Source organism: Benincasa hispida, chromosome 11, assembly GCF_027475165.1.
Source record: "Benincasa hispida cultivar pf3 chromosome 11, pf3_genome.v1.1, whole genome shotgun sequence".
Lineage (NCBI taxonomy): Eukaryota > Viridiplantae > Streptophyta > Magnoliopsida > Cucurbitales > Cucurbitaceae > Benincasa > Benincasa hispida.
In genome coordinates, this window is record NC_143488.1 from 70438725 (window position 1) to 70510813 (window position 72089).

Genomic DNA, 72089 nt, shown 5'->3' on the forward strand with positions numbered 1-72089 from the left:
TTTTGTATTTTTTACCTACTTTTGAAAAACAAGTTTTTTTGACCCCCTTGATGAAGAAAATGATGTAAGCATGAAAAAGATTGATTGTACAATTACTCTTATATTCCTTACTAAATTCTCACTTTCAATTTCAACAACCAACCTACCAAATTAATTCAAAAAAATTATTTTATCCAAAAATAATTGACAAAAAATTATTTTTCACATTCCAACATTAAAAATTCCTCCACCAAATTTAATTTGTTTACAACCCCACAAAAAGTTATCTACATCAAATTATTTCCAGAATGATATTTTATATAAAAAAAAATGAAAAAAATAGTTAGACGATCGTTTTCATGGGGAGAAAAGTTAGATGAATATTCACCGAAGCTGAGCGATTATAGCAATGTGAAGAAACGTTAGACGAATATTCACTGAAGCTGAGCGATTATTGGGACTGGGTATGGGGAAGGCACTGGGTAGAGAGGGGGCGTGCAGAGAGGGAGCGGGTATTGGGACTAAACGATCGTTTAACTATGATCGATGGGAACGAGAGGGCATCGGGTAGAGAAGGGGCGAGTATGGGACTAAACGATCACTTAACGATGGGAACGGAAGAGCACCTGGTAGAGAGGGGGCACACAAAGAGGGGGCGGGTATGGGACTAAACGATCGCTTAGCTATGATCGATGGGAACTAAACGATACGTTGGATTTTCTAAACGATGAAACTACACGATCGCGTTAAGCGATGCGATGAAGTGCTACGCGATAGAATTGAGCGACCATTTAGATATAAACTTAAGCGATCGTGGCATGGGAACTAAACGATACGTTGGATTTTCTAAACAATGGCACTACAAGATCGCTTAACTACGACGCGCACTAAGCGATGCGATGAAGGTGGTCATGTTCTATTCGATACGGGTAGGAAAAGAACCCAACTCGGTATTATTAAAAAAAAATAGAGAAATCAGAACCCAGTCAAGATGATATGGATCAACCCCTTCTTCTTGTGCCAAAGATCTTACCATTTCCGAAGGAACTGGAGTTACATCTCTTTTCCATTTCCATTCCAGAGTTTTTATGTGTTTCCACACCCCTTCGAGACCCCAAAAAATGAACAACTTTTCTTCGGAACACATACAAGATTCGTCATTGCAAAAAGGATAATGGTAACCCTACCATACGCGATACAACTGAGTGATCATTTAGATGTAGACCTAAGCGATCGTGGCATGGGAACTAAACGATACGTTGTATTTTCTAAACGATGGAGCTAAGTGACCGATTTTCTCAAGGTGCAATCCGGTTCAAGTGGTGCAGGTGGTGCAATTGGTGCAAGTGGAGGGATGGGTGGCTCCATAACACGATTCATAAACTGAATCTCTTCCTTAGAAGGAACGAGTTCCAATGTAATTCTCACCTACAAAACATTGTAATCATGACTAAATAAACTAAGAAGCTATAAGTATCAAGATAATTCTAACCCAAAAAAATTAAGAAGAAATATACTGCATCTGACCCAAAGACTTCTTCTCTAATCACTCCATATGGAGGAGAATGTGAGCACGACCATCTCAAAATATTGGTATCGCATTTTCATTCAATCTATTTGCAATGCGTCCAAATAATGATGAAACCGTTTCATATGCTCATACCTATATAAAATGTAAGTGTATATCAGTGGTGTATTTTTATGAATATTCAAACAAATGTAAGTGTAATTCAAACAAATTAAGTTACCTGAAAAGCATAGGAAAATCCGTAAAGACTATACGTCTGTTGTTTTCCATCTGTATTGCCTTTATAAGCCAGTGCTCTATCTTTCAGCCCGTGTTTGAATCGTTTAATTGTATTGACAAAAAATTTCTTGCTCCAATCCTCGTTACAAAATCTATTCCAATCGTCTATGCTAAATTTTCAAAATCCATTTACTTTTTCCTCTCTCTATCCATCATAGCAAACTCAATAAAATAAAACAATGCAATTTTCACTGCATCAAAATCATTTTCAAACTCAAGAGTTGGAAAAAAGAGTCCAACTCATATGCCTTCATGCCCTCATTGTCATTCAGATACTTGGCTCTAAGTCTAACAAAAGAATTTTCTCCCCTCACATCTCTATTTGATGTTTTAGTCCTGTGATAAGGTTAAATTCTGCTTGACTGAAGGATACTTTATTCCCCATAAGATCAAAGCTAATCACATCTTTCCTAGGTTCCTCTACCTCCCAAAGAAAAATATAATGAATTAGTGGTCCATTGAATATGATATTTGTGTCAAGGAGAGGACCAAAACATGTTTGTCTAAACATGGCTAATTGTGTCGAAGATAGTTTTTTCTTAATTTTATGGATAGTCTTTCCTATGTGGGAACAACATGAAAGGGTCGCAGGAAAATGGTCATTAGAGTGTACCTTCATATCTAGTTCCATTATAACCTATATTTTTCATGAAATAGATAAATTAGAAGACAAAACATCATGATCATCAATGCATACTTAAAAAAAATAAAAAATTATATATAAATATAAATAAATAAAAAAACAGAATACCCTACCTAGTCCAATACCTGACCAGGCCGGGCCAGGCCAAATTCTAGAAGTACCCCCCACGGCTTGCCCCCTTCTACGCGAGCGATTGTGTAGTGCCATCGTTTAGAAAATCCAACGTATCGTTTAGTTCCCACGCCACGATCACTTAGGTCTACATCTAAACGATCGCTCAGTTCTATCGCGTAGCACTTCATCGCATCGCTTAGCACGCGTCATAGTTAAGCGATCTGTAGTGCCATCATTTATAAAATCCAACGTATCGTTTAGTTCCCACACCACGATCGCTTAGGTCTACATCTAATCGATTACTCAATTCTATCGCGTAGCAGTTCATTGCATCGCTTAACGCGATCGTGTAGTACCATCGTTTAGAAAATCCAGTGTATCGTTTAGTTCCCATCGATCATAGCTAAGTAATCGTTTAGTACTAGGCGATGATACTAAGCGATCGTTTAGTCCCATACCCACACCCTCTCTGCACGCCCCTCTCTACCCGGTGCCCTCCTGCTCCTATCGGTTTAGTATTACTAAGCGATCATTTAGTACTACTAAACAATCGTTTAGTCCCATACCCGCCCCCCTACCCGGTGCCCTCCCATTCCCATCGATCATAGCTAAGCGATCGTTTAGTACTACTAAGCGATCGTTTAGAATTACTAAGCGATCATTTAATACTATAAAGTGATCGTTTAGTCCCATACTCGCCCCCTCTCTGCGTGCCCCCTCTCTACCCAGTACCTTCACGTTCCCATCGATCATAGCTCAGCGATCGTTTAGTACTACTAAGCGATCGTTTAGTCCCATACTTGCCCCCCTCTCTGTACGCCCCCTTTCTACATGGTGCCCTCCCCCTACACAGTCCAATACCCGGCCGGCTGAGACCGGGCGCCACCTACTCCTACCCGGTTTTGCCCCCTTCCCCTTCATCCTTTCCTATCTTTCCCACCCATACCCAGTCTTTCCCGCCCATACCCAGTCGAAATCACTTACCGCCCGACTGTTCTACCACGGGGCACAATCCCCCTTCCCCAAACCTATCCTCAAGCAACCTCAAACTTGCCCACCCGGTCACAATGTTATGAAGTCCGGCCGGATAAGACCGATTTTCGGAAACGCATTTTAGGCTCAAACTTATTCAGAAAATGCCGAACATGATGTTTTTAGGAAAAAAAAAAATAAGATTCAACATAGATCTAACATAGATTTCAAATATTCACACAAGAACACCTAACATAAACTAACACATTGAGTGAAACAAAATGAAAATCCCAATGATCTTTAATGAAAAGGAGAATGACAAGGAAATGTAGAATGGGAAGAGTGAAATGGAGTGTGATTGAGTTTTTGAAATGGAGGAGAGTGAAAATGGAAAAGAAAAGTTAGGGTTTGGAGGGTTTGAGTGAGTTTTGAATTGTGAAGGGTATTAGGGTAATTTTTATTATTTTCAAAATTGTGGAGTCAAAAAAAATATTTTTTAAAAAGGATCCAAAAATCAAAATAAAAACTTGAAAAAATGTCATTTTTGTCATTTTTGTCAATTTTTCAATGTTTTTGTATTTTACTTACTTTTTCTCCATTTTTTCGGACGTGGGTTGCTTCCTAGTGTGACAATGTTGCCTTTTGTGTTTGTGAATTGAAATGGTATCCTAGGTTGATGTATTAAAACTGGATGCATGAATCACGTGGTGGGTCACTAACTTACAACTCCACATCTTGTTAAGATTTGTAATTAATCTTTACTGTACTAATTACTTTTACCGAAAAATTCTTTTTTCTCCCTAATTATAGAATAAAGTGTGTATTTAGTTCATAAATTTTCTAATTTTATAAATTTAGGAATAATATGGTAACCGTTTGGTTTTATACTTTAATTTTTAAAAATTAGGTCTATAAATATGCAGATCAATGTAAGAATTAGTGAGAAAATAAGTTTTATTTTAAAAACAAAAAACAAAAAGACGAACTGATAACCAAACAGAATCTTAATTGTCAAGTTTGAGTTCGCTTTCAATTTTGTCTTAGGCTTCTAAATTTCTAATGTTATAACTTAACTTTAATATTTACACTTTTAACTTTGATTTTTAACTAAATATTTATTCTTTATCTTCAATGTTGATATAATTTATAAGAATTATAATTAATTAAGTTTCACTATTTTTCATCATTATTGAAATTAAATTTAAAATTTTGCTTTATAATTATTTAAATTTAATTAACAAAACATAAGTCAATAACTAGAAGTGGATATCCAATAAAAATAAAGGTTAAAAATTTTAAAAGGTAAATATTGAAATCCAAACCTGAAATTGAAAAAAAAGAAAAGGTAAAATGATAATTTTGAAACTCTAAACTAAATTGAAGTTAAAGTTAAAGTTTAAAAAAAATGTAATATTTTGAATTTAGTGATTAAATAAAAACTAGATCCAATATCCGCGACAAAAAAAAAATGTAGTTTTTTTCCGTATTTCATATTAATATGTAGTACATCTTAAATTAATCAAATCGAAAGTCGAAACCCAAACCAAGCAGCAGCCATGGCCAACAACAGAAACCAAAGATGGTCTCTCAAGGGGATGACCGCTCTCGTCACCGGCGGCAGCCGCGGTATCGGGTACTCCTAGTTTTCAATTTCTACTTTCTTTTCTTTTTAAGATCAAACTCCTCCTGCAATGTCATTTCCTCGGTCAGGCGAGCCACGGTGGAAGAACTTGCAGAATTTGGGGCCACCGTTCACACATGCTGCCGAAGCCAGGAAAATTTGGACAAATGTTTAAAAGAATGGGAAGAAATGGGTTTGAAAGTGAGTGGCTCTGTATGCGATGTGCAAAGCAGAGAACAGAGGAAGAAGCTGATGGAAACAGTGTCGTCTCTGTTCAATGGCAGCCTCAACATTCTGGTAATTAACAACAACAAACTGAAAATTATAGATTTTAATTTGATTTTTGATTGATTATTTGAATTAGGTGAATAATGCTGGGACAACGTCGGAGTTGAAGACGGCGGCAGAAGTAACAGAGGAAGAGATTTGGAGTGTAATGAATACAAATTTTGAGGCATCGTTCCATTCTAGCCAACTTGCATATCCATTGCTGAAAGCTTCTGGTAATGGAAACATTGTGTTCATATCCTCTGTTTCAGGATTGATGGCCCTTCCTTATTCTACACCATATGCTGCCTCTAAAGGTAACCCACAAATTTCTTCACCATTACGGATCTTATTTTGAATGAGGGGTGTGTTTTATAAACGGATTTGTTGATGAAGCTGCCATAAATCAAATGACAAAGAACTTGGCATGCGAGTGGGCGAAAGATAACATCCGTGTAAACGCAGTGGCTCCATGGATCATCAGAACTCGCTTCGTGGAGCCTCCCAATGTACAAATTTTATTCATTATCAACGTCTCTTTCAAATTAATTCATATATATATCTACAAGTTTATTATTATTATTATTTTGCAGGATGATCCAATATATGTAAAATCGATGGAACAACTATTGTCAGTAACACCTCTTAAACGCGCTGGGGAACCACATGAAGTTTCGTCAATGGTTGCATTTCTTTGTCTTCCAGCTGCGTCATATATTACTGGACAACTTTTTGTTATTGATGGTGGCCACACTGTCAAGGCTTACCCCATCTCCGATCTCTGAAACTAAACTAAATTATTGCTTTTCAAATCTCATTTTCGTCTTCTACTCCGTATTTCCTTCCATTTTTGTCTTTGTAATTGTAGCATATCTATAGCTTTAATTCCAAACCTATATTTCTCGAGCCTTTTTGCTTACAGAAAATGTAATCGTACACCTGTTGTGTGACCCGTTGGTCCTAAGCTATGGATGAGAAAAGCCTCAACAATTCAATTAGCAAAGAAAAAAATGTCATAAAGGTGAAAATTTTATGTGTAATATTGAAGTATATACATCAGTAGTGATACATGTAGGCGTTCATGTTTCGAGTCTTTTCATTTTGATCAAATTTCTGCTTGACAAGAAAATATTAGTGAACAACAGAAGTTCAGCTTTGACATGGAGGATGTAGTTCAGATCCTACATGAAATAGGATGTCTTTTGCGCTGGAGAAGATGCATTAATGGCCAGAAAACATCCAATCTATGAAATCCCCTTGGAGCCTGTGAAGAAGTTAACATAATTTTTCAATTTGATATACCAATTTGGATAGAACTAGACATATACACTGCATACCTCGACGATGAAATAAGCCCATGATTTGTTTGAATGGCGTTCAATCACACCCTTCAATATCGTTAATTCCAAATTTCGGATTATTTGAGTGATCTCTAAGAACAATCCCATGTCATTGCATAGTATCTACAGGATGTTGAAATTGAATACATTATTGAAACACAAGCTTCCAGTTTCTGAGAAAAAAACATTTAAAAAGAAATCAACAAAAACCTTTATAAGCATGTGTCCCTGGTATTCTAGATCCTCTACGACTATGGGGCAAACTTGGTGCTCACTCCCAATATCAAACGCCCAGGTCCAACTAGTCCCATTTGGTTGAAACTCCTCATTTTCAAGATCAGTGCAATTGTCAGAATCAAAATCCTATAAAAGCATTTGAAAGCATTTTAGGGCACTAATTTACTAAATTCTAACGCTAGAAGGCATTTATTTTGATGTAGAGCACAATCCTTTTATTATACCTCTTGTTGGGCTAGTAGCTTTAGTTTCTCGGCTTGGTCAGTTACTCGTTGTAAGTATAGCATGTGCTTTATGGTTTTCTCTAAGAGACCGTCAATGCTACACTGTTTACCATTAGACAAAAAAAGCAAACTTACTAAGAAGGAAACCAAGCAAATGAAACTCAAATTGACACACCGCAACAGTTCTCGAGACACCTACTTTACCACCATTTGGGACAATTTGCCGTAACTCTTTGATACGATCCTGGATCAATTGTCTATCCCTCGGTCTCTGTCTTGTACTAGACGTAACTTTGATCTGACGGCTCGAATTGGAACGTTTCATCCCTTTCCTATATTGAGCGATGTCACAATCTTGTTCTTCCCGCTCGTTAACAACTAGAGAATTTGATGTCAACGAACTAGTTAAATTTTTCCTGCCTGTTGCAGTCATTTTGGATTCAGGAATGATCCAAGGGGCTGGATCATCCACTATTATTGCACTTGATTCAGATTGACATGTTTTGGTAGAAAGACTCAATTTTGCTACCAAGGGGGGAATCCTGGCATTGATTGTGTTATTAGAAAAGGTATCATCTGAATTATCATCTGCAGTTATCAATGCTTCGAGGAGATACTCGATATCACCTTCCTTGAAATCTCGACTGCACAACATACTTGATGTTGTGTCTTTGATTGAGCTAGATGGATCATACGCTAACACATCAGTATGTTTCTGTGCAAGAAATACTGGTCCAAGTGCTTTCCGTAGTTCACAGTCATCAGGAAAACTAAAGAAATTGTCTGCAGTGCCATATTCTTTCCCAGTCACAAGATTATGTCCAGATTGTTGTCCAACTACATTGTCCACAGAATAAGAGTGAACAATGTGGGGGTTAATCTCAAACAATCCAGTCTCATGGTTTCTCAACTGACTGCAAGGAGGAAGCAGGGATTCCAGAGAAATACAATCGGAAAATTCCACTTCACTAGCACTAATAGATTGATAAAGTGAAGCGAATGCTTCTTCCATATTAGTCCCTTGCATATCACCCTTATGTTCCTTTTCACAGTGAGGAGTTTCGGGCCTAAATCTTCTAGATGCAGTCATCACATCTTGAATGGTTACAAACTGATTTAAATTTGACATTGGTGGCTTAATATCATGAATAACCTCATGATTTTCAGCTTCCAGCATATAAGTGGTAAAGTTTGTTTGCTCATCCAAGCTCTCAAAGGGACTGGGTACAAGTGATGCACAGGCATCTCCAGCAACAAAGTTAATGACATTGAATCTGTCTTTGATATAAGCAACCACCGAGAGATTTTCGGTAACCTGAGATTCAATAGGACACAGGAAAGCCGAGTATGAGATGAATAGTTATAGAGCAATTCAATTAAGTGGGGAGGAATCAAATTATTGTTTCTCAAAGTATTACCCCCGAGGAGCTTTAAACAACCAATAGACTTAACATTTAAAAGAATAGAACTTTTGACACACACACCAAAGTTCAGAAAATACACACCATTTGCAATGAGCCAAGCTGCAACACTCCAAAAGGAAGAATGGGCACCAATAAAATAGTCTGCAAATGAATACTTGATCTTTTAGTTGAAAGCAATAACATGTGCTTTACACAAATAGAGAACTATCGAGATGTGCAAGCACGGATATGCAAGCTAGAGCACTTGTATTTTTTATTCTCAACAATGTTTGGTAAAATTATAAATTGTCAAATGCACCTAGAGGTAAGAACATGAGGTGGCACAAAAATTATACTACCTTGATACCAGATGCATATTGAATCAGCCATTCAGTAGGACCCTGCAGCATCGACACATTAAATTATGTTATGCCCCATTTTTGGATCCTCCTCATATAGCAAAGAAAGTGAAATTCACACATACCTCATAAATAGAAGGAGTGGATGAATTGCTAGTAAAAATATTTTCAAGGAAAACCCAACTATGATTTCCAGAACTTGCCACGCTTCCCACAGTCCTGGTGTGAAGTTTGTATAAGATAAAAATTAGGCACATAGACTAAATTATTTGAAAGAACAGTAGTATCTTATTCTTAAGCATTGTTAACTCACTAAAATAATTCTAAGAAATATGAAGGTTGCAAGGACCGATGGTAATGGACCCACAACTGCAAACAAAAGTCCATGGTAGCATAAGATGATTACCATGGCAATAAAGAAATCAGCCAAGTCCTCAAAACCTTCATTTTAAGATTCAGCAAGGAAAAATTCCACACAAAAACCAAAATTAGCAAGAAAAGCAAATATTTGCTAAGTTTCAGACATATCAATTTTGTTGGAAAAAGTAGAAACACAAAAGACGTAAGAAAATGACAATAAATAAGACTTTACCCTTCTCCCAGCGCATATTGAAGGCAAAACATATCAGCCACTGCTAGTTCAACAGAACAACTTCCAGAATCACCGTTATAAATATTTGTTCCATAGTACGAAGTAACATGTTCATCATTGTCTTTAATCATTCCATACTCTGTCATGCTTCCCATATGTTTTTCCAATTTTGAATAATTGCAATACCCATCTTCCCAAGTCAATATCCTGAAAATAATCCAAGGTTTTAAAATTAACCATAGTGCTTAAGGAATTGAGCCATAAACAATTAATCATATAGATATATCAAGAAACTTACGGTGGAGTTTGATACTTAATTTTCCAAAAGACAGCATAAATCCATTGTGAATGGGTGCAGAGACTTTTCAAGAGGTTGTTGAGAGACGAAGACGAAATCTCCATTCTTCGCTTGAGCGCTTTACAAATAAGCAGAGCAAATTCGAAAGTAACGAAATATAGATTAATCAACGAGAAAAACAAAGGGCTTCACTAGCTGCCGCTATAAGAACCCCGACCCGCCTGTTTTATTCTTAGACCGGCTCGTCGCTTAATTGGTGGCCCAGTTGAAGCTAACAGCCATAATCCCATCGCTGAAGAAAACCCCCCGCCCCCCTGTCTTCTACTCTACCACTATATAGTACAGTTAAATTCAACAAGAAGCAGGAAAGGGCAGAGTTTCATTGACAATTGGGAATTCAGTCTCCATGAGAAATGAAAAGGAAAATGAAGCAGATCCTATCAGATAATTGGTTGCGAAAAGAATTGCGGTAGTTTCAGTAAAACAAAACAATGGGGTTTTGAGTAAGGTTGAGATAAAGAAGAATTGAGTAGTTTATGGGGCTCCCGTTTTTTGGGAAACGAATCAAGAGGAGAAAGGGAGAGAGTTACCGAGATTGATGAAAGTTCAGGGTTGAGAATCAGACAATTGGAGAGACTTCAAACTCGGTTGATTCCATGGCCTGTCTCTTTCTTTGTTTGTGCAGAGAAAATTAGAAAAGAGACGGAATGACAAAAATGGAGCGGCCGATTGCCAAGCGCCAAATTGGCCTTTTTCCAATTCACGCGCAATCACCTTTTATATACCCAACCTCCGCCATCGGTCGCCGGTCACCTCCTCCCCCCTCTTTCAATCCGGTTTCTAATTTTCTTTTTTTCTTTTTTCTTTTTTCTTTTTGTTTTATTCATTTTTACTTTTTTTTTTTTTTGTAACTTCTTGAGTTCGGATGTACTCTGATTATTATTATTATTATTCTATATTTCTCAATTTATGTTTATGAATGTTGAGATATAAATATATTTGTTGAAGTGAAGATTAGTTTCGTATTTGATTAAATAAATGATAATTTTCCAATAACATAAAAAAAAAAATAAGAGCTACATCATAATTTATTTTATTTAAAAAAAAAGTAGTATTTAATTTCAGAAGTTGGGTGTAGGTACCCATAAAATTTAAAACCTATCCTTTTCGTGATTCTCATTTACAATGCAATGGATAACTTCACCTGTAATAAATCGTTTCAATAGAAAATGAACCACAATGAAACCGACCCACTAACCACAATATTTTGATATGTTTTTAAATTATCACATTATTTGGTATGTATCATAATCCAAATGGTACAACAAAATTAAGCTTTTAACTTATCCGTAATTGATTTTTACTCCTTTTTCAGTTCAATATTAAAATTTAATAAAAATAGAAAAAAAATAATAGTAATTAAAATTTGTATAAAATTTATCCTTTTATGTGAAACAATATAATACTTTTATAAAGGAATATAAAGATAGTTAAGGTTTTATTTGGTAATCATTTTATTTATTTGTATCTTTGCATAAAGGTTGAATTCTTAACCAAATTCAAAAAGCAAAAACAACATTTTCGAAAGCAACTTTTTTTAGTTTTCAAAATTTTACTTAATTTTTTAAATCATATGGAGGTTAAAGTAGTCTTCATAGGCTTATTTTTTTTAAAAAAAAAAAATAATAATAAAATAATTATCAAATAAGGTCTAAATTATTAAAAAAAATACTCGTTTTCATAAGATTGGAAATTGAGATCTTTATCGACACATTTATACAATCAATTAAACCACATGGCTAAAATATTGAAGGATTTATTTTTTAGGTATATAATGGGCTAATGGCTTTCTAGAATCATAATTCTTGAAAATATAAAAGATAGATTGATTGCTTTATTTTGGATGTATTGAGTCATCTTTATTATCAACATGAATATCTTCCATTCATCAAAATCTTCCAATAATTCAACTAATCAAATACTTAATCATACTTTCTTTAGACTCTCAACAACTTTTTAAAATCAAACAAAGCCATCAAGACTTTTGAGATTTTCTTTATTACTCAATATTATCATATATAAAACTTCCAGTTTTAATTGTTGGATTCACGAATAAAATTTTATGATTATAAAATTATATGACCAACAATAACAATTTTTTTTATAGTGTATGTTCTCCAAAAAGTAGGTTATGTTATTCATTTTCTTTATTTGTTTCCAGATATTATTGAAACATAATTTTGAAATATTAGTTTAATTTTAAAACTAAAATCAATTGTTTCCCAAAAAAAAAAAAGTCGATAGGCTTTGAATGAGAGCTCTTTAAGACCATAATTAAATAAACATTTGATAAAGAAGAAGTCTACATTTCAAATTATTATTATTTCTGTTTTTGAGTATATTCAAATTATTATTATTTCTGTTTTTGAGTATATTCAAATTATTATTGGTTTGCATCATGTATATACCCATTATTTTTTATAAGATAATATTTTCAATTTAAAAAAAAAGTATAAAACATAGTAGCAAATAGCTTTTCCTTGCCGACTTCACCTAACTATCTCTACGTCATTTCACTAAATTAAATTACGTAATGACACCAACATAATTTATAGGACAAATATCAATTTATATTCTTGAGTATTGTATCCATTTAGATCATAAATTAATAATTATATCAATTTAGACTTTAAATTTTTTGGATTGTATCAATTTAAATCCTAAATTTTTCATAACTATATCAATTCAAACTTTAAATATTTGTAAGTATATTCAATTTAATCCCTCAATTATGTTTTATTTGGATACACTTATGAATATTCAGGATTTAAGTCGATACAATTATGAAAGTTCGAGGTTTAAATTAATACACTTATGAAAATTCAGGTAAATTGATATAATTATTAGTTTGAGACTTAAATTGATATAAATCTCGAAGTTATTGATACAATCCCTAAAGGTTAATGTTTAAATTGATACAATTCAAAAATTTAGAGGTATAAATTGATATTTGCTCGTTTTATTAAAATATAGAACGCGTTGAAATTGTATTAGAAAAAAAAGAGTTCAAAATCATAGAAAAAAAATGATATTTTGGCTAAAGTAAATTAAAATCAAATATTGATTTGCAGCTTAAAAATGTATATACATGGATTTAAATTGGGGTAATTATTTTAAATGGTAAAGCTTATGAAATTTCTTTTAAGTATAATAAAATATCACTGTTTATTCGTGATAGACTGCAATAAATTGTTATCATTGAACGATAAATCGCGATAGACTTTTATCAGGAATAATATCACTAATTAATAATGATATTTTATTATATTTATAAATAACTTGACTAATTTTTTTTTTTTGGTTTAAAAGTAATCCTTTAAATTGTAGCTCTGGTTAAACTTGTTTGAAAATGTTTTATTGTTGTGTAGTGAAGTTTCTATATTTTGATAAATATTGTTGTTTGATTTGATTTTATTTTTAAAAATAGTGTTAGATAACAATTGACAGCATATATTATAAACACATGTGGGTGGCACCACGACTTTTGAAGAGTCATTTTAATTGAATATCTGAACAAAAAAAAAAGTCATAAAATTAGAGATTCGAAATGGAGTGATGCGGCATCCTTGGATTCATTGAATTTTACAACTTTTTTCCCATTAAATTAAAACTTATCTTGTGGAATTATGATTTTTCCAATTAAAGGAATATTCTACACATTCTATCATTTTCCCACATACTCAAAGTCCTGATTTAAACACTATCATTATTGTGTTACAGGTGGACCCCCATCCACCACCTCTTTTTTCTTTTTCTTTTTTTTTTTTTAATAAATATTATACATTAAACTTTTACTTTTATTTTTTAAACTACTATAGACCTAAATAAGAAGTGAAATTAATTCATTTTGTTCAACGAAACAATTTTTGGCAACATGAATCTTTCAAAAGGTAGTTGATTCGAATTCTTCTACTTACTGTATTTTGAAAAGAAAAGAAAAAATTTATTTTTTATGAGGATAATCTTCTAGTTAAGCGGTTTGCTTATAACAGATGACTTATTTTGTTATGGTATTTATATAAAGAAATTGATTTCAAATTTCAATGTAATCTACAGTATTAAAAATGGTTTAAAAGAAATAAAAGGGGCAAAATGAGAACTACAGTACAATTTTAATAAGGAGATCAAGTTGACAATTTAAATTTAAAAAGAAAAAAGTTGACAAATTTAATGTCCACGTAGTGTTAAATTGCAACATTAGTTATTAATAAAATGCAAAGAAAGCAAAAGAAAGCAACTGATGGAGAAATTGGAACCACAAAGTAAGTCTTATCATCTATCAACCAATAGCACGAATGTTTTTTTTTCTTTCTCTCTTTTAATTATTTTATTGACACCCATTGCTGCTTAAACAAAATAGTAATTAAACCTTCATTAGGTTACGGTGTTCAAATAACTCAACAATTCGAATAATTTTGACTATCCAATTTAGAATATAAGAATTGGGTCAGTTGATTTTGTTCTTGAGTTAGGTTAGATTGGGATACGGATTGGCTAAAGAAAAATTTGGGTTCACCGAACCCACTTTATTTAAAGTTTTATTACTTTATATTGATTAGTTTGTGAATTTTAATATTTTTCTTTTAAAATTGTAATAATATTTGTTTTAGTTTAAATTCTGTAATAAATATCATAGATATTTAGTCATTAACATTTGAATTTTATGAGATTTTAATTATTAATCATGTGTCGTAAATAAATTTATATATTTGTAATTGAAAAGAAAAATAAATTATAATCCAACAACCCAACGCAACTTAATTGTCAATCCAACTAACTTGAAATTTTTTTAAGTTGGCCTAAAAAATATATTTACAAAATATAGCAAAATTTCAGAACTATGAATGATAGATATTGATAGATACTAATAGACTTCTATCAATGTCTAACAATGTCATTGATAGACAGTGATAGACGTCTATCAATATCTATTATTGATAGTTTTAAAATTTTGTTATGATTTATAAATATTTTAATTCATTCTTTTATATTTAAAAACAATTTTAAAATTTTAAAATAAATAAATAAGTAAAAACTAATTTGAAGTGCTTGACGTGGAAGTGGATCGTAGGGTTTGGTTTTAATTGGAAAATGTGGCTTATTTTGGGTAGAAGGTCTGTCCTGAAAAAAAAAAACTTAATGATATGCTATCATTTTTATAGGGAAAAAAAAAAGAAACTTAATGGTAAGTTTTTTAAAATACATACACACGTATTCAATTAAGCTATATAATTTATTGAATTTACTTGGGAATAATTTTAAAATCAAAGATCCATTCACAATAACACAATGCTCTTGGCGTACTAAAAGAAAAAGAAAAATAAACTCTTAGCAAAATACTATATTTATTTTAAACCAATAATATGTTCAGCCTCACAGCACACGACAATGCTTTTATTTAGGACATATTTAAATATTATTTTGAAAACGTTAAAATTGTTTTCATAAGGTTCAAATCATATTCAAATTTATCTTTAATCTTTTTAAAAATTAATTTAATGTTTAGTTTTATTCTTTTAAATGTGAATTTCATATAATCAAAATCAATTTCAAATGAATAAAATTAATATAAAAAATATGATTTTAACCATTTTAAAATCATACTCAAATACTCTCTTATTGTTCCTCTAAAAGGATATTCAAATAGTGTTGAGTTTTAAAGTTTTGAATCTATAATATAAGGAGTTGATAAGTTATAAAATTGATATTTTTTAATAGAATGACTTACCAATTCCTCGTAACAAATACACGTTAATAGGGGTAGGCAATCTAACATGAATTGGACACACGTATGGACCAAAACGAGAGGAAAAAAAAAGGCTAGCTAGTGATCCAATCAATGGGACAAGAGGAAGGAAAAAAAAGCTTAGGAAGAAAGGAAAGGTGGGGGGTCCCTAATGTTGGAGGGGGAGGGTACCCCACAAAGAAAGGGACAGCTCTACTTTATGTAGTGTACGGCGGGGACCATAGAATGCTATGAATGCAGAAGGGACATAATTCAAAGCATCAAAATGAGAGATATTTGACAAGAAAAAAAGAAAAGAGAAGAGAGAGAGTGTGATTTCTTAAAGGGTTGGAGTGAACTTTAAGCCACATACCATAACATCATTCAATAGTAAAAGCCACATGCCACTACACCCTTGTTTCACCATATTTGGGCACTTTCTTATAGTATTGGATAACCCACCTTTACTTTCTTTTTTTTCCTCTCTATTTCTCTTTAGGAATCGTGTTGTTTGGTGGAAATTACAAATATCTATTAATGGATACCAAAATTTTAGTGTTTCTTTAGTGTTACTGTAATTTCTTAGGGTTGTTGTGGTTGTGGTAGTTGTCCCTTAAAATATTTGTCATCTTGTCTTTTATATCGTCCTTCGAGATGTTTATGCAAATGTTGTTTCAATCTGAATGTATTTTTTTTACTTGAAAAATACTTTGTGTTTATTCTCACGGATTTGTTTCTTTTTATGGGCTATGTAGATTATGGTTTAGGTTTGGTTCTCTTTGTATGTTCTGCATATTTAAGTGGTTGTTGTACTCTTTTTAGGGTTACCGCTTTTGAAGAATTGTTGTATCATTTGTTTTGTGGTTTTGTTGTAATCTACAAGTGTGTCAATCCTTGTGATTGTAAAGTGTTTGTTGCTATTGATCTTGACGTGGTATGTTGATCATATTGAATCATTCTACTATATTTTGAGAAGAGATTCTCACATTTAGGAGGAGTATAAGTTTCATTATAAGGAAGTCTCACACTTATGGGGGCCTAAATTTCATCGAGAGGGAATCTCACACTTAGGAGGAATCTAAGTGATCATTTACTAAGTTAGGTGATCGACCAGATGTATGAGTAACAAATAGTAATAGATAAATGAGATATCAATCCAAGCATACACTATCAATGAAGTTATAAATTTGGAGTATTCCAAGTGTCGAATCCCACAGGACAGATTGATTTCTAAGTTGATTATGACTATGGACCAAATACCCAAGGTAACCAATGAAAAATATATGATATAGTGAGTGAGAAAATAAATTTAAAATAGTAACAATGACGAATGAAAAGGGGGCAACAATGTTTCAACTTTCGGGTGTTATGCCTTAAGTGATGCGGTCGCATCATGTGAGCATAAGTGCAATGAGTTATGCATGGACAAAAAACTACACTTATTCGGTTTTGTGTCAAGTTCTTTTAGGAGGTCTAAGCAGCGAATGCCTAATGTTTCCATGGTTTGCTTCTTAGATTAATTCAAGTTCGATTTCTTTATCCTATGGTGTCCCTTATTTCTAAGGGGACATGACAGTCATATTTCTAGGCTCGAAGTCTCATATCCCTCCGTGACCTCAGTTTACACTCTAACCTTTTTAGCATTAGAGTTTCACTATATTGTTAAGTGGTTAATTTAGCCTACCAATGCTATCTTTTAACTCAATAAAGAGAACCCATAAATCATGGTGGAATGATATGCAACAAAAGTTAAGACATATCAACCCTAAATATCCACATTACTAAACTCCTAGAGAGGTTTAGCTCATGAATATTGATGAAATAATGAACTTTATTAAATCAAGAATCATAAGTATAATAGTTTGATTATTGTTGTTTTGGATTTGCGGTTGTTTTTTTTTTTTTTTTTTTTGATGTGGTGTTGCATTCGCTCCTTGTGGGTGCGACAATAATTTCCTCTCGGTGTGTTGTTTTGAAAGAAGAATCCTTTCCATCATTCAATGCATGGTTATTTCCTCCGTGTGAATTCTAAGTATTGATGCAATTGATATTCTGCTCGCATGTTTCTTTTCTTGTTATCTTTTATGCATTATCCTTTTGAAATTCTCTTTTGTCCGCTTGCTCTCTTTTACATTGATAGATTAGCATCCATGATGATACTTATGTAAATTCACTACATCCACTAACTAAACGTTGCATGGCTCACCTTGCTTTAGTAGCTTCTGAGCGAGTTTGTTTTTAGCTTCTTGGCAAGGACCCTGCCACTCTTTAAATTTGGCGGTGGCAGTGGTCCATGCAAATGCGTCCTTTTTAAACATTGCAATGATTATTCAAAATAATAATAATAATAATATATAAAAACTCCACTGTCAGCGCAAAGAGGAGACCCAAGCTGATAAGAGTTAAAGTTGTGAAAGACACTCACCCGTAGTTGGATACTTCGCATGACACCCATGCAGGTAAGCCAAAACGAAAGTAGGTGATCAGAATCAATGCATGATAACAACTCCTTTGACTGGCACAAACTAAAATTATCTAAGACAAAAGTTGAGTTGAATATGGCACGCAACCAAAGTTGGATGCCCGCATGACACTCGTGGAGGCAAGCCAAAACGAAGAGCGTAACCAGGTTCAATGCCCCAATCCAATAATGAATTGCAAAGCTTTGAATCATATTAAACGATCACATTGTAAAAAGTTAAAAGAAAAGTTTTCAGCGATGAGTAAAAAGTGGACGCTTGCCAGAATTAAACTTAAAAAATATCTCTTAAAAGAAGTGGCTAAGTTTGAGGACAGTGTTGCAACCAATGTTAGAGGTGCAAGTGAATTATATTCTAAGAGGCTGATCAACGCAAAAGAAGAGTCAAAGGGCAAGTTTCGAATTTCCTTAGTACGAGGCATGCTTGAGGACAAGCATGATTCTAAATTTGGGGGTGTGATAACTTGTAGAAATGCCGACTTTTCCTCGTCAATTACATTGCCTTTTGTAAGAGCTATTGGTCATGTCTGCTAGACTTCTGTTTACAGGAAAGGAAGTTAAAACAGGCATGGTACGAGAGAAAAGCCTCACGGCCACAATTCAGCTAAGTGTCAAAGACCGTTGACAGCTACTGCTAGTCGCAAACCTTCTCTTCCGAAAGAACCTATTTGCCCTTGTAGCTATTTCAGGAATTGAGCATGCGTTGATCCCAGACCATCGCAAAGCTGATCGCATGCATTAATCTTCATGAAGACTAGTTCGTCGCATGGAATGTTATAGCTACAGAATGATAATCGTGATAGAAGGTTGATCGCAAGGTGGGTGGAATGCGTTGATACTCCATAAGAAACGATCATAAACACATACCTTGGGAGTATCGAAAAGATAAGATGATGCTGACATTTTACCTACTGTATCAGAAGTGGCAGTGATTCAGAGTGGGACTACCAATGTTGTCGGCGTTTGAGCTCTATAAATAGAGCCTTGGAGCCCAACTTCAATCAATCTGAGTCTCTGCCTTAGATAGATTCTTGTGATCACAGATGAGAGCGTGAGCAAGACATTCTTTAAAAGTTCTTCACTTCCACAACCCTTTTTGAGTGACGACTGGAGCTTCGTTAGAGATAGAGCTCGAGAGAGACTTCTCCACCACTGACAGTCTTGAAGTACATCTGATGGAAGCAAGAGATTGCCTACATTTAACCCTCCACCTCTCTTCTTATCTCTGTATTGTATTACATTTTGGCTTAAGACACTAATTGATTTTGTAATCAATGCATCTCTTTAGTTGCTTCAACACCATCTTCATCATCTTCTTCTTTTTTATTATTGTTTACATTCATTGTTTAGTTAAGTGTTGATTGCAAGAGTTAATACTCAATCATGCGGCCTAGAGATATGACGCATGTAGCAAACCACTGAGAGGTATGCATTGCACGAGTATAGTGAGTTAATCCTCTTTGCTTGGTGTGAGGCTATCACAATGCTTGTCTATGAACTGAGTAGCTACAACTAACTGCTCGAGAGGGTATGTAGTGGAACACAATAAACAAAGTAAGCAGTGTTCCTAGAAGTAGGAATGATCTTATGTTCAACGCAACCATGCGTTATAGAGATATAAGCATGTGACTGACCACCGAGAGGTGTGCGATGCGTTAGTATGGCGAGCTGGGATTACTCTTACGACCAAGCTTAATGACGTGGTGAATTTACCTCTTCTGCAACTCTATTTCTCCATGAACATCTTATCACTCGTTAACAATTGTCGTATCTATACTATTTCTCATAGTCAAACTTCCATTGCTCAATCTGTTTTGTTAGGAGTAGGAGTAGCGCATAGTCCATTAACTTCTTTCTATTTACTTTTATTCATCGCCTCAAACGTATTACTTTGCAAACATTATTTAGTTACAAGTTCTTGTGTTCAAGAATCATTTTGAGAAACTTGCATTCTTATTATACTTGGCAAGAGAGCAAGAAAACTTCTGACAGGAATGCATGGTCATCGCATACACAATTAATGCATATTGCATATTCTTCATATTAACGCATAACCATCAACGCATAGAAATCAATGCATATCAAAAGAGATTACATTTTCCTCTCATCACTAACATTCCATTCAAACTTAAACTGGGACTTGTGCATCTCTTGCCTAAATTTAGAGGACAACCCAAGAAGACTCGCACAAACACATGAAAGAGTTTCATTTAGTTTCTGATGGAATGCGCCCACACGAGGTTGTTAGGAATGTCCTAGAACTCGCAGTTCGTGTTAAACATTCTATTTTATCAATAACAATGACTTGTTGATTTTCATCTTATTATGAAAATCCAATAAATGCATCCTTGGCTATAGTCTGAATGCTGTAACTTTATGTAGTGACATAAACAGGATCAAGTTGACAGTATATAGCCTAAATGGTCTAATGAGTATATGGATGAAATTGGGTATCTCATCCTGGTAACACTATTAGATGCGGCCCACTCTATAGTTGTTACAAGAAGTTGTAAGGTGCTATAAACGATGTGATCCACAAATTGTTCATGTTGAGATATGAGAGTGGGGGCATCCTATGCAATGAGTTTACATATAGATTGGACCACGAAAATAGTCACTTTTCTTTATAACGACCGTTTACTATTAAAACTGACTATTTCATTTATTATATAACCTAGGTTAACTCGATCTTAATCCTGAGCTAACTATGAACTCTTGTTTGTTCGGGATTATCCTTTGATCTGAAAACGGTGAGAGTAGTCCAATAGCACTGCTTAATAAGCTTACCATTTTGGGGATAAGACCAGATGAATAGCTGGGGACATAGCCTTGGAAGATGGAATTCACTCCTACCCTATTTAGGGTTAGCAGATAGGTTATTCTCTTAACTACTAACTCCAGGTCTTGAACAATCGGGGCCCTGCCTTCTCATGATAGAGAAAGGATTTGATTCATAGAGATTATGAATCAGAATTGTTCATTAGAGGATCAGTAGGAACTTAAGGAACAAGATGTAGTCACAGGGGTAAAATGGAATTTTTGACCTAGATGTGATTACGAACAACCTGTGAAGGATCGACTTACTGATTATAGTTATTGAGTGGACATAATATATCTACAATGAGGGAAGTTCAACTATGGGCTATAGTAGAGTATCCCATTAGTTAACGAATGGGGGTTAGATCGAAATAATGAGTTTAGCCGATTAATCTCGAATCGTTGGAGCCCATGATCTGTAGGTCCGCGAGGTCCCCTTACTAGCTCGTAAATGGATAAGCTTTAGGGTAGCTTGAGAAATTAATTTGAAATGTTCAAATTAAACGAAACAAGAGAATAAATATTTAAATATGATTTAAATATATAAAGTTGATTATTGTGCAAAAATTAATTTAATATTTGATATTAAATTAATTAATTTTTAAATTAATTTATGAAATTAATTTATGAAATTAATTTAAGAAAATAAATTTTTGAATTAAAATGGTTTTAAATCATTTTATGTTTTTTTTTTAAAAAATGGAAAATCATTTGCATGGTTGCACAAAATAGAAAATAATTTTTCTCCATTACCATCATCTTTATGCTCACATAAAAGGCATTATCTTCTCTACTTTGATTCCCCAAGCATGAGCTGCAAGCCATGCACTCCCATCTCTTTGCATGTTCATCTATTATATATAAAGAAGATTGGAGTTGTTGGAGAAGGAGAGATACAGAATTTGAGAGAAAATTTTCTGAAGAAGAAAGTTTCTTCTTCAGTTGGGCTGCTGTGAGTTTTTCTTGTTTCTTCACATCTTCAAGTTGCTCTGCCTAAAGCTCCAAGAGCATAGTAGGGAAGGCTTTGAGGTGGTTCACGTTGATATCAAGTGAAGACAGTAGCTGAACAGACGTTTCTTGGAGAGTTCATCAAAGGTATGTTCTGAAAACCCACTTTTTAAGAAGAGCATGCTTTAGTTTTTGTCAAAATTAGTGAATTAGAATGCTTATGGATCCTTGATACTTACGCTACACGTTGTTTAACTCTTTCAGGGGTAATACAAGAGCAACTCAATCTAGGGTCTTTCCCTTCTCTTTGAAGGATGTGGCCAAAGATTGGTTGTACTCCTTGCTGAAGGGATCCGTCACTACATGGAATGGTTTGAAAAAAAATTTCTTAGAAAAAAAATTTCCTGCATCTAAAGCTTATAATATAAGAAAAGAAATATATGGAATTAAGTAGAGTGTAGGAGACTCTTTTTATGAATACTGAGAAAGATATAAATAGTTTTGGGCTTTATTCCCTCATCATCAAATTTCTAAACAATATCTTATCTAATATTTCTATTCAGGTTTGCTTCAGTCGAAGAGGTGCAATATTGATGTGCCCACCGGAGGGGCTTTTGCAGACAAGACGCCCACTGAAGCAAGTCAACTCATATCTATTATGGTGGAGAACTCTCAGAATTTTGTGCCAAGGATTCTCAATCACACTGTTGCTCAATCTAGTGAAGTAAGTAAGCTAAGATCTCAAGTGTCTGACCTCGTTTCTCTTTTTACTCAGGTAGCTCAGGGAGTGCTTCCTCAAGTCAAAACATGTAGAGCATGTAGAGTAGTCGGACATACTTCTGAGGCTTGCCCATAAGCTTAAGTCAATGCCATTGGAGGATTTTAGAGGAAATATGACCCCCACGGGCAAACCTATAACCAAGGATGGAGAAATCATCCCAATTTCAAATGGAGATCTCAAGGGCAATGCGAGAACTGGAACCAATCATCATCTTCAACCTTCTTAAGTATGTCTCTAGAGGATGTTGTAAAATCACTTACTGGCCACTCTTTAAAATTTCAACAGGAACTTCACCAACTTAAAAAAGACAACATCCAACTCCAAAAAAACACCAAATCCTTTCAACAAGAGACTAGGCAAGGCTTCACCAATTTGGGCACTAAAATCACTCAACTTGCAACTGTGGCAAGAAAACTTGAGAGTAAAACATCTGGTAAGCTTTCTGCCCAACCGGATCACGAGAATGTAAGTGCTATAACTCTTAGAAGTGGGAAGGAAATTCATTCTTCCTTTCAAGAAGCTAGCCCAGTTCAGTCATCTCCCAGAAGCTAGAAAAGGTAAATGAGCAAGAAAACAAGGTAAATGAATCCGAGGAAACTCTCATCTTTCATGAGGTATGTAACTACTCTCCCTCTAAAGCAGAATCGTATGTACCTAAGGCCCCTTCCCCAGTAGATTTGCAAAACCTAAGATAGAAGATACTGACCTAGAGCTTGTTGAGATGTTCAAAAAGGTACAAATTAACATCCCTTTGCTTAATGCTATTTAACAAATACCTAGGTATGCAAATTTTTTTAAAGATTTGTGTGGAAACACTTGAATTTATTTTCATCATTCTTTTTTTGTAATAGTTGGGGGAAGGCGTAGTTGGATGCACGTCAGCCCCTGCATTGGAGGTATTCGCTGGAGAATGAATCGTAAAACCAGGTGCTCTTTCTACTCTAGCCTTCTTAGATGCATTGGTATTCTCATATGTTTATTCAAGTGTGTTCATTGTTGGGTTAGGGTGAATCTTTTCTCTTAATTCTTTTCTCTTAACCTATGTCATAGGTTTACCACTCCGTAGTGTCACCGTCTGACACTGCCCCTTGTCACTGTTATGTTGTTTGGGAGCTTCCGTGTTGCTTGGCAAGGTTCCTTGCAGGCGTTTTTTTAGTTCATTAGCAATCTGACCTACCTGTAACTCCAGTTCCTAAGGAGGATGTTTGTGTTGGGATTGGTATCCTAATTCTCTTAGTAGTCTCGTAGTTTGTAAACACTCTGTAAACATATTGATATTAATAAAATAAATATTATTTTATAAGCATTTACTCGATCTAATAAACTAAGATCCGTGGTTATTTCATGTAACTTAAGCATGCCTGTGGAGACATACAAGTGGATCATGCCTTAAGTAATAATCTAAATGATATGTAGTATAAGGATAAAGGAGGGATATCTTATCCTGGTGACACTATGGATATGGCCCGCTTTGTAGATGTTACAAGTGTTGTAAAGTGCTACAAATGGTCTGGTTCTGACCATTCATGTGATGACATGCGAGCGGGGGTATCATATACAAAGAGTTTGTATAAGACCAGACCACGAGATGATTAGTCTCTTTATATAACGCTGTTGATAATTGAGACTTACATTTCACTAGGATGACCATAGGTGACATGACCTTAATCCCGAGTGAGTTGGAAACTCCTGCTCATGAGGGCGGTTCTTTGATTTGTATGGGTGAGAGTGGCCAGATTGCCAACTCAATAAATCTACCATTTAGGGATTCATTTGATTGGGGAGCTGGGAACTTAGCTACACAAGACGGAATTCACTTCTTCCCCGAAGCATGGGCAAGTAGATAAATTGCTCCCTTAAGGGCTAATTCCGAGTCTTGAATTGGCCACACCCTCTCTTGGGAAGAGAGAACTCAGTCATAGTAGGACTATAACTTATTGTTCATTAGCGGAATTAGGGTACTTAAGGAGTTAGATGTAACTACAGAAGAAAAACGGTAAATTGGCCCAGCTGTACTTATGAACGATTTATGAAGGGTCATCACACTGTTGACTGATTATATCCAATGAACACAAAAATATATCTGTAGTGCGAAGAGTGCAACTGTCGATCTTTAGTAGAGTGACCAACAGTTAACGGATGGTGGATCTCGTGATTAAAGAATTTAGTCAGTTATTCACGTACCGTTGGAGCTTCAAGCTATAGGTCCATAAGGTCCCCTTGGTAGCTCAATGGGTTCAAGTTGAAAATCAGATTTTGGGTTAGTTTGAAATGTTCAAATTAACAAGAGGAAATTTAATTACATGTGATATAATTAAATTATATGTGATATAATTAAATTAATTAAATTATATGTGATATAATTAAATTAATTCAATTATATGTGATATAATTAAATTAATTCAATTATATGTGATATAATTGATTTGATGTATTAGATACATTAATTGGAGGATTAATATAAATATGATTTATATTAAATACCATACATAGAAAAAGAACTATGGTTTATATGTTTCATATGATGAAATATTAAAACTATAGGCTATAAATATAATATGATAAGTTGGTTATCATATCTATTTAAATATTAATTATATGATAATTATTCTTTTTCTTTAATAACCGATTGAATGGGAGGTTATTGGAATGATTATGGTAACTGTTAGATAAAAGGAAAATCATTTTCCAAAAATCAGATGATCATTCATTTGTGTTGTTTGACAAAAGAAAGGACTATCGAGTAAAAACGTTTTACTAAACGATAGTGTCTCACAGCTTACACGATCAAATACCGAGTTTACTATACGATAGTTACTCGCTTACTCGTTGCTACATGATCGAATAACAAAGTCTATACGATAGGCTTCTTTTTTCTAAACGATCGAGTATCTAGTCTATAGGATAAACTTCATACATCTCCCACTTACTCGATCGTCTATCTCCTTCTTTTCTTTCTTCAAAGTCACACAAAGCCCGCAACTCCTGGATTCTCACACCGAGAATACCAAGGTAACACTTGTGGTGGTGTTCTAGTTCTGTTCGAGGTTTGGGGATCGAGTTGGACTCAATAGTGATTGAGGATTCATCAATTCGTGTTGTTGGCTATTATGTTCGTTATGTTCAAGTGCTTCTTTGGACGCGTTGGAGATTGATCAAAGGATACTTGAAAAAAGAGTTCTTCAAAGGTTTACATACTCTATCCCTTGTTCATTCTTTTAAGAAGCATGCTTGTAATTTACTGATTATGCATAATCGTTTCTGTTTAGACCGTAATAGTTTAAGTTCTTTCACAATGGGATTTGGAACAATCCGTTTTTGCTCATTGGATCTCTATGTTTAGATTTCCTTCAATTTGACTTTTTAGTATAATGCGTCATTTCTGAACTATGTACTCTTTCAACAGAGCCTCAAGTAGAAAAGAGGAACTCGACGCAGTTATACCTCTGTTGTAAGATTGTTGCGGTGGTTCTTGCTGAGTGTGCTGAAATCTCGATGGGGTTCCCTGCCTCTGCTGCTGCTGCATGCTAGAATGCTCTAGGTTTTGTTGATGGCCTCTTAAAGAGAAATTAGGATGGTTTCTCTATCTTGGTTTGTAAGTGTTGGAGAAATGGTTGTTTTTCACAAAAAAGACAGATTGTGGATTTTGAGGACAAGATTAGAGGAATGTGGCTCGCCTCAACCCATACAGCTAATCACAGGTTGTCCCGACGCATCTATCTTATGCAAATTCTAATTTAAGCTATGTGTTCATGGTTAAGTTGTTCAGCATGTTCGTCATGGCGACCACTTTCTTTGCTAAGTTGCTCACTACGTCATTATCTATCATTCCTGCTCTTCGACGCCTATCCTTCAATTGAGATTCATCCCGCTCCATGTTTTATTTGGTTGTTCAATCTAAAATCTCTTTAGCTTCATCATAGGACTTGATCATAATCTCTCCTACAGCGACTGAGGCTACAACCATCTGGGAATGTTTATTTAGATCAATATAGAACGTTTCCATTTGAACCGTGAGAGGCAACCCATGGTTCGAACAGTTCTTAACTAACCATTTAAATATATTCCCACGCATCACTTGAGGTCTCAAAATCTCTCTGTTCGAAGTTCATGATTTCCCTTCAAAGGAACAAAGATAGCCTTATAGATTCAGGTGTGATTCTAGGAATCACAAATAAATTACATGTCTCCAAGAAACACTTTAAGTGTACATGGGGATCCTCCCCGCGTGTTCCACCAAACTACCCTATAGTTTGTAACATCTATAACATTACAGACTTCATTTCAAATCTGGTCCCATCGGGGTTGGATATATGATCCCAGGTGTAAAGTCATATAGAATAGGTGAAGTATATTCATGCATTAGATGCCTGCTATTGTTCGCCATCTAGATAGTATTATTGACAATATTTTTTAATTGTTGAGCCATGTGTTGGTTATTTTGATCGTTAGCCATTATTTTCTGCCTTTGCCTCCACCTTCTATTAGCTCTGATTCATTGACATAAGGTTCTTTCAATCTCAGGGTTGTATTTGGGCTCAAAAGAGTCTTTTGTGCTTATAAAACGTTTATAGGCTCAAGCTCAGCTTGTAATACTCCTTTAGTTGAGAGTTCTACAAGAAAGATTCAATAAACCAAATTACTATTAGCTACATCGCCTAATTCCCAGTAATGGCACCAAAAACTTGTTGCATTTTTAATCATTCTTTGCACTTGTGTCGTTTTCTATCTTATTTTGAGTTTATGCGTTAGGAGATAAAAATTAAGTTTTATACAAAGCTCTTAGTTGCGTATAAGTTTTCTTGAGTTAGATCTAAGTATAAACCTAGCCCAAGTTTCCTGGCAAGCCCAGGGTTAAATGCAAGGATTAGTTAGTACTAACGCAAGATGGTGAGATGATCTTTCGTTGTGTGATTCTAAGTATAGATATATGTGTTGAGATTCTAAACTAAGCTAAGCTAACATACATGTAAGAGAAAGAGGTTTGAAAGATGGGATATGTTGACAAAATATGTAATGCGTTGGGGCAACGTGATGATTCCTTAGTAACAGACAACAAGTTTATGTGAAATCAAGGGAATGAGATGGGGTTGGGAAGATTAACGGGTAATCTTTAAGTATACATGTATGATGTGTCTAGGTTCTGTTCTCTACTTAAGTATTTCAATATCTCTCGATGCATTGGCCACATTTATCTTATCTCTAAGATGCATGTGTTTACAAATATGAACAGATCAACATGACTAACTTATCTCTAAAGCTACTCAATATTATTACTTAATGCGTTCAATAGTTATTTTCTCTCTGAAGCAATTAACTATTTCTACTCAAATCGATTGATTAGATGGATTCAAGCATAAAACATTTAAGTATACATCAAGCAAGTTAAACGCACATACATGTGACTTAGCAGATTAATATTTAGTTCCACCGAACCCACGACAAATTTAGCTACTCATGATGAAGGAAAGTAAGAACATGGATGTGGAAATGGATGAAATCATGATTAAATTAATATTAACAAAATATTTCTACAAAATCCCAGTTCAATCAAGACAAATAATGGAAGAAAATGCTAAGTAAGGAAAGAAAAGTGTCAAGTCGTTGGGGTCAATCTCATTCTACTTTTTGCTTGATTTTAGATGCTTGCTGCCGTGACTGAGGTGAGGATGTGTTGAAGGTCGTCTCTCTCGAGCTCTAACTCTAGCAGAACCTCCGTAATCAACGGTGGAAATGGTGGTCGGACTCCTCTTCTTCTTGTTGTCGGTTGAGGAACTACTTTGTACAGAGATTCTACTGCCTACTTCTAGGTGTCTAACTTTTTAACTCTCTAACTATTTTTTTAGGTGGATAGCATCTCTTTTATAGGCACTTGGACTCAGCAACTTGTGATGTGATAGGATTAATTTTCAAGCCTTCTTGTAGCTATTTGCCATTCTAATCTACTCAGACTTCGCATGTTAGGTTGCCCATACCGTAAGTTAAGATTTAGCGTTAAGTGCACGAGCGAAATGTATCTTCTTGAATTCGCTGGGTTCCAACGCATGCTTCCTGCATTGGCTTCTCTACAACACTTAGTGAAATTCCACGATTGCTGCATTATCAAGCGTTAGTAGTGCACGTTTCTTTAAAAACGATACTTTTCTGAAATGAATGTGTTTCTCTTTATTTGACCCTAATTATTCTAACTTTAAGAAAACAATAACTTGTATTTCTACAAGTTATCAGGCACCACCCCACAAGTACGTACCAGTATGCTTGAAATCATCCAATAGTGGAAGAAACATAAGATGTACCCGAGAATTCGACTTGTTGGCAGACAAAAATCCTCCAATAAGCTACATAATATATGCTCATGCATACTTCTGTATGCTGATGTCGTTGGCATGAGAAGATAACTCTAGAAATTGGGACACTAACCACGGGATACTCAATCTTGAGCCTTTCAAATCATTTGGTCAAATGCCCAAAAGATCATCACAAATAGTTTTTCAATCATATTGTAATGAACTTGTCACAAGTCCTCCGTCCACTAGTAATCCAAACAGAATTGCGACATCCTACAATGTAATTGTGCATTCCCCACAAGGTATATGAAATGTGTGGGTTTCTAGTCTCCAACGCTTTACTAAAGCAGTAATGAGGTGTCAATCTAGTTGGATAAATCCAATCTATGCAACCCCAAGAAAACCAGCTTGTTGTACATAAGGAATAATACGTGGATCAAACGAGATAGTACATTGTGCAGATCCCTCCTTTCTTCGACAGCCCAAAACTACAGCAGAAGAACTATCCCATATTGATTGTAAATGATGAATATTTTATTGATATTTTGCATAGGATTAGAAGGATCAGGATCCATGATGCACAAACACTAAAAGAATGCAAACACATATTAATAGAGTCAATTCCATAACAAAGTTTATTATATAAAAGAAGTTCGTTACATAAAAAATTCAATTACATAACAATTTCAATTATATAAAAAAGTCCATTACATAACAATTTCAATTACGTAAAAAGTCCATTAAATAACAAAGTCATCAATGGCTCAAATAGGAAGCACCTAATGAACGATGTGAACAAGTACGCTTGTTATGTCCTCCCTTGCAAATTGTACATCAAACTTTTTGACTAGCCCCTCTCCAATCCATTTCATAATGAATTCGTGCACTTTTTGTCACACCCCCTCCTAGTTTACCCTCTTAACCTTTAAGGGGATGTGATGCTAGCAGTTACCGACCTTCTCGCCAGCACGTACTGCCTAACTTACCTATATAACCTGCTTAAAGCCTTGTTATGCATTTATGACTTAGCAGGATAATATTCTATAACCGAACCAGCAAATGAAAATTATTTACAATCTCAGAGTTGACAAACAAAACAAACATCCAACAAAACAACATAAGAGCAGAAACGATGGGTCCCAAAACATATTCACTAGTTCTTGACTCCTCTCACAACATGTGTATATTATTTACAAACTTTAACCTAAGTTTTCTCCTTCCTGGCCAAGTCTTGAGTGGCAAGTGGCAGCATGTTCAACCTCGGGGAATCTGACCGCTACCTGAAAAAAAGAAAAACATTGGGAAATAATGAGTTGGTTGCCCAGTGAGTGACTTGTATGAAACAGTTCATCTCACGCCTTTCATACACATATTAAACATGTAAACATGTTGAAATCAAACTCAAGCAACTTTTATAGAATCATACATTAAAACATAACATCACACCTCGTACATATTTACAAACCTTAGTTGAGAACGAGCGTTTGTAGCTCAAGCTCCCAACGTCCATTCATGGCCATGAGACCCATACTTCGGTCCCAATATAATGAACTGTGGCCAGGAGACCCATACTTCGGCCTCTCATATTGAACTACCTATGTACACGTGGAGTATACTAACTACCGTCAACACCTTAGGTACTTCCTCGGATACCTTCTATACCTTTGGCATCTGGCTTACTAGAATCGTACCATTCATAGAAAATATGTGTAAATAAAGCTTTAAGCATAGCATTTACCTAGCTTTCACCATAAAAGCATTGTCACATTTCGACATGCATGCTTCATGAAATATAAGCATTTAGCTTTTACAATACTTTTACATTCAGCCCTGACATGCGCTAAAACTAGTAAAACTTACTTAAATAGCTTGAAACATCATAATTAAGAAATGCTATGAAATCTCTAATATCATATGTATAAACTTTAGTTGCTTGGAAAACATATAAACCTTAGCATGAAATTCATTTGGAACGCATGATCTTTTATATATAAAGTTTAAAGACATTTAGTCACTCATGGGTCTTTAAGCTTGTTTTCTTAGGCTTGGTAGGCTTCTCCAATGGGTGTTGCTCCTACACACAAGAATATTAATTCAGCTACTACCTTGGTCTCCCTATTGAGGCTACCCTTTTCAAACAAAGCTCACATTTATTCCTTTCGCTTTCAATTCTTTGTAACTTACCTTAGGGCGTAGGGTACTTAGTCGAATTTAAAATGCTTAAACAGTAGATGGTCGCCTCCTTTCTAACGCCCACACCCAATACTTAGTAGGATTTTTGGGGTGTCAAACTAACGTTTAGCAAGTAATTGCCTGTTTGTTCAACAAATTCTAGATTCGGTTTCTAATGTCAATAACTCGAAATCCATAACTCATTTTAAGAAAATTCCTATTTCAAACATGCTCAAAATTGTGTTAACAATGTTACCTAAAAATTTCAATATAAAACTCCTCGTGGTTTGATCTAGGGCTTTAAATCTTCTTCATTGTCCCTAATCCACATAGCTGCCTGCTTGTTCAACAAATTCTAGGTTTAACTTCCAAAATATGTAACTCAAACCCCAAACCTTTGAAGAAACTCTTATATAAGAGTGCCTATGAGTGGAAGTGAATCTTTCTAATTCATTGTGACAGAATTTCCACCTATACATTCGAACATACAAATATGGGTTCACAATGCTAAATTATTGGCATGCTTAAAGGATCAATAAATAAGAGACCGAGAGATCATACCAGTTGAAGACTTTTCTTCACAGAAAATCTTACTTTTTCTAGAACGACAAGCTATCGTTCGGCAACACCCAATCGTCTACCACAAATAGATGGAAACGGAGACGTCACCACCATTCGAAGCCCTCAGTATTCTCGGAGTGAGAATCCAAATGGTGGGCTTTGTTCAAATTTGGTAGAGGGGAGGAGGAAAAGAGATCATATACAATGATCAAGCAAGTGTGAGAAAGACTCGTCTATCGTATAGACAAAATGCTTGATCGTTTAGGTGAAGTATACGATCGTGTAGGAAAAGATAAGCGATTGTCTATATGATCGTGTAGGAAAAGCTAAGTGATCGTCTATACGATCGTTTAGTAAAGCTCGGGTCCTGAATGATCGTTTAGTAAAAGATAAGAGATTGTTCAACACTATCATATAGGCTTTGATTTTACTAAGCGATGACACACTCCCTTTTAAATCTCGCACTACACCGTGAGCTATTTAAGCGTCTCAAAACGATTCTTCATCTTATTCATCCATTACGAAAATAGAAGAGATGCCGGCCAATTATCCCATAACTGTCCAATTAATAAATAATAAATATAATCACATTATATTCATAACCTATGGTTTAATATCATATATTAACCATAGCATTTTTCCTCCACTAGATATAAATCATATTTATATCCAATTTCCTCCAAATTAATGTATCTCATACATAAAGTCAATTATATCATATATGATTAATTAGTTCAATTATATCATATATAATCGAACTCCCTCTTGTCAATTTGAACATTTCAAACTGACCCAAAAACTAATTCTCAACTTGTATCCAAGCTACCAAGGGAACCTTATGGACCTATGGCTCAAAGCTTCAATGGTACATGAATAACTAACTAAACTTTTTAGCCACGATATCCACTATCCGTTAACTGTCAGGCATTCCACTAAAGACCGACAGCTGAACTCTTCTTACCATAGATATATATTTCCATTGGATATAACCAATCATCAGTACGATGACCGTTCACAGATGCTCATTAGTATAGCTAGGCCGATTTACCGTTTTGCCCCTGTAGTTACATCTTACTCCTTAAGTAGCACTGATCCCTCTAATGAACAATACAATATAGTATTACTATGTGTGAACACCTCTTGGGTCTGAGCGCCCTAGGATCAACCCTTAAGGGAGCAATCAATCTACTTATCCCTGCTTCAAGGAAGGAGTGAACTCCATATTGTAAAGTTGAGTTCCCAGCTCCCAAATTAGACGAATCCCTAAAGTGGTAGGTTTGAGTCGGCGCTCTGGACACTCGCACCCAAGCAAATCAAAGGACCGCCCTTAATGGCAGGAGTTCCCAACTCACTCAGGATTGAGGTCATGTTACCTATGGTCATCTTAGTGAAGTGAAGTATTTGTCATGAACGGAGTTATATGACAAGACGTTAACACTTTGTGGTTAGGTCTTATACAAAATCTTTGTATAGGACACCCCCGCTCGCATGTCCTCTACAAGAATGATCAGGATTAGACGATCTGTGACAAGTCATGACACTTGTAACTAATCTACAAAGCGGGTCGCATCCGTAGCGTTACTAGGATAAGGTTTCCCTTCTATATCCATATACTACAGACCATTTTGGTTATCACTTAAGACATGATCCACTTGTATGTTACCACATACACGCTTAAGTTACATTAAGACAACCAGGGATTTTAAGTTTATTGATTTGTGGTAAAGCAAATAAAACATCCAAATGTGCAAAGTCAAGAAATGAAGTAAATATCATACATTACACATCACAAGCGTTCGTACAAAAAATGTTTACAAACTACAGGACACGAGACTTTAGGGCATCAACCTCAACAACCTTATCTTGCAAAAGTTCCTTCTACAAACTTACTTATAATGGTGATAACAATATTACCTTAAATTTTAAGCTTGAAATTTCACGTAGTTCGGCCTGGATCTTAAATTCTTCGTCGATGGCCCGGATTCGCCAGAAAAAGAAACCTTTCGCTATTTCCTTCCTTCTTCGTCCTTCTTCTGATGAGATTTCCTTTCAGTGGCTCGGCTTTAGAAACTAGACTCATAGAGCATGCCAACGGTACCAAGATCACTTGATTTTCCCGGAGGAGTTGTCCAAAGCGACCTTTTGAAGTTTGTCTTCTTTTTTTATACTGCCAGCCACACGAACTTACATTAAATTCTAACACACCACCTCGTCCACTAATGGATTAAGGCCTCTAGATTAAGCCAACTGTTTGGATTAATTAGGGTTTAAAGCTGATCGCTCATGCAAAACTCGATACTCGATGGAATACTTAATGGTATTTTGGTAATTACTCGATGGAAAATTCAATGGTATTCTGGAAAATACTCGATGGAAAAACTCGATGCTCGATGGCTTGCTCGTTGCATGGTCATTCTTCTATCACACATACTCGATGCACGATCCTTCCTCGGACGCACATACTCAATGCTCGATGGCATTTACTCAATGCCTACCTTGTGCTTACTCGATGCTCAACCACCATTTTCATGACCAACACTTAGCCAAAATTTCTTTTTGTAAGGCTAGCTTATTAAGTACCTGAGAGCCAAGTTTCCCATACTTAAATATTTTCCTTCTTCAAATCCTATCCTTTACCCATTTCCCACAACTCCAAACTAACATAAATATTTAACCCCCTTACTTTACTAAACTCAACAATAAACATATTTAAATAGGGAAAGTAGGTTTCGGGTTTTACACTTTTTGGTCGACCATGTTCTCTTAGTAAGTCTTCATTTCGACGAACTTCTATAAATGATAATCCTAGCCAATAATCTGGGTGTTCTATTGGATGGAAGCGATCTTCATAACATCGCTTGAAATGAGACAATTTGTATCATTCATCAATAAGAGGTAAGTTTGTCGAACTCATGTAATTACAAATTACAATTACATGAGAGCATGGAATCTTGAATGACTACCATTTATTACAAGAGCAAGCCCTTTCTTTCAAGCTCACAACTTGTGCGTGTTGACCTTTATAGGGAGAAATCATACTTATGCTAATTTGTACTTCAAAATTTTAGGTTTCCTTCTTAATAGGTGTCATGCCACTATATGTGCTAACGCTCGTTTTTCCCCCCTCTTGGCATATATTGTATATATGTCCCCACAATTAAGTGCTTTGTTTATCTCTTGTCTTCGACTTCAAAATATAGTATTGTGCGAAAGAATGTTAGCCTAACCAAAGAAGTTACCTGGTCCACGATTACATGGTCAAAGTTGCATGCCAGAAATGTGGCAGTCGTATGGCAGGTCAGCAGCTGGTTCACGTGATGTGGAAAGAAGTCATGGAGCCTATCCATGATTTGGGTTAAATCGTGGACCGAGTACATGATTTATCTGCAATTGTCTACGAGACCACCATTGCACTACCCTACTTTTGTCAATTCTTTTAGCCGAACCATATTTTTTTCGATAATTATTAAAATAGCATTATTTAAAAGAATTCCTAAACAAACTAACAACTTTGTAACAGATAGAGAAGCTCTACCAATACTCTCCCTCAAGTTGGAGCATGAATATTACAAACTCCTAACTTGACTAAGATGGTTTGTAAAACAAAGAAAGACAATGCTTTGGTAAAAATATCTGCCAATTGCAATGAAGATCTAATGGGCAATAAGTTGAGAAACCCATCAATAATCTTGTCTCGTACAAAATGGCAGTCAATCTCAATATGCTTAGTGCGCTTATGGAATGTTGGATTAGAAGCAATGGGAATTGCAGCTTGGTTATCACAATAAACTACTGATGGTGAAGAAACTTGTAACTTCAAATCCATCAATAGGCGATGAATCCAAGCAAACTCACTAGTAACCACAACAAGAGCTCTATATTCTGCTTCAGCAGAAGAACGAAAAACTATAGTTTGCTTCTTTGAACATCACGAGATGAGAGACTCACTCAATAAAACACAAAAGCCTATTACCGATCTCTGAGTGTCCAAACAAGCCCCCTAATCAGCATCAATAAGTGTCTTTAATTGAAAATAAGAAGAATGTTTTATTAATATGCTTTGTCCAGGGGAGTTCTTAAGATAGCGCAACAAATGATGAGTTGCTTGCAAGTGGGCAGTAGTCGGTTGATGCAAAAATTGACTTAGCCGATACACGACAAATGAAATGTTAGGATGTGATATTTGAAAATACAATATGCATCCAATTAAGCGATGATAAGAAGAAGAAACTTCATCTGACAACCTTGTAGCAGTAGCTTTAGCTAGCTTTAATTTTGATCCATGAGAAAGGAAGAATGTTTTGCATTAAGAAAACGTGTATCTTTTAAAATTTACAGACAATATTTCTGTTGAGACAAAAATGACCCCTAGTGAGTGTAGGAAATCGGAATCGGGATTTCCATAAGCAGCGAAAATAGACTATTCCAAATTATAATCATGAATCAACAAATCATTTATAGTCGACTTCAAAACAAGAAGTTATACAATTTACAGAGAAATTACAGCATGACCAACAAATGTACAGAGGGAAAAACAGTACTAACAAAGGCAGAAGCGTCTTCATGCTATGAAGCGCGATGCTGATCGAACAAACAAGAGCAACCACGAATGCCCGATCTACACAACAGCAACATCGCACGAACACTTCGCGCTCGTCCTCAACAATTTCCTCAATCATGAGCTCCTCTGCAATAGCGAATGGACTCCTCCGCAACACCACGAATGGCCTCCAGAAAACCTCGACGGTATCGAGTTGAGTCTGACATCACCAACAAGGCGACCTTGGTATTCTCAGTGTGAGAATCTAGAGGGTGGGCTCTGTTCGGACTTGGTATGAGGCAGACGAACAAAGGAAAGTACTATCATATAGGTCGATGCCTAATCGTTTAGATAAAACTATGCGATCGTCTAGCAAAAGCTATGCGATCTTTTAGCTCTATCATCTAGCTCGGTCTGTCGCGTGCAAACTCTATACAATCGTTTACCTTGGGTCAACGATCATCTAGCAAAGCTATGCGATCGTTTAGATAACACTGCATGATCGTTTAGCTCGCACCTGCACGATCGTTTAGCTCGCCCAACCATCGTTTAGTAAATCTGTATTTACTTGACGACTTCCGTGAGTTTCTTTTACTCGGAGAGAAAACTTAAAATTCTTTTTCAACCTTTTGTAAAACTTCTTTTTCAAAATAGGAAACCACTTCCTTTTAAACTCATGGTTACCATGATCCAATAACCACCCACTACTTTGGTTATTAAAAGAAAAAGTATTAATTATCTAATAATTAATATTATTATAAACATAAATGATAACCAACTTATCATACTATATTTATAACCTATAGTTTTAATTTTTCATCTCATGAAACATATAAACCATAGTTCTTTTTCTATTCCATGGTACTTAATGTAAATCTCATTTACATCAATCCTCCACTAGATGTATCTCATACATCATACCGTTTATATCATATATAATCAAAATACATCTTATCAATTTGAAAATTTCAAATCAATACCAAGAACTGATCCTCAACATGAATCCAAGCTACCAAGGGGACCCCATGGACATGTAGATCCGAAGCTCCAACGGTACGTGAATAACTGACTAAACTCTTTAGTCACGGGATTCACCATCTGTTAACTGCTAGGCACTCCACTAAAGATCGATAGCTGAACTCTCTTCACTATAGATATATTATGTGTGCATCTTGACCAATGAGCAGTGCGACAACCCTTCACAAATCACTCGTAAGTACAGCTGGGCAAATAACCGTTATTCCCTGTAGTTACATCTGTCTCCTTAAGTACCACTAATCCCTCTAATGAACATAAATCATAGTCCTACTATGACTGAGTCTTCTCTTCCAAAGAGAAGTTGTGGCCATTATGTTCAAGCCCCGGAATCAGCCCTTAAGGGAGAAATCTCTCTATGTATCCCTTTTTTGGGAAATGAGCGAATGTCATATTGTGGATTGAGTTCCCAGCTCCCAGTAGGGGTGGACAGCAAAACTGCTCAAATCGAACCGAATTTCAAAACCGAATCGATTTATAACCAAAACCGAATTTTTCGATTCGATGCGATTCGTTGGGCTGTTGAAACCGAATTTAAACTGTTTGGTTCGGTTTAAAGCTTGGAAACTGATTTCTAAACCGAACCAAACCGTTTAAATATAAATATATATAAAATTATAAATAAATATATATATATATAATATTAATATTTATTTAATAATAAATAACCTAAATTTAAAACTAAAGTGATTTAGCAAAGACCAGTAGACCTAGACCGCCGCACGCACAACGCATCGCTCGCAACGCAAATTCTTCTTCTTCCTTTCCGTCTGGCGTCCGTCTGCTTTCGTTTTCTTCCTTTAGAACTTATAGGGTTTTTTTTGCTGCCGCCACTACCGTTCTTCTTTCGTGAACCAGAGGAAACTTTCGTCGTTCTTCTTTCGTGAACCAAAGGACTCACAAAAGACTTTCGCTGTTCTTCTTTCGTGAATCTGAGGAAAGACTTTCACCGTTCTTCTTTCGTGAACCAGAGGATGCACGAAAGACCAGTAGACCAGTGAACCAGAGGATGCATAAAAAAGTTTTTTAAAAAGGCAAAAAAAAATTGAAACCGATTCATGAAACCAAACCGAACCGATTCCACCCTTAGCTCCTAGATCAGACAAGTCCCCAAAAAGGTAGGCATGTTGAATTGGCAATCTGGCCACTCTCACCCATACTAATCAAAGGACCGCTTTCAAAGGCAGGAGTTCACAAAACACTCAGAATTGAGGTCGTGTCACCTATGGTCGTTTAGGCGAGATGTAAGTCTCTAGTATCAACGACGTTATATACAGAGTCTAGCCATCTCGTGGTCCAGGTCTTATACAAACTCTTTGTATAGGACACCCCCGCTCCATGTCTCCACACGAATGGTCAGGATCTACCATCTATAGTAGTTTACAACACTTGAAAACATCTACAAAGCGGGTCGTATTCGTAGTGTCACCAGGATTAGGTATCCCATCTTAATCCTTATACTACAGACCGATTTAGGTTATCACTTAAGGCATGATCCACTTATATACCATATATACATGCTTAAGTTCATATAACATAACCAAAGAGCTTTGTGTATTGGATATGAGTAAATGTCATAATTAAATAACACTTATTTTATTCATTGAACAATGTGTATCTTTACAAAACAACGAGACCCGGGAGAATTAGGACAGCATCCCAACAATCTCCCACTTGTCCTAGTGACTCGAGAGACTAATGTACAATATAATATAAAAATGTACAATATACAATAAACTAAGGCATACCCCAGTATCATCTCCCACTTGCCTAGACAAGATGCCGCATGTCCCGCAGACCCAGACTCTCCAGGTGACCCTCGAACACTTTAGCCATGAGGGCCTTTGTAAAGGGATCAGCAATGTTGTGCTCCGATGCGATCTACTCGACTATCACATCACCGCGATGCACAATCTCCCTAATCAGGTGATATTTTCGTTCTATGTGCTTACCTCGACGATGATTCCGAGGCTCCTTCGAATTTTCCACAGCCCTGCTGTTATCACAATAAAGAGTGATAGGCAAATCCATATTTGGAACAACTTCCAAATCTGTAAGGAATTTCCTCAGCCAAACAGCCTCTTCAGCTGCTTCACAAGCCGCTACGTATTCGGCTTCCATAGTGGAGTCCGCGATGCATCCTTGCTTGATGCTTTGCCAAACTACAGCTCTTCCATTCAGAGTAAACACTGACCCCAATGTCGATTTATGAGAATCTCGATCGGTCTGAAAGTCAAAGTTCGTGTATCCTGTAAGGATCAGATCTTTATCTCCATACACAAGCATGTAATCCCTTTTTCTCTAAAGATACTTGAGGATCGTCTTGACCACTGTTCAGTGATCAAATCCTGGATTTGACTGATACTGACTAACAATCCCTACTGCATACCAAATGTCGGGTCTGGTACATAACATTGCATACATAAATCTTCCTACAGCATAAGCATAGGGAATCTATCTCATCTTCTCAACCTCTTAAGGTGTCTTAGGACATTGATCCTTAGACAGAATGATTCCATGCCTGAAAGGTAACAAACCTCTCTTGGAATCCTACATCATGTACCTGATCAATATTTGATCAATGTACGATGCTTGAGACAGGGCTAACCGTTTGTTCTTGTGATCCTGAATGATCGGGATCCCGAGAACATACTATGTCTCACCCAAATCTTTCATTTGGAACTGGGCAGCTAGCCAACTCTTAATGTCAGTCAGATATCCTACATCATTCCCAATGAGTAGGATATCATCCACATACAGTACCAGAAAAGCTACTGAGCTGTTGATAATATTCTTTTAAACACAAGGCTCATCAACGTTCTGGTCAAAGCCAAATGACTTGACAGTAGTGTCAAATCTGATGTTCTAAGATCGAGATACTTGTTTCAGCCCATAAATGGACCTATTAAGCTTGCAAACTTTTTGCTCTTGATCTAGAACTACGAACCCATCTGGTTGAGTCATATAGATGGTCTTCTCAAGATTACCATTAAGAAAGACAGTCTTAACGTCCATTTGCCATATTTCATAATCATAAAATGTGGCTATGGACAGAAGAATTCGGATAGACTTAAGCATGACAACAGGTGAAAAAGTTTCCTCATAGTCAACTCCCTCAACCTGGGTATAACCCTTTGCCACGAGCCTAGCCTTAAAGGTTTGCACCTTTCCATCTACACCTTTTTTTTTGTTATAGATCCACTTAAACTCAATAGGTTACCCCATCAGGTGGATCAATAAGCTCCCAGACTTTGTTGAAGTACATAGACTCCATTCCTGGTTCATGGCCTTAACCCATTCATCTTTGTCAACATCCTCCATTGCTTTCTTAAAAGACAATGGATCCTCGACCCCATCATTCGTAATAACGTTATGGGCTTCAGTCAAATATATGTAGCGATCCGGTGGATACATAACCCTCCCACTATGTCGAGGCAGTCTCAACTCTTGAGCTGGTTGACTAGACATTCTGACCTCAACAACTCTTGTTGATCTGTCAGTCTGTTCAAAAACTCTTGATAAACCCTCAGTAGTCTCAGTCTCAGCTGAGATCTCACATAAAACGAGCTTACTTCGTGGCTTATAATACCTCATGTGATCTTCTTCCAAGAAGATAGCATTAGTGGAAACAAACACTTTGTTCTCACTCGGATCATAGAAGTATCCTCCTCTCATTTCCTTGGGGTAGCCCATAAAGAGGCAAACCTTCGAATGCGGTTCCAACTTATTTGGACTAGTCACTAGCACATGTGTCGGACAGCCCCAAATCTTGAAGTAACGTAAACTGCCTTTATGACCTCTCCATAACTCAATAGGTGTTTCAGAAACACTTTTCGAGGGAACGTTGTTCAGGATATAACATGCAGTCTGCACTACATAACCCCAAAACGAGTCTAGAAGATGAGCATAACTCATCATAGACTAAACCATGTCCAACAAGGTCCTGTTTCTCCTTTCTGATACACCATTCTGCTGAGGTGTACCAGGGGCCAAGAGTTGGGACGCAATCTCATGTTCCATCATATAGTTCTGGAATTGGAGGTTCATATTATCACATCCCACCCTAGATTACCCTCTAAACCTGGGTAGAATGGTGACTGCAGCAGTTACCAACCCTTTTACTGGCACTTACGACCTAACTATCCTATTAACCTTTACTCAAACCCTGAATACATACATATCATCAATATACCAACATATTAACTCGGAACTTAACACATTTACATTACAGGGTTTCGTAACATTGTTCATACATGAATATTACGACTTAGTGACCCCATCTAGTATACTAGTCACTAGACAGACACATGTGTACTAACTAACATAGGTCTTTAATTACGCTTCCTTCAACCTGTTTCTTTGAGTGGCAGAGCAGCAGCAGAATAGTCTTTTGGGAACTGACCGCTACCTGAAAGAAAACATTTGAAAACGTGAGCTAGAAGTCCAGTGAGTGACTTAATAAAAATATAAATCTCATGCTCAAAACTGGAAGCTTGAAACCATAATACTGAAACTAAAGTATACCAAGCAAACGTGTACATAAAACCTTTAAACCACCATTAAACATCATTATTCCTTAGTTGAGAACGAGCATACATCGCTCTAGCTCCCAACGTCTGTTACCGGCACAAAGACCCATACTTCGGCCTCCCTTTGCTGGTATATAGTCTAGGAGACCCATACTTCGGCCTCTAATTCGGAACTACCTACGGCACATGGAGTTTATGTACCGTCAACACCTTAGGTACATTTATTCAAATACCTTCCTTACCTTCAGTATCTGGCTGACTTAAGCTATCAAGTTCTCGAATATAGCATAGAAAACTCTTTAGGATACCTTCCCTACCTTCAATATCCCTTTTCATTATGTTTAAGAATACCAACGCATGTACTTTGACAATCTTAGGTATTTAAAACATAGTACATCAAGCTTCATTCAACCTTAGCTTTAACCCTAACGCATGCTTCATATTTTGTAAAATAAGTTGACTTAAATCATGTTGAACTAGCTTGTAAAAACTATTAGCATGCGTTAGATATGGAAAACATACTTGGAAGACTCATACATTAGTAATATCATGCGTTGATAAACATTCATAAGCATTAGCAATTCCAAACTATCGTTCTAGCCTAGGAGAAGATATGACTGCCTTATCCTTAGTTGAGAGTGAACTATTAGATCTAACCCTCAATGTCAACCTTGGTCGAGGAGAGCCCTTTTGCTCAATCCCTCGACATCGTATTACCTACGTGCACGTGGTTATAACTGAGTACCGTCATACCTTAGGTACTTGACTAGGATACCTTCTCATTATCCTTCAGTATCCTTAGGATACCTTCTCATTGTCCTTCAGTATCCTTAGGATACCTTCTCATTGGCCTTCAGTATCCGTGATATAACTAGTCATAAACATTTAGTTGAAAGGATACCTTCTCATTGTCCTTCAGTATCTATCATATAACTAGTCATAAACATTTAGTTGAAAGGATACATTCTCATTGTCCTTCAGTATCCGTCATAAACATTTAGTTGAACATTAAGGCTTAGTGCTCAAATCATCATACTAGTTCATCCATCATACTGGTTCATCATAAAAATGGAGTTACTTAAACATACTGATAGTATTTGGACAAGATAACATATCTAAATCATATCAATTCCATGGAAAACATGCTTTACTTAACATGAGAAACAGATTCACAAATATGTTGCTTGGCAATCCATTTAAACACTTAGCATGGGAAATATCTTCAAGAAATCATAGATTCTAAATCATTAAAACAGTAAGTCATCACATAGTCACTCACAGATCGTTGGCCTCTTAACGGGTTATATGCCTCTCCTAGCTCTTCTTGGCCTGAAAGGACATAATTCCCGGTTAAACTACTCAGAATTCTTAGCAAAATACCTCAAATAGTTCATTTACTAAAGGAACTTTCATCAACAAAGACAGCTTTACTAGCGAGATCCTCCTCATGAGCGAGATCAGCGAGATCAAGCTTTTCCTAGCAAACTGTCATCCTAGCGATACTAACCTTACCAGCGAAATTCTGCCCAATTTCTAGTGATATTCCCTTCTAAAGCGAGATACTCATCATAAAATTAGCGAGATTTCCTTCATTAGCGAGATCCTCAGCACAAAATTAGCGAGATCCTCTTTCTCCATATGAGCTGTTTGCTTATTTTTCATAAGCAGCTGTCTGCTTATGCACAGCTTCTCTGTTACAAATTCAAAAATTCATAACTCAAAATCCAGCCCTCTTTTGAAGAAACTTCCTTCTACAAACATGTTTAAAATTGAGTTAGCAACATTACCTTAAAATTTTAGCTCAAAATTCCTCGTCGTTTAATCTAAAGATTTAAAACTTCATCATTGGCCTCAATTCAAGCAGCTGTCTGCTTGTTCAACAATATCCAGTTTAAACTTCAAAATTATATAACTCGATTTCCAAGCCTCATCTTAAAAAGTTTCATTCTATAAGGTTGTTTATAACTGAGTTAAAAATATTTCCTTAAACTTTTAGCTCAAAACGCTTCATAATTCATCCTGGAGCTTCAATTCTTCACTGATGGCCTAGACTCACCCGAGAAACGAACCCTTCATATTTATTTTTCCCCTCCGACCTTACTTCGGCGAGTTTTCCTTCCAGCAACCCAACCACAGAAAATAGACACACAAAGCTTTCGAATGCCACTGGAATTACACAAATTTCCTAAGTAGTTGTCCAAACCGACCCAATGAACTCGACCTTCTTGCTTATATTACCGCCCAAAATCCAGCATGAACTTTCCTTGTGCCACTGGCCCACTATTGGTGATGAAGGGCTAGAATTTAGCAAATTTCCTTTTGCTAACTTCACTCACAATATTACTTCAGCATCATACCTCATTAGATGGTATGGTCTCATTCATATGCTTATTATGCATTCCATCATCAAGCATGACCTTCCTTAGCCTAGCCGAGTTTTGTCCTACTTTTACACTTAGCTACCCAAGAGCCTGTTTCTTCTTGCTTACATCTTCTACCCTTCCTAAGACATGGCTTCATTTAACTCATTAGAAGACATCACATTACTTACTCTTACTTGAAGTAATTAGGGTTCGGGTTTTACAAATTCTTCCCCCCTAAAAGTAATTAGGGTTCGAGTTTTACAAATTCTCTACCAGACATGTCTCCAAGACCAATAAATCATATTTATTGTCTTGTCTCCTCTTTTGGAGAGTAGTGGGATGGAGGTCGCTTGCCACGAAATTCGTTTCACACGATTCTTTCCACTGTAATAAATTGGTCATTTTTAAAAACTTTAAACGGAAATATTAACGAGTTGCTAAAAAGAAAAACACAATGACCTACGTTAGGTCTGAAGCAAATACCCGTTGTAAAACAAAACAACATCCAATAAGGTTTTATCAAAACTAACAACCCTGTGTGACATCTAATTTTGCAATAGCGCTTCAAAGGTTTAGGACAAAAGCCATCGAAGGGAGGTTAGTTATCCCTCCTCTGAATTGAGAAGATCTCAACCAGTCATTAATACAACTTTTGTTCCTATAACGATTAGCCATCATTAATTTGGCCAAGAGATCATTAACTTACTTAACAATCTCCCGTAAGTGTGACTGCCATTTTAAGCCCTAGAGGTCCATCCCAAAAGGCCAATCCGAAGGGAAAAAACCGATTGGGGCAAAACCTAAAGCGACCCTATCCATTTCTGGAGTTCACCTTGATATTGACCAACTGCACAAAACCCATCCGAAGGGGACCGCATCGAAGGTGACTCGAGGGCGTAGAGAATGATCTCACGGAGTGAACCAATGATAGAGACCATAGAACGTGTTGGCACACACCCTTCACCCATTTCTGGAGTTCACCTATAAATACTCTCTCCGTCCACCTTGATATTGACTCATGCAAACACCATCCGAAGGGGGATGCATCCTAGGGCATCTCGAGGCCAAGCATGAATCTCACGGTGTGAACATACAGGGAGAAACGTGAGTGGAATCATAGGCATATCTGATATGCCTCCTCCTCCCACTGAGTATTTTATAACCTAGGGTTTAGTTTACTTAGAAAAACACGGCTAAGAATTTTAAATAAGTGACTTTTAGGTTTTCCCAAGAGTAACGTTTACCTTGGATAGTTGAACAACTTTTGATCATCATCCATTAAACTCTTTAACGGAGTCTTTGACCAATACGTCGCATGCTTGTTGAAAATCTATCTAATTCACCTTTCTAGGTAGGTTCCTAGGTAGGGGTGTTACATTTCCGTCAACTTAAGAACCCCAGCCCAGAACCCGCCTTAGACAAAAGGTCCCTTATAGATAGGTTTACAACAAATTTAATCTTTTATTCCAACCAATTTAATCCTATTAAACCGATTTTAAAATATTAATCTAGGTTACTAAACTCTTTAGAACTACTTGAACTTAAGTCTATCGCAATCCAATTTTAAAACCCTTTTAAAAAACTTGAGTTCACCCTAAGTCCGCATGCAACTCTGAATTATTGATTTTAGGTCTAATTTCCTTTATAATACTTATAAACGGAAACAACCACAATGCTAAGCTAACACATACAAGGCATTCATAACGCTTATAAATAACCTAAGTGTCATGTTCAATACATTGTCCATTCATTGCTACTTCTTTTATATAACACTTATACAAAATCCGCAATGAAACAAGCAAAACATGCTTCCATTCACCCTTAGACTATAACAATTATAATAAAAGGATAATGCATGATAATGTTTAATGCATACAAACTATAACTCTTATATTTCATGATGCATGCGCATGCTTTCAAGTAATTTCTTCATGCAAGATTATAACATTTATAATGCATGATGCATGAGTAATTGCACAACCTAAGGTGGGTTTTTAACTATATGACAAATACTTTAATATATAAGCACCATACATCACATCTATAAGCAATAAAAGTTGATGAGCCGGGTAAAATTTCCTTAAAACATAAAAGAAAAGCTAACTATTACAAAGACAACGAGTCTCCAGTTCAAACAGGTGAACCGGGTCTTGAATCGCTCAGCAAAGCATCGCTTCTCCAACAATCGTGTAATAAGCACCCCGCGATCGTCTACATAATAAAACAAACTCTTCGTTCTATCGCTTACCAGTGCTCCTAGAGTTAAATGATCGTTTAGCATGCACTATATGATCGTCCAGAAAAATCCAAACGATCGTTTAGCTATTACTGCACGATCATGTACCTTTACTAAGCGATGAAGCTTGAAGTACGCGATCGCTTAGCGCGCTCCGCACAACACCCGCCTTCCGCGATCGTCTAAGTGACTACGATGCCGCGAAGCATCATCGCCTAAGCAATCGCATAACCAGTGCCTCTGTATCGCATACACGCGATCGCATAGGTAGTAACTAAGCGATGAAGCTTGCTAACTACACGATCGTCTAACGTGCGCCTTCTACTAAACGACGAGCATCGCATGCTCCCACTATGATCGTCTACCTCCAGCGCCTATGCGATCGGGCAACCAACGCTACGTGATATGGTAAACAATTTACCCCATCGCTTAGCATTAGCTAAACAATCGATTAGAAAATACTACACGGTCGTCTATAAAAAATATCTAAACGATCGCTTAGTAAAATCCCTACGATCGTTTACCTGAGGCCACACGATCCGATTAACACTTGATCTTCTTCTTCGTTGAGAACTGCATCGCCATGTGCCGAAGCTTCATCACGAACGACTCGACGAACTCGAACTTTTCGAATTACAAACTCGATTGCAAAGTTAATTTTGCCCAAAAACACGGGGGCCCTTACAATTAACACTTCGTAATAACGAAAACTTTAACAAAAAAGGCAATCAAACCCGAAACATTCATCAAATCCATCCACAAATATAAAAAACGGTTAACCACAAATGCAGAAACCCACCGCGACTGTAAAAATCGTTCAATTCAGATCTATAATTTGGAATATCAGAGAACCTGGCTCTGATACCAATTGTAGGAAACCAGAATCGGGATTTCCATGAGCAGCAGAAGTAGACTATTCCAAATTACAATCATGAATCAACAAATCATTTACAATCGACTTAAAAACAAACGGTTATACAATTTACAAAGAAATTACAGCATGAACAAAAATGTACAGAGGGAAAAACTGTACTAACAAAGGCAGAAGCGTCTCCACGCTCCAATGCGCGACTCTGATCGAACGAACAAGAGCAACCATGAACGCCCAATCTACACGACCGCAACACCGCACGAACACTTTGCGCTCGTCCTCAACGATCTCCTCGGTCACGAACTCCTCCGCAACAGTGAACGGACTCCTCCGCAACACCACGAATGGCCTCTAGAAAACCTCAACGGTGTCGAGTTGAGTTTGACACCACCAACAAGGTGACCTTGGTATTCTCGGTGTGAGAATCCAGAGGGTGGGCTCTGTTCTGACTTGGTATGAGGCAGACAAACGGGGGAAAGAAAGATAGCATACACGACTAGGCAAGTGGGAGAAGTCGGAGACCTATCGTATAAGTCGTGCCCAATCGTTTAGATAAAACTATGTGATTGTCTAGCAAAAGCTATGCGGTTGTTTAGCTCTATCGTCTAGCTCGGTCTGTCACGTACAGACTCTACACGATTGCTTACCTTGGGCCAGCGATCGTCTAGCAAAGCTATGCGATCGTTTAGTAAACATTGCACGATCATTTAGCTCGCACCTGCACGATCGTTTAGCTCTCCCAGCCGTCGTTTAGTAAATCTGTATTTATTTGACGACTTCCGTGAGTTTCTTTTCGCTAGAGAGAAAACTCAAAATTCTTTTTCAAACTTTTGTAAAACTTCTTTTTCAAAATAGGAAACCACTTCCTTTAAACTCACGATTACCATGATCCAATAACCACCCACTACTTTGGTTATTTAAAAGAAAAGGTATTAATTATCTAATAATTAATATTATTATAAATATAAATGATAAACAACTTATCATACTATATTTATAACCTATAGTTTTAATATTTCATCTCATGAAATATATAAACAATAGTTCTTTTTCTATTCCATGGTACTTAATGTAAATCTCATTTACATCAATCCTCTACTAGATGTACCTCATACATCATACCGATTATATCATATATAATCAAAATACCTCTTGTCAATTTGAACATTTCAAATCAATACCAAGAACTGATCCTCAACATGAATCCAAGCTACCAAGGGGACCTCATGAACCTGTAGATCCGAAGTTCCAACGGTACGTGAATAACTGACTAAACTCTTTAGTCACGGGATCCACCATCTGTTAACTGCCAGACACTCCACTAAAGACCGACAGCTGAACTTTCCTCACTACAGATATATTATGTGTCCATCTTAATCAATGAGCAGTACGACAACCCTTCACAAATCGCTCGTAAGTACAGCTGGGCCAATAATTGTTATGCCCCTATAGTTACATTTGTCTCCTTAAGTACCACTGATCCCTCTAGTTAACATAAATCAAAGTTCTACTATGACTAAGACTTCTATTCAAAAGAGAAGTTGTGGCCACTATGTTCAAGCCCCGGAATCAGCTCTTAAGGGAGCAATCTCTCTACATATCTCTACTTCGGGAAAGGAGTGAATTCCATATTGTGGATTGAGTTCCCAGCTCCCAGATCAGACAAGTCCTCAAAAAGGTAGGCATGTTGAATTGGCAATCTGGCCACTCTCACCCATACTAATCAAATGACCGCCCTCAAAGGCAGGAGTTCACAAAACACTCAGAATTGAGGTCATGTCACCTATAGTCGTTTAGGCGAGATGTAAGTCTCTAGTATCAACGACGTTATATACAGAGTCTAGTCATCTCGTGGTCCAGGTCTTATACAAACTCTTTGTATAGGACACCCCCGCTCCATGTCTCCACACGAATGGTCAGGATCTACCATCTATAGTAGTTTACAACACTTGCAAACATCTACAAAGCGGGTCGTATCCGTAGTGTCACCAGGATTAGATATCCCACCTTAATCCTTATACTACAGACCGATTTAGGTTATCACTTAAGGCATGATCCACTTGTATACCACATATACATGCTTAAGTTCATATAACATAACCAAGGAGCTTTTTGTATTGGATATGAGTAAATGCCATAATTAAATAACACTTATTTTATTCATTGAATATGTGTATCTTTACAAAACAATGAGACTCCGGGAGAATTAAGACACCAATCCCAACCGTGAGAGCATGCTAACTCTAGTCCCGAGAAATATTTCACTTGGCCAAGATCTTTAAGCGTAAAAGTGTCTTGAAGAAGGCCTTTAACAAAAGTAATCTCTTGAGAAGAAGCACTAGTGATGATAATATCATTAACATAGACCAATAAAGCAACAAATGAGTCAACACTTCCAAGAGTAAACAAGGAATAATATGATTTAGATTGCACAAATCCATGATTGATGAAAACTGGAAAAAAAATTTATAAAACCATTGCCTAGAGGCCTGTTTGAGACCATAAATGGATTTGTTGGGACGACAAACCATTTTATCCCCCTGTTGTGATAATTCTGGTTTATACCCCAATGGTAAAGTTATATATACGTCTTCAAAAAGGTTACAATTCAGGAAAGCATTGTTCACATCTAAGTGAGCTAATGGCTAGTTAAATGAAGTTACAAGGGTGAGTAACGCTTTAACTGTTATAATCTTGGCAACTGGTGAAAAAGTGTCCATATATTCAATGCCTTCCTGTTGATTATACCCCTTAGCCATAAAACAGGCTTGTATCTATCAACAACACCATCTGGAGCATACTTGACTTGATGAACCCACTTGGAACCAATGGCATGATGACCTTTCGGTAAAGGGACTAGAGTCCAAGTGTTGGTTCTTTCCATGGCCTCAATGTCATCATCCATTACCTTTTGCCAATGCAGAAAACGGGTAGCTTGGTGATAAAAGATGGACTCATATTCTGTAGATATGTTGAACAAGAAACTCTGTTGTTGAGGAGAATGTTTACTGTAGCTCAAAAAATTCCCAAAATAGTTAGGATCAATAACTTTGACAAATGGTAAATGACTCTTCAATTGCAATGAAAATCATTCAAGTAAGAAGGAGGTTTCCAAGCACGAGAAGACTGTCTAGTGATAATAACTATGGAAACAAAAGGAATTTCAATGTTAGCACTAGAACTTGGGTCATAATCTAATGAATCAACTTCAACATATTCTAAAGAAGATTGTTGATCATTATCCACAAGATTTTGATTTGCAGTAGCTACCTTATGGATAATATTGTTATCTTGAATATCAAAGGCAGCTCGATCGTATGTTCTTTCAAGAGAAGGTTGTGGTTGATGTTGGATTTTATGCCCTAAAACTCTGAATGTAATTAAATGATCATCATTAATAAATAGTTTTTAATATTTTTATCAATAAGTGTTATTGATGTTTTATTTAATCTTGTCTTATTAACCCTAAAATCCAATAAACTAACATCCTAGTCAAGATACAACCTAAAGAATCTGTAGTATAGGGATAAGGGGTATCCTGTGCAATGAGTTTGCACAAGATCAGATCGCGAAATAGTAACCACTAGATGTAACTTCATTGACTAGTTAGGTTTCTATTTGTAACCCAAGGGTAAAATGGTAATTTGATCCAATTGGGGTTACAAACACTCCTTAACTTGTAAAGGGTAAGGTAATTTGCCACTAAATTGTATTTGAAATGTTCAAATTCAGAATTGGGAATTTTTTAATGTATGTGGATACATTTTAATATAAAGTTTATTTTTAAACTTTATTATTAACTTTGGATATGATTCAAAATTAATAAATGAGAGAACAAAATATTTGAAAGGAGTTCAAATATTAATTTAATATGAATAAGATTCATATTAAAAACTTTAGGTTAAAAATAATGTGCATTGGATACGCATTAAAATTATAGATTAAATGAGAGAAATGTTTTTTAATGTGATTCAAATAAGAAATTAAATTAAATATGTGATATTTAATTGGATGATTAATTAATTGAAGAATTGATTAATTACTAATTTAATTTTGAATTTAATTAAATTGATTAAATCAAAACTAGGTTAAATTTAATGTACATTAAAACTATAGGTTATGTGAGAAGAAATCATTTAAATATGATTTAAATGATCATTTAATTAATATATTTTATTTTATTTTTTAAATTAAACAAATTAACTCCCCATTTTAGGAAAGTTAACTATTTTTCTCTCCCTCTCAAGCTCTCTGTGTGTTTTATTCTTCATGAGAAAAGAAGAAAATTGTTATGTGATATTTCCAAATCCTAAAAGAGAGAATCCCACAATTCTCCAATTCTAATTCTAGAGAGAAATTCTACGAAAATGCATGCTTAATCGATATTACCTTTTATTCCAATGCCAAATTGTTTTGATTTTAAATGCCAATTTGGAAAAACGAATTGGTTTTGTGTGCTGTACCTTTGGGTTTTCATCCCAGTTGATTCATTATAGAACTGTCAATATCAAACTTGAATCAAGATATGATAAAGACCAAGGCAAAACAAGCTCATCAAGAAAGGTATCCATGGTAGAAGTTAGAGGTTGAGAGTAGAAAGGAAAAATCTCTTCAAAGAAATTAACATCCCTAGAAACAAAAATCAGTCTGTTTTTAATGTCATATAACTTATACCCTTTTATTCCAGTAAGATAACCCAAGAATATACATGGTTGAGCTCTTGGATCAAACTTAGTACGATGACTAGTCAAGGTAGAAGTAACTTGCAAAAAAGAGTAATCGACATCAATGTCATAAACCTTGAAATAAGGTAAATGATTAGAAAGTAAAGGCACAGGCATTCTATCGATTAAAAAAGTTGCTGTAAGAACACCATCACCCTAGAAAGTCAAGGGGACTTTAGATTGAAAAAGGAGGGCACGAACTACATTTAAAAGATGTTGGTGTTTTCGTTCTACTACAGAATTCTGTTGAGGTGTAGCAACACACGAATATTGGTATAAAGTTTCATTTATGGCAAAAGACTCATCAAATCTCAATCGAGGTGCATTATCTGATCTAAAAGTCTTAATAACGTTAGAATATTGAGTCTCTATGAGTTTAAAGAAATGAGGTATTATAAACGACACATCACTTTTTTGTTTCATCGGATAAACCCATGTAAAACATGAGTAGTCTTTAGCTGATGTCAAAAAACATGTATAACCAGCATAAGTAGGTGTATGCAATGGCACCATACATCATAATGAATTAACTCGAAAGTTTCTTTAAAAACATGGTTATTTTATGGAAAAGAAAAACATTTCTATTTAGCCAAAAGACAAAAATGGCAATTACAATCACGAAAAAGAACCAGACAAAAGTAATGTATCTTTCAATAGAAGCAATAGTAGCAACCCGTGAAGAATTACCCAACACCAAACTAGCTCCACGAGGAACAGAAAATAAGAGTTGCTCATAAAACTAAGACAGTAGCGATCATCCTTAAGTAACGCTTACTAACAGTAGATTATATGTGAATTGTGGCAAGAACAAAATATCAAGAAGAATAAAATCCTTTGTTATATGTACCTCTTCATAAATTTAGCCATGAAACGTGTCTGATTTGGTAGTATAACATAAATATTATGCACAGGACGCAGATTCGTCAACATGGATTTATCATAACATATGTGGCTAGATGCATCAGAATCAACAATCCATTTATTCGAAATTTGTGCTTGTAAAGAGGTGAGGGCATAAGAACAAGTAGCTGCCACGTGATTAACGACCAGTTTGCCTCCAGTATTAGCTTCTGTAATGTGAGATCGTAGCATTCCCATTAATTGAGCATATTGATCACTAGTGAGGCTAGCGAAAAAGGCTGATTGGTTTGGTTTTGCCGCTTCTGTATTCTTATCAACAAGTTGATTGGGAGAATTTGAATGTTGATTTGGTTATTGATTATTGTAAAATTTATATCTTGGGAGGGAAACCGGGCAACTTATAGCACTTGTCAGTTGTATGCCCTTTAATTTCACACTGACCACAGATTGGTCGTTGACCATCACTCTTTCAAGAATTGTCATTAAAATTTTTCTTTGAACTATCAGCCGCTAGAAGGCTTATTGTCTTAGTAATTCCAGTGGAATTTCCTGCACTTTGCTGGCTTTTATCGCAGAATATGAATAATTGGGACCCATAAGAAAATTCATTACATACTTTGTTTCAAAGATACGTAAGTAAAGACTTCATACCTCCACAAGTATAGTTATCAATTGGTCTGTAATTCGAAAGATCCTACCATAATGTTTTGATTTTAGTAAAATAAGCCTCAACTGAGAGTGAACCTTGCGAGGCTATCACGAGCTGATTTCGGAGTTGATAAATTCGAGGTCCATTAGTCTGCTTGAACCGCTCTTTCAATTCATCCCATACTGCTTCTGTCGATCCATCATAAACAATACTATCAGCAATTTCCTTGGATATGGAATTGATTTTACAAAAGTGACGATGTCGTTGTTACATTGCCATGCAGTAGCTAAAACGTCTTTACGTTTCGTGACCGTACCATCAATAAACCCTAACTTGTTATCCCCTAAGAGAGCTAGACACATTACTTTGCTCCACCAAATATAATACTTTGTTACCATCTTATTAAATCACCCATTAACCCATTAACCCAAAAACTTAAACTTGTTGATAAAAATAAATTTAATATATTAAATATAGAAAAAATAACATTATAGAGATTTGAATCCATGACAACATGTAAAATGGGGAGAATAAATTTTATTTAACTTAATTGATTTTTGCATACAAATGGCATATATAAACTTCCTTTATAAATACACTTAGCCTAAAACTACCTAAACAAAATATCATAACAAATTATTAACAAAATATCTAAACAAACTACCAACTTTGTAACAGAGAGAACCTCCAACAATAAATTTTAATAAACTGTTTTTGAAAAGTTTGGAATGAATATCACACAATTATTGATTGTATAAAAAGAAAATGGTATTTCAAAGTCTCACATTTTTTTTAGTTTATTTTAGAGGTTCATTAAGCTTAATTTATACCAATTTTTACTTTTGGCTATCGATGCTTGTATTTTTAAAAATATTTTTTGGATTTTTTTATTTATAAGAATTTTCCATTCATTATACACATTTTTTTATTAGAATGTCATCGTTGTAAATTTTGTTAACTAATTATAATGTCAATGGGTAGTTAGTTAATCAAAATTTCGAAAACAAAATGAAAATCAACGATAGCCATTATATTTATTAAAATATTATAAAAGACAATTTATTGTTATAATTGGGCCAATGAACAATAATTGGTATGTATTATCTCTGTTATCATATTTATTGTACTTTAACTTTAGTAAATATATATATCAATTGAAATTTAACTTTAGTAAATAACATTGTTAATTAATTGTCTACTCAATCTAACTAAATATATCTATTTTTATGTTTTATTTTTCCTATGGTTAAATCCGTGATACTCATTGCCTAGAAGGCATCATGTGAAATTGTGAATAGGCTATTTATATTGGGCCCAATCTTACGGGCTGAGTGTTTACAAAACTGGGCCGGATTTAGACCCACACGCCTCTCTAGACCCAAAATGAACTTTAGTTTGAGCTCAAGGGTATTGTTGTCTAGGGGTGTACAAGAACCAACCAAAACTGGAGAACTGGACCGAACCAGATCGAACCGACTAATTTGCTCCAGTTTTTTTAAAAAGAAGCAATTATCAATTTATTAAGTAATCGAACCGATTGGTTCAGTTCGGTCAACGGTTCTCCATCCTAAAGAATCGAGAACTGGACCGAACCAAATCGACCCTATATATTAATATTTATTAAATATTATATTACGTAAAAGTATTATTAAATATTAAGTAATATTGATCAGTCCTTAAGCCAAGCCCATAGCATAAGCCCATAAGTCCATAAGCCCAATCTTTTTGTCTAATTAAAAAAAAACCATCGATTATAAACCGAACCGAACCAACCTGAACCGATTCAGATTGGTTCGACAGGAACCGAAACCGATGAAAATCGGTTTCCATGGTTCTGTTAACTTGAGAACCGTGGACTTTGGTTCGGTTCATGGTTCGACCCAAAATCGGACCGAACTGAACCATGCACACTCCTATTGTTATGTTGAAGACAATCAAGATCTTGCAACCTCAAGCCGAAGAAAAATCCTAGTATCAAATTGACAACTAGAAATCAACCACTCCAGAATATTAGAAAACTAAGAATATGAAACGATAGATAAATCATGCCTAGCCAAAACATGCGCAAATTTGTTCCAATTTTGCTCAACACCAAAATATTCGCAAGCAAGTCTCGAACCTCTAAAAATAGCTCCAAAACCTATTAATCATGTTAATAAACACCTGACAGCCAAAAAAAAAAATCGTAAAATCACTCACCCTAACCTAACTTATCAAAACTAAACTCTCAATAATCGAAATAACCTCAGCATAGAGTGGAGAACAATAAGAATCAAGAAATCTATAAATTGCCTCGAAACTTAATCATAGCCAGACACATGGACCTTTTCCTTCTAGGAGACATCCACAAGTAAAACCAAAGAACATGACATCCATAACGGACTCAACAACAAAACCTCCAAACTTCCATCCATTCGAGGACACACTGAATCAGAAAAGGCATGCAAATACTCAAAAGTCAATAATTCATTCACAGCAGAACCCACTCAAAGGAAGAGCTTCGTGATTAGAGATGACCACAGAGCGAGACGGTGTCTAGGACTTTCCCACTCCTCATCCCTATCAAATTCTCCATGAGGATTAGGACAGAAATTCTCCACAGAGAATTCACAAGCATCAAATTCCTTGCAATGAATTTTTCCCATTTAATTTCTTCAAAAAAAATCAATTAACATAAATCACTATTATGGAAAAGTATTAATTAAATGGTTAACTTTTATATGATTAATTCCATATGGACAACTAGAATTTAAAGAAAAATTACTCAAATTTTCAAATTAAGAAAATAATTATCTATCAAATTGTTCATATACATAATCTAAATTTATTAAAATTCAAATATATCTTTTTTTACACTAATTCGAACATGTTCATTATATTGACCATTAAACAATAAATCTGGAAAGCTAAATATTATATTTATATAATAAAAATAAATAACATAACATTAACTTATTATAATAAATATAAAAAATGCATTCTTCGTTCCTATTCTCATTTAACTTTCAGAAAATTTTCTCCCTCCTTCATTTCTTATCTAAAGGGGAAATTTATGTCATATTCGGAGTAATTCTCCACAATAAAAATGGACATCTCTATTCGAAATCACCTCATATATATCAAGTTCTCACACAAGCCAATTCAAAAATCGATAATAGACAAAAGTATGAATCCATGAACCCATGACCGATTATCAAACCACTCAAAATCCAAATTTCTGCCAAGCAAGAGAATAAGCCCTTTCCAAACCTTTGTAGCCCTGCCGCAATCAAAGAGTATGCTTAATAGACTCAAACCACCGAACACGAAGTCAAACCATGATAAAGTAAAAGTTCAATATATTTTTTGTGAACACAAAGCCAAACATAGAGTCCAAATAATAGTTTGATTATGAGTGTTGATATTACCAACGATATATTCAATCTATGTAATATGAATATCGATGTATCAATGATATACATAGTATATCACTTCTCCTTATTATATTCAATTCATTTTATGTTAGACATATTTAAATAATAATATATTTAATTCAAATATGGGCTATGTGGATTAATAATTTATCACATTGGGCCCTATTATGTGATCTAATTAATTAAGGCCCTAAATTCCTAATTGAGTATGAGCTTAATGGATAGAAGCTCATTTCTAGTTAATTAGGGTTTAATGGAAACCCTAATTGAACTAGTATATAAAGAGACCTTAGGCTATAGTCCCTAACATACCAAAGCAATAAGCATTCAGTCTTTTTTGAATCACATCTAAAGAGAGATCCCACTTAAAGCATTTGAAGCTTTGGTTGAGGAAGATAATAGCCGCCATTTTAGAGTCATCATAAATCTTTCAATGGAATCCGGTATGTATATATTCTTGACAATTTGAAATGAATGATTCTAGAGTTTATCTATTCAATATAGATATAGAGTATTTATGCTAACAAGTAGTATCAGAGCCTGAATTTCATGTTGGATTGTTGGTTTAAATTTATTTTCCATTGGTTTTTTTTTTTTTTTTTTTTTTATAATTTTGGTTTCAATAAAGAACTTATAGAATCTTTAATTCTTTAAATCTTGGTTTCATTGGCGGGATAAAGTATTTTTGGCTTAAAGAATTCAAAGATTCAAAGTATTTTTGGTTTTGTCAGCTGTGCGTGCGTGGGTTTCACAACAATTATCGCCTACCAATAGCTTTTTTAATTCAAGGAATTTGGTGGTCTGAAAGTTCTTTTTTAATTAAATTGTTCTTGCCGATTTCAGAAGTCCAAGTGATTTCTTGTTTCCTCACTACAACTCAATGTTATAACTATTTTGCTTTCAATATGGTTTTGGTGACTACTACTTGATCTGAAGCTAAAATTATGAATTTGCGTTTAATAATTAGTTTGATTTATTGCATCCACTTGCAATTTAATAGGTATCTGAATAGTCATTTGTAGATCTAATTTAAATTAGCATATTGATGATTTAAGGTTAAATTTGATTAATCATGTTGTGGATTCAAGATTAATTGATCATGTTGTGGATTAAATTTAAATATGATTGATAATATTTGACGATATTCACATGTTTGTGTTATTTTAGTTATATTATGCAATTATTAAGTGAATATTAGTAAATACTATTTGGTGTCTTCCTCTTTTATTTTTGTACAATAATATTATTATATTATTGTGTCTTATATTTTAGATTGAGTTGGTCAAAATAATATGTTACCAAAGTAGCCTCTGTTATCTAGATTAATTTAATTCTAAAATATAAGATGTGCATATTCATAAATTTATGCGGATAATTATCGGCCCAAAGGAAGATAATTATTTGGCCAAATTGTGGGTATGCATGTGGCAATAGTATGTGACAATTATAAGGATTGCTCATGTGAAAAATAGTCGGTCCAAAGAAAGGTTATTTTTTTACAGAGTTAATTGTTAGTACTTTGATCACTATGTTGAGAGTACCATTTACAGTTGGTGTTTTTGCCCAAAGACTGGACATCAATGTTGTGTTAGGTATCTTGTTAAAGGGGCCCACCACATATGTAAAATTATTTTGTTATATTTTAATTTTGAGCATATGTTTTGCTATTTATTGTTTCAGTTGGTCTTACTCAAATATCTAGAAATCTGAGTTCAATCCCTAAGTTGAATGGATCGAACTTCAAGATTTGGAAGGAAAGCTTAGAGATACTTCTCGGGTGTATGGATTTAGACCTTGCATTAAGGACCGATAAACCTACTTCTATTGAGGAACAACCAAATACGGCTAATATAGAGAAGTGGGAACGATCAAATCACATGTGTCTGATGATCATTAGGCACTCCATTCCGGAGTCTTTTCGGGGCTCTATCACAAAAGGTGAAAATGCCAATAAGTTTCTTGCTCAAATTGAGAAATATTTTACTAAAAATGAGAAAGGGGAAGCAAGTAGTCTTTTGATTTCTTTAACTTCTATGAGGTATAAGGGCAATGGAAACATAAGGGAGTACATTATGGAAATGTCCAATCTCGCAGGTAAATTAAAGGCACTTGATATCGAGATAAATGAAAATTTACTCATGCATCTGGTACTTATCTCTCTTCCTGCACAATTCACTCGGTTTAAGATAAGCTATAATACTCATAAAGATAAATGGAGTATTAATGAGCTTATCTCATAATGTGTGCAAGAAGAAGATAGGTTTAAAAGAGAAAGGAAAGAAAGTACTCATTTGGCAACATGCTCTCGTGATAAGAAGAAAAGGAAAATTGTGGATGTTGTAGAAGGGACATCTCAGCAGAATAAAAACAAGAAACAAGCTACTGAAAATCCTTGTTTTTTCTGCAAAAGGAAAGGTCACTTCAAGAAAGATTGTCCCAAATATGCCAAGTGGCGTGTAAAGAAGGGTAAACTTCTTACTTTGGTTTGTTCTGAAGTTAATTTAGCTTCTGTATCTACAGATACTTGGTGGGTAGATTCTGGTGCTACTACTCACATAAGTATATCAATGCAGAGTTTCCTGTAGAGCCGGCTGCCAAGTAATGCTGAAAGATTCATCTATGTGGGCGATGGCAAAGCAGTTCCAGTTGAAGCTATTGGAAATTTTAGACTACTTTTAAAAACTGGTTGTTATTTGGATCTGAATGAGACTTTTGTTGTATTGTCATTTAGACGGAATTTAGTTTCTATTTCTAGTTTGGACAAATTTGGTTTTTCTTGTTCTTTTGAAAATAATAAAGTTAGGTACTTTTTCAAGATTCTAAGCTTATTGGTACCAGTTCTTTAATTGATAATCTATATATGCTTGATTCTTTTGCTTCATTTAACAAGATCCTGTTATCTAATTCATGTGGTACAAAGCGTAAATTAAATGAGAATTCCGCTATGTTATGGCACAAGCATTTAAGTCACATCTCTAAACAGAGAATTCAGAGACTTGTGTCAGATGGAATTCTTGATTCCCTTGATTTAAGTAACTTCAACGTTTGTGTGGAATATATTAAGGGAAAACAGACAAACATAAGAAAATTAGGTGCCAACAGATGCTCAGACGTCTTAGAACTAATACATACAGACATTTGTGGTCTATTCCCTACGGCCTCTTGGAATGGACAACAATATTTTATTACGTTCATAGACGACTATTCAAGATATGGGTACCTATATTTAATTCATGAGAAGTCTAAATCCTTGGACGTTTTCAAGTCTTTCAAAGCTAAAGTCGAACTTCAACTTGGAAAGAAAATTAAGGCTGTCAAATCTGATTGTGGTGGTGAATATTATGGTAGATATGATGGATCAGGTGAACAACGTCCAGGGCCTTTTGCCAAATACCTAAAGGAATGTGGAATCGTCCCGCAATACACTATGTCGAAATAATGACGTTTGGAATATCGAAAAACAATGACGTTTGGGAACTTATCGAACTGCCATCAGGAGTGAAACCCATAGGTTGTAAATGGATATTTAAAACCAAAAGGGATTCACATGGCAATATCGAAAGATATAAGGCTCGTCTTGTTGCAAAGGGTTTTACTCAAAAGGAAGGCATTGATTACAAATAAATTTTCTCTCCGGTTTCATCGAAAGACTCTTTTAGGGTAATCATGGCACTAGTAGCTCACTTTGATTTAGAGCTACACCAGATGGATGTAAAAACTGTGTTTTTCAATGGGAACATTGATGAGACGATTTATATGGTGCAACCAGAAAACTTTGTGTCTGGTAATTCAAATTCTATGGTGTGCAAATTAAAGAAATCCATCTACGGTCTCAAGCAAGCCTCTCATCAATGGTATCACAAATTCCATGAAGTGATAACCTCATTTAGTTTTGAGTGAACATTGTGGAAGATTGTGTATATCACAAGTTCAGTGGGAGTAAATCAATCTTTTTAGTATTATATGTCGATGACATACTCATAGCTAGTAATGATGTAGGTTTATTACAGGACACTAAGAGATTTCTTAAAAGAAATTTTGAAATGAAGGATCTTGGTGATGCTTCTTTTGTATTAAGAATTGAAATACTGAGAGATCGTTCTCAAGGTATTTTGAGATTGTCACAAAAGAACTACATTGAAAAGATCTTGAGTAGATTTGGCATGAAAGATTGTGCGCCAGGAGATACCCCGATCGCTAAAGGTGATAAATTTTATTTAGTTCAATGCCCCAAGAACACACTCGAGACTAAGGAGACGCAGAAGGTTCCCTATGCATTGGCCATTGGAAGTCAAATGTATGCCCAAGTATGTACGCGTCCAGATATTGCGTTTATAGTTGGAGTGTTAGGCAGATATTTGAGTAACCTGAGAATGGATCATTGGAAAGCAGCTAAACGGGTTATGAGGTATTTACAGAGAACAAAAGATTATATGCTCACTTATCAGAGATCAGAAGTTTTGGTGATCATTGGGTATTCTGATTATGTTGGATGTCAAGACATTTTGCGATCCACTTCAGGCTATATCTTCATGTTGGCTGGAGGAGCTGTATCTTGGAAAAGTTTAAACAAACACTTATAGCTTCTTCTACCATATCTGTGGAGTTTATAGCATGTTATGAGGCATCAAATCATGGAATATGGTTGCGAAATTTTGTCACTGGGCTGCGGATAGTGGTTGGCATAGAAAGACCACTAAAATGATTTTGTGACAATAAGTCAGCTGTGATGTATTCCAACAACAATAGAAGCAATACGAAGTCAAAGCATGTAGACGTGAAGTTTCTGGTTGTTAAAGATAGAGTTCAGAATGGTCAAATTTCAATAGAACACATAGGAACAAACTCTATGGTGGCAGATCCATTGACTAAAGGTTTACCACCTAAAGTTTTTCATGAGTATGTTGCTCACAAAGGTGTTAGTCACTTTTCTGATTCCATGGTTTAGTGGGAGTTTGTTATTGAGGATATTCTTTGACCTTATTTTGTTTATTTTCTATATAGAATAAAGTTGATGGTTTATGTTTTATTATCTGAACTTGTTTATCATGCATGCAGTTTAGCATAAAAAAATTTTAGAATGATCTCATTAAGGAATTTGGACCAGTTGGAGACAGGTATGATCTAGATCACTTTGCATGCAGTTTCCATGCTATCCATCCATACTTTATCTATGTCACTGAATGTATTAGAATTGGTGATCAAGGAAGGTTTAGTTACAAGGGTAGTGACGAAAGCCGCCTTGATTCCATGCTAATACAGGAGATGAATCAGATTGAACTAAAAGAAAATTCTATTATTGAAATAACCTGTTTATGCGTGCTTAAAGTTTATGTGATTTATTATATTAGGTACATAGACATAGCCCAAGTGGAAGATTGTTAGACATATTTAAATAATAATATGTTTAATTAAAGTATGGCTATGTATGTGGATTAGTAATTTATCACATTGAGTTATTTTATTAGATTGGGCCCTATTATGTGATCTAATTAATTAAGGCCCTAGATTCCTAATTGAGTATGGACTTAATAGGTAGAAGCCCATTCCTAGTTAATTAAGGTTTAATGGGAACCCTAATTGAATTAGTATATAAAGAGACCTTAGGCTATGGTCCCCAACATACCAAAGCAATAAGCACTCAGTCTTTCTTGAATCCCATCTAGAGAGAGATCCCACTTAGGGCATTTGGAGCTTTGGTTAAGGAAGATAATAGTCGCCACTTTAGAGTCATCATAAATCTTTCAATGGAATCCAGTATGTATATATTCTTGAAAATTTGACATGAATGATTCTAGGGTTTATCTATTCAATATTGATATAGAGTATTTATGCTAACATTTTATTGTATCATTTAAATATATTAAATGAAATGTTTGTCTTCTATAACCAAAATATTTGCTCTGTACCTCATATGAATATTGATATACCTAAATTGTTATAATATTGAAGGAACCAATAATACTGATATACATAACAATGACTATATTGATACATATGATATAAATGTTGATATACTTAATATATCAATTGTGCGTACGCGTGCCGTTTGATAACTAGTTGGTTTTTTATTTTTTGTTTTTGAAAACTAAGCTTATAAACATTACTTAAGAGTGTTTGTTTCAAGGGTTGTTTAGGCATTTTAAGCCCAACCTTTGTTTGGAGCAAGGATCTACTTTCCCGTGGGATTGAATCACTACAAGAATTTTGGGCTTTATTGTCAATTGGAAAAAGTGAAATCGGGTGTATAATGTCTGTTTAAAAAAAATGAAAAATCGACATTAAAGATCGGCTACAATGTTAGTTTAAAACCGACATTAAAGGTCCTCATTTATTTTTTTTAACTTTAGTAAAAAATATCTCTCTTTCATTTCGCCACCTTTCTTCTCTCTCCTTTCTCACTTCTCTCTTACAAACCCTCTCTTCCCCTTATCGTCCAGATCTGGTTGTTCGTGTATCGATCTGTCGTGGGGTTTAGTGGAGGTGGGTCGCTGGTTGTCAGATTTGGCAATTCAACTCGCCATTCAGCTCGTTCGTCGTGGAGGTGGGTCACCAGCGTTCAGGTTCCGGGTCTTTCGATCTGTAGAGGTCTTCCGATCGTCGTGGTTGGTAGTTTAGTCGTGGGTCTTTCGTCTGTAGAGGTGGGTCGTGGATGTGGGTCACCAACGTTTGAGTCTTCCGGGTCGTGGGCTTTTCTAATCTGTAGAGGTGGGACGCTGGCGATCATCACCAACTCGTCATGGGTCATTTTCATTCAACATTGTCTTCATCTAGCGTTGTCGTTCTTTGCCATTCCGGTGGTGCAGATCGCCATTCACAGCTCGCTCAGATCTAGTCGGCCAACTCTGTCGTGGGGTTCTTCAGCTTATTATCCAGCTCCTTCTGGTTGTCAGATCTGTTTGCTCTGTCGTTTTTTTGGTCGGATCTTTTCGCTTCGCCTGTTCTTTTAGCCCCGATCTTCACTCAGATTTGTTTTTTCGAGGTTTCTTTTTACTGATTTTTCCTTATTTGTTCATAATATAATAAAGTTCCTGATTTCATCTTGTTTTGCGATCAACATAGTATTTTTTTCCCCTTCTTTTTAATGATTTTTCCTTCTTAGACTTATTGGGGTTCCATCCAAGTTGTTGATTTCATCTTATATGATTAATGGGTGCACTTATTTCTCTTCCATTTTTCTTTCGATTCGTAAGTTTAATTTCTTTCTAATCGAAGGAATTTGGTTGTATTGTTTATTGATGTGCTATTTATCTGAATATCAGGAGATTTCCAGCTTATGTGTGAAGCCTTGCGAATGAGTAAATACCATCACTACGGTTTTCAACATTAAGAAGTCTGAGGTAATTAACAGAACTTCATGTAGAATAATTGAACCTTTTGAAGAGGAATAATTTCTTAATCTTGTGTATGTTGCCTTACAATGTCAGATTCCAGCATTTATATAGAGATTGATTGAGTTTTGATTCCTAGTTATAAGTATCTGCTTCCTATTCATTTTATTATATTATCTATGATGAACTTTTTAAGACCAATTCTAACGGTACTATTTGAGATATATATATTTGATGAACTCTTAGGTTACTATTAATTACATGATAATATTGCACACATTTTATAGCGATCGATTGATATTTTAAAGTTACATTGCATGTGCTTTGTTCTCGATTCACTAATGAAGAGTATTTTCAAATGAGATGCAAAGGTACTCTTAAAAACTATTATGCTTAGTTATACCAAAATATTTATGAATAATTATGGAAGTCAATGTAGAAAAGCTTAGAAATTGAGACCAAAGAAAATGCTACTTCACAATGAGAATTCCTACTAAATGCTAGCTTATTTTTGCTAATATCAGGGAATAAGGACGTTTCTTTTCATCATCATAGTTGTCAAAATATTGATAAGATATGGAGAAGTAATATCTTATCTTGTCGTGTCTATTTCGACATTGGTAAGTAATTTTCATTGTATCTTATGTGTCCCAAAGCAAATATTTTCCTATAATAGCAACAACGTTCAACATGAAACTTAAAAATAAGAATTTATTTAATTTGTTTTAAAGTCCATTGCTATACATTATATCTATAGAAGTTGTGACCAACATAAAACTTTTTTCCTTTCCTTTCCTTTATTTGTACTTCTATTTGAAATTTTCTTAATACTCCTCTTAGGCGAAGTGATTGAAAACTGGGGAGACTTTTGCCATAAAGAAAGTCTTACAGGACAAACGTTAAGATAATTTGGAATTTTCTTATAAAAATCTTGCAGGACATTTTTTATTTATTCTTTTCCATCTTCATTCCAACATTAAATCAATGTGTTTATTAGATCTTCAGGGGGGCTAGCTTATATTCACATTGTTCCTGGAGTTTGTCATCAAGATGTAAAGCCTCATAATCTTTTGGTATGTAACGTATTTGTGTCTTATTATTTGTGAGCTAAGTAATAGTTTCTCTGCTCCTCATCTTTCATGGGTTCATTTTGATTCTTCTTTCCGACGCTTTTAATCTTAAGAGAATAACCTGGAAGCGTTTCGTTGAGCTTTGGAAGCTTAGGCTCTAATGGGTTTCATCAGATCTTATAAGCCCACCAATGGCTTCTCTCCTAGATGGGTTTTTCTATTTAGCATTGCTAGCTTCTTCCTGGGTATTTTTGTTGTCGATAGGTATTTTCTCTTTTTTTCTTTTTTGTGCCTGAGGTCTTGTTTCCTGAGTATATTACATGAAAGACATAATAGAGTTGGAAATAAATCAATGAGATAGTATGCTTCTCTAAATGTACTCTTTGAGTTTATTGAAAATTAAAGAATACTATTTTGTGATTTTGCTTTGGATCATTTGTGAATGCAATTAGCAATATCAAGTCAAACTTATGGGATAAAGAGGGATTGGCAAGGAGATCTATGTGTGCCGGTGGAATACCCTTAGAGTGGATTGAATTGTAGCAATGCAACTACTTCAAGAATCATTTATTTGTAAGTGCAAGTCTTTTATAAAGCTCAAGTCTTTTATGAAGTTTCTTGATGCCATCAAATTCCTGTTTCCATAACTAAGTTTCAAAGTCTTGTTGTTCTGCTAGCTTTAAAATGTTGTCATGTTTTTTGGATATCTAGGGTGAATTTTGCTTATTTCAAATATTTGGAATTTGAAAGTGTTTTAAATTTAAGTTGGATCTTAATTAGATGTTTGAGTTGAACTTATAATAGGTATTTGTTTAGTTTACTTGAGTTGTCATTGAATACAGTTGGTTAGTTTTTAACAAGTTTTGTTGGATTTATTTTATGAAGTATTGAATATTCATTTTTTGAGAATTTTGGTAACTCTGTTGAGAAGAAGTGGTTGTGGGATATTATTGGGAGTGTGTTTCTTTAAACGGGTTCAAGGTAAATTTTTTATCTTGTTGTGGTAGCGTTCTTATGCTACCGAAAATTTTCAAAATATAAGAGTAATAAACTTGATTTCTTGATTGTTTGAGAAGCACTTTTAAAATACTTAGGTAAGTAGAATTCTACCTATTGGGGTCTGTTCTCTTACGTGCTAACATGATCCTTGATTTACTTATTTGTTCAAATTGTTGTTTTCAATTTCTTGGATCATGTTGTTGACATTGTAGATTTTTCGATTTATGATTTGATTTGATTTGATTGATGGGTTTTTCAGACGACATCACGCATCTTGCGGATTGGAAGGTGGAAAGGTTCGAGACGAACATTTTGAAGAGGAGTTGTGCCTGAGATTGCTACAAAAAAAGGGAAAGGACTACCCTATTGGCCCTATTCTTCTTGGATTCTTCATTTTTGTCATCATTGGATCATGTGAGTTTTAGATTTTGGATGCTAATTTCCTCTTTTCCTCTTTCATATGCTTATGCTTATGTTTTGGCATACTTTGGATTTTTATTATGTGATTCGAGCTTCTTTGTGGTTGTTTATAACAAGAACATGATATCTCGGCCTTCTTTGCAAATTTCCATGAAGACTCGAAATCAAAGATTTGAGAATTTATGTACATACGTATATGTGTGCAGAAATGTAATTGTTTAAATGTTGGTTGTTTAAATGATATCTCGACCTACTGTATGGTTGTTTAAATGTTGTCTTTCCATAGCTCTATAGCTTGAATTTCATAAATTCTTTTGTGTGGGGTAGTTGAATTTTTATTATATGTTGTTTGCCCATTTTTCTCTACTTATAGGAAGTCATGCTTTCGATTTGGATCAAATTTGTGGTGGATGGTGGAGAGAACATAATGAAGGAGCAATTGAAAGACTATTTTGGAAACATTACATTATATAATGACAACAAGTGTGTGTACACTTTTGTTTTGTTTTGTTTTGTTTTGTTTGGGGAGGGGGGGGGGGGGGGGGGGGGGGGGCATATTTACAAAGTTTTAGTTTGTATTTTATAGTTTAAAAGTAAGTTCTCGCTCTTTTTTTATATACTAATAATGTTGTTTGGATTTAACAAAATTTTAATTTTGCTATGTAACCCTTATGAGTTTTGGTAATTTGTTGATTACCTTGGTTTTAGAGTTAAATTATCATCCAATTCCTCTTTGTGACTTATTATTATGGATTTGTGAAAGTAATTAAGAATTTATTTTGTGCATATATAGATTGATTACCTTGGTTTTAGGGACATGTCTGTTTTTTACTTTTTGACTGACATTAATAATGGATTGGACAATGGTATTTAAAAAAATGGACAATAATTTTGAGCTTTAATGTCGGTTTAAAACTGACATTAAAAGCCTTTAATGTCGGTTGACAACCGACATTGAAGATCGTGTTATAAAAGGTCTTTAATGTCGATTTATTCAATGTATTAAAGACAACCGACATTAAAGACCTTTTATAACACGATCTTTAATGTCAGTTGTCAACCGACATTAAAGCTTTTAATGTCAGTTTTAAACCGACATTAAAGTCTATAATTCTTGTAGTGAATCTACATGGTTACTATTCAAATCTATGAGTTATTTCTTTTTTCTTTTTTTTTAAAAAAATTATTATTATTATATTATATATTTTAATTATCTCTCCTCCCGTCTTTGTTTAAAATTAATATTTCCCTCATTTTATGAAACTTTGTTTATTTTCTTTTATCCTAGTAAAAAATCGATCATCTATCTATTGTGATCTCAAATATATTGGCAATATAGTAAAAAATGTAAATACATATCACATATATTATGATTTATTTTTTGAAAAATGTAAATACATATCACAAATAAAAAATGTAAATACATATCACAAATATATTGAAAAATGTAAATATACATCTAATATATTGTTCTAAGACGATATATTATACAAATTGTATTGTCCGCTCATTTATCAAATATACATTGATTTAATTATAGAAAATACAAATATATAGTGCTTTATATATCAAATAAACTTCCCTTACATGCTAATTTTGGTATTATTATTATAATTATTATTAAATAATAAGGAGAGATGAAAAAGTAAATTGGGTAAGATTTTTATGTAGAATAATAGCTCACTATTCACTAGATTACAATTGTGTAATTAGGTATATTTATTTAGCCTATGTGTAGAAAACCCAAACTTAATTTAATACATTTTTTTTTCATTGGTCAATTTAACTAGCTCAAGAATTTACAATCAATTTTTAAACTTAAAGGATTAAAATTTTGGAAACAACTTAGCGGTCAAATAAAAATTAAAATTCAAACTTTATGATCTTGTTATTCTTCAAATGTAATTTGATAAAAAAAAAATTTAAAAAAAACTATAGTTTTTCAAAAATTAAAATACTAGTTTATTTGAATAGTTGAATTTAGATTTAAATAGTTTATTTCAATTTGAAGTCAACATATTATGGCAAAAAACCGATCCTTTTCAAATTAGTTAAAGTGATAAAAGTCTAAGAAATTTTATTTCAAAACATAGTAAAATCAAAATATCAAATTATTAATTAATAAGTTAAATAAAATTATAATTTTAGTTAAATCTCCATTTCAAAATTAAAAAAATAAAAAAAACAAAAAAAACTATTCTTCTAAATATTTTAGTTTATTTTAGTTTATTTTAGATTTAATTATATTAAAATAAGTAAGATGACAAATTTAAACTAATCTAAAATCTAGTTACTGATTAAATACAAAAGAAAAGAAAAAAAATATTTTACAAAACTCAAGATTTAAAAATCTGCATTTCATTCCCACGGTTCAAGTATGCACTCTTAGATATCCAAAACTTGTACTCCAAACACAGTCTTCTTAAACCTAGCCTACTTAAACCTCCCAGCCTAACACTAGACTTAATATTACTAGATTTAAGTTTCTAAATTTGCACATCAAACGCCCCTCTAAATTTCTTTGTTATGTTATCTCACTATTTTCTACCCATATAATTTAAAAAATTAGACAAATTTTGAAATGTGAAAATCATGGTATGGAAGTTAGAGATAACAAACATAAATTTTATTATTATTATTTTTAACATTAACAATGGATATACATCGAACAAGTTAACAAGATAAAATGAAGTGGGTAGAGTATCGTATTTATTTGCGAACAACTATTGAGTAAATTTGTAGTTTTTTCCCCAAATTTATCTATTAATAAGATTTTCATGGTATTTTGAAATTTATAAAAATTATCAATTATAACTCTGTTTGGTAACTGTTTTATTTTGTTGTTTTTGTTTTTGAAAATTAAGTCTAGGATAATATTTTCACTTCCAAATTTCTTCATTTTTTATTAATTTCTACCAATGGTTTAAAAAACCAAGCCAAATTTTGGGAACTAAAAAAAGTAGTTATCAAAAAATTATTTTTATTTTTAAAATTTGACTAAGAATTCAACCATCTACTTAAGAAAGATGCAAATCATTATAAGAAATGTAGATGAATTATGTTTAATTTTCAAAAATAAAAATTAAAAAAAAAAAAAAACTAAATAGTTTCTAACGTGATTATAATGTCAAACATCAAGGTAAGGTAGATATCTATCCAAGAAACTAGTTAAAGCAATATATATTCAAAATGCAGCCAATAAGTCCATTAAATTTAATGTATTTTATTTCACATTTTTTTTTGTATATATAATAACAACTGAAAATATTAATTTTAAAATGCATCTAGAAACAAAATTCAACACATGACATTACAATAAAGTAAGTTTTCTTTTATTATAGAAACGGACCAAATGAGATGAATTATTACTATCAATATTATTGATATTATTTATTTATCCTTCCATCATCCAAATTGACCATTTTGTCCCTTTGAAAGAAACTGTGGCGCAGGCAAATGGTTTTCTCTTCACTCGCGATTCTGCATTTATCAATTCATGTTTGTTTAGTTATTTTTAAAATGTCTATATTTTTTTTTCAAAAAAATTGCAGCCGTTGGATTAACCCATGAGGTCAACAGTGACTTCATCTACCTGCCCACGGCTTAGGACCACTTGGGCTATTGGATTTACACGACCCTAACCCTATACACACATCAAACAAAAACCATAACAATTTTAAATTACCAATTCAATTTGATTCAGCCTCTTAAATCTCTTTACAACCAATATAATTATTCAATTGGGTTTTCTCATTTTACTTAGTGACGTATTTGTTTTCTAAACTGTGACACTAAAATTCCACTAAAAGAAAAAAATTGATAATCATAATGCTCAGATAGCGGAGGTACCTTTCTTTTCAGTAGCTTAATCACAGGAACTTGCACTTGACTTAGATCAGTAGTATTTGGGTGACCTCCTAGAAATTTTTCTAAAAAGTATTTGAGTGAGGACAAAACATGTTAACCTTCATTCCTAGAAGCAGTTTAAGACAACTAAGAATGACATAGCTAGGTCGTAGGGGATATAAGAGAATGTTGTAACCATTAGATTGAATATGAATTTCGAAATCCTAAGAAAACTGTGTGAGTTAATGAAAGATAGTCCTCACTCTTAAAAGTATTTCAAGACAAGTAAGGAAGATGTTACCAGGTCACAAATGATGCAGGAAAATATCGACCCCTCAGTGTTAAATATAAATTTCGAATACTTGTTACAATTTAATAAATTTTCTATATTATAAAATGAGATCTCCGTATTTCAATAAATTTAAATAGTGAGATTTTCTATCATTATAATATAGATTTTTGTTTTTTTTTGCAAATTAGGTCATGGCACTCACGTTAATAATGTTAAGCACCAACAATGAACCATAATTAAAAGAAAAAAAATGTTTGGCGGTGAGATGCTTAATTCATACACCATTAATCAAACCACAAACCTTTATTTTATTATCACCGTCATTATTATTATTTTAGTACATCAAATCACAAACCTTGTTACCTTACTTTAAAGCTACCTTCGTCCAAACCATAAAAAAAAAAAACCACAAACGGCCACATGTTTTTTTTAAAAAAATTAAAATCCATTGCTTCACACTACTTTTAAAGTCACCAAAACAATTTTCCCCCATATTAGTCTTTAAATCTAAGTGATTAGCACAAGTTAATTTATTCATATTTATCATAAATTCTAAAAAATCATTTATAATTTTTATATATATAAAAAAGTCAAATTGGAGCTTAGAGTAAGATTTGGTGGGAGTGGGATAATATGGGAGAGGATAAGGGTTTGTGGTTTAAATAGAGCTTTCAATATTACTTTTACCAATGGGCTGGTTTTCTTTCTTGTCCAAATCTTACGTGGCTTAGCGTAAACAGCTGGCCTCCTTACTATTACGCCACGTCATCACAATCCTTCTCTTCCATTTAAAACCAATCCCTCTCTCCCATTTTCTCTTCAACTTTCAAAATTCAAATCTCTCTCTCTCTCTCTCTCTTTATTTTCTCTCAGAAATGGAAGGTCTAATTCCCTTTGTTTACAAAGCATTTGTTCAATACAAGAATGAAAAACAAGTCCCAGCGATCCGATCTTGGCTCTGCGACTCCCCTTCCACGTCCTACATCAGACTTCCGAGCGGTGATTCCGGCCGATTTCAATTCCAATCCGACGGCTCACCTTCTTCTAAATCACCCTCTTCCACCGCTACCCAGATTCTGGTTTCTACCGGAGTTCAATCTCCTCTCCGCCATCTGTCGACTCGACGGGTTGCCGCCTAATCCGGCCACCGACGGTGGGTTTTATCAGAAAAAGAAAAAAAAAACTGTTTAATTTGTAATATGTGGCTTATATTTTGTTTGGTTA

The 72089-nt window shown here is 34.8% G+C and overlaps 3 protein-coding genes and 1 long non-coding RNA gene across 10 annotated transcripts in view; 3 read left to right on the plus strand and 1 right to left on the minus strand.

The window, feature by feature from the left end:
- Nucleotides 1–4989: 4989 nt before the first annotated feature.
- Nucleotides 4990–6309, plus strand: LOC120090987 (tropinone reductase homolog). Its single transcript, XM_039048735.2, has 5 exons — nucleotides 4990–5148; nucleotides 5226–5433; nucleotides 5501–5720; nucleotides 5800–5912; nucleotides 5997–6309. Exons 1-5 carry the CDS (start codon nucleotides 5072–5074, stop codon nucleotides 6186–6188), a joined length of 810 nt encoding a protein of 269 aa, XP_038904663.1. The 5' UTR covers nucleotides 4990–5071; the 3' UTR covers nucleotides 6189–6309.
- Nucleotides 6310–6398: 89 nt separating this feature from the next.
- On the minus strand, nucleotides 6399–10697 carry LOC120090986 (transcription factor LHW-like). The gene is made up of 10 exons (XM_039048733.2): nucleotides 9857–10697; nucleotides 9559–9765; nucleotides 9092–9185; nucleotides 8967–9008; nucleotides 8710–8769; nucleotides 7404–8519; nucleotides 7205–7306; nucleotides 6954–7106; nucleotides 6741–6866; nucleotides 6399–6667 (listed from the first exon to the last, which is right to left on the minus strand). The coding sequence occupies exons 1-10, from the start codon at nucleotides 9958–9960 to the stop codon at nucleotides 6578–6580; spliced, it is 2094 nt and encodes a 697-aa protein (XP_038904661.1). The 5' UTR covers nucleotides 9961–10697; the 3' UTR covers nucleotides 6399–6577.
- Nucleotides 10698–63258: 52561 nt separating this feature from the next.
- LOC120090140 (uncharacterized) lies at nucleotides 63259–67259 on the plus strand. Of its 7 annotated transcripts, XR_016524322.1 has the most exons (6): nucleotides 63261–63889; nucleotides 64170–64247; nucleotides 64763–64858; nucleotides 65236–65311; nucleotides 65422–65881; nucleotides 66567–66997. It is a non-coding gene; the product is annotated as an uncharacterized LOC120090140 (long non-coding RNA). The 7 variants fall into 7 exon arrangements; XR_016524319.1 differs by adding an exon at nucleotides 67101–67259 and having other exon boundaries at nucleotides 63260–63889; nucleotides 64763–65881; nucleotides 66567–66721; XR_016524321.1 differs by having other exon boundaries at nucleotides 63260–63889; nucleotides 64763–65572; nucleotides 65761–65881.
- A 4417-nt stretch (nucleotides 67260–71676) lies between these two features.
- Nucleotides 71677–72089, plus strand: part of LOC150032854 (uncharacterized) — a 524-nt gene continuing 111 nt past the window's right edge. Inside the window, exon 1 of the mRNA XM_090307433.1 lies at nucleotides 71677–72089. This exon is cut by the window's right edge and continues 111 nt beyond it. Within this exon, the coding sequence (XP_090163559.1) occupies nucleotides 71741–72004 (264 nt within the window). The 5' untranslated portion in view covers nucleotides 71677–71740 and the 3' untranslated portion in view covers nucleotides 72005–72089.

Bases quoted from the DNA above. Each gene is read 5' to 3' on its own strand.
- LOC120090987 (XM_039048735.2), top strand. From the start codon at position 5,072: ATGGCCAACAACAGAAACCAAAGATGGTCTCTCAAGGGGATGACCGCT. The intron at 5,434-5,500 runs GTAATTAACAAC...TATTTGAATTAG, and splicing joins ATGGCAGCCTCAACATTCTG to GTGAATAATGCTGGGACAAC. The intron at 5,721-5,799 runs GTAACCCACAAA...TTGTTGATGAAG, and splicing joins ACCATATGCTGCCTCTAAAG to CTGCCATAAATCAAATGACA.
- LOC120090986 (XM_039048733.2), bottom strand. From the start codon at position 9,960: ATGGAGATTTCGTCTTCGTCTCTCAACAACCTCTTGAAAAGTCTCTGC. The intron at 9,186-9,558 runs GTAAAGTCTTAT...ACTTCACACCAG, and splicing joins CAATATGCGCTGGGAGAAGG to GACTGTGGGAAGCGTGGCAA. The intron at 6,668-6,740 runs GTATGCAGTGTA...ACTTCTTCACAG, and splicing joins GGGCTTATTTCATCGTCGAG to GCTCCAAGGGGATTTCATAG.